The 72,089-nt window shown below is 35.2% G+C and overlaps 3 protein-coding genes and 1 non-coding gene across 8 annotated transcripts in view; 2 read left to right on the forward strand and 2 right to left on the reverse strand.

The window, feature by feature from the left end:
- Positions 1–31,542: 31,542 nt before the first annotated feature.
- On the forward strand, positions 31,543–45,494 carry LOC126696871 (protein LATE ELONGATED HYPOCOTYL-like). Of its 4 annotated transcripts, none has more exons than XM_050393601.1 (8): positions 31,543–31,782; positions 32,151–32,176; positions 32,441–32,633; positions 32,774–32,885; positions 33,171–33,232; positions 42,938–43,162; positions 43,271–44,737; positions 44,860–45,494. In XM_050393601.1, exons 3-8 carry the CDS (start codon positions 32,595–32,597, stop codon positions 45,262–45,264), a joined length of 2,310 nt encoding a protein of 769 aa, XP_050249558.1. In that variant the 5' UTR covers positions 31,543–31,782; positions 32,151–32,176; positions 32,441–32,594; the 3' UTR covers positions 45,265–45,494. The 4 variants fall into 4 exon arrangements, with proteins under 4 accessions (XP_050249558.1, XP_050249556.1, XP_050249557.1 ...); XM_050393599.1 differs by having other exon boundaries at positions 32,486–32,633; XM_050393600.1 differs by having other exon boundaries at positions 32,495–32,633.
- Positions 36,754–36,890, reverse strand: LOC126697953 (U6atac minor spliceosomal RNA). The gene has a single exon (XR_007646325.1). It is a non-coding gene; the product is annotated as a U6atac minor spliceosomal RNA (small nuclear RNA).
- A 789-nt stretch (positions 45,495–46,283) lies between the features above and the next one.
- LOC126696872 (serine/threonine-protein kinase ATG1a) lies at positions 46,284–52,525 on the reverse strand. 2 transcript variants are annotated; one of them, XM_050393604.1, is made up of 13 exons: positions 51,992–52,525; positions 51,729–51,846; positions 51,348–51,406; positions 50,755–50,819; positions 50,087–50,180; positions 49,909–49,989; positions 49,632–49,743; positions 49,330–49,384; positions 49,022–49,191; positions 48,560–48,915; positions 47,098–47,377; positions 46,929–46,999; positions 46,284–46,859 (listed from the first exon to the last, which is right to left on the reverse strand). In XM_050393604.1, the coding sequence occupies exons 1-13, from the start codon at positions 52,238–52,240 to the stop codon at positions 46,650–46,652; spliced, it is 1,920 nt and encodes a 639-aa protein (XP_050249561.1). In that variant the 5' UTR covers positions 52,241–52,525; the 3' UTR covers positions 46,284–46,649. The 2 variants fall into 2 exon arrangements, with proteins under 2 accessions (XP_050249561.1, XP_050249560.1); XM_050393603.1 differs by having other exon boundaries at positions 49,013–49,191; positions 51,992–52,524.
- Positions 52,526–69,267: 16,742 nt separating this feature from the next.
- The window catches only part of LOC126696874 (probably inactive receptor-like protein kinase At2g46850), a 4,857-nt gene continuing 2,035 nt past the window's right edge, over positions 69,268–72,089 (forward strand). Inside the window, exon 1 of the mRNA XM_050393605.1 lies at positions 69,268–70,458. Within this exon, the coding sequence (XP_050249562.1) occupies positions 69,672–70,458 (787 nt within the window). The 5' untranslated portion in view covers positions 69,268–69,671. The remainder of the gene's footprint in view (positions 70,459–72,089) is intronic.

Below are 72,089 nucleotides of genomic sequence, written 5' to 3' on the forward strand. Positions count from 1 at the left end.
TTACACAAACCTTGGGTTTTCCTAATCCAATAAGGATTATACAAACCCATAAACAAATAGCCTTTTAGAATAAAAACATTGCTGGCTATATTCTGAAAAACTCGTAAGCTCGATTGATCGAGGAATCTATCTAGCTTTAATGAATCTCGATAGATCGAGCTTCTATCGAGCAGGTATCGAGACCTGCAGATTGCACTTTTCTTGAATAGTTCTTGAGTAGTCTTCATGTCTTCAATTTAACCACTTGTAATGATCATCTTGAACCTACTTAGATTTACCCGAATACAAGTAAAGTGCGTTTTGTCAAAGGATATGCCAATTACATAAAAATATGTCCCCAACAATAATAAATGGTATTATTGAAGACATAAATATTACACAAGAAAAAGTACAAGGAAATATATTATAATAAGACACACTTTACTTGTAATTGAATAGTTCTAAGTGGTTTCAAGAATATCATGAAGTACTTTGAAGAAGTATAACAAGTGGTATTATTGAAGACATAAATATTACTCAAGAAACAGTACAAGAAAAGCTAAAATAGGTTGTCTCAATACCCAACTCGACATCTTCAATCTATCGAGCTTTAATGAATCGCAATACCTACCTCAATACCTCTTGAGCTATCGAGGTATGCATATTTTGATTTTTTCAAATCTGTTTTTGGCCCATGATGACAAGGCTTTTCTAGGGTTTTGTGATCTAGGTTTCCAAACTATATAAAAGCAATATTTTATAGTTGTCATCATACACCCAAAGAAAAAAATATTGAGATACACGCTTTTGTGAAGTTGCTACGACTTCTTGTGCGTCGTAGGGTTATGTACCAAGCCGCTTTCAGATCTACAAGCGTGGATTGAAGAACTTTGCATCAACAACAACAATCAAGTTGATGTGTAATTAGCCACTGATTGGGATTTGTGTGTAAGAAAAAATTGTCCCATTTGATAACGTATTCATTTGATAACTTCATCTATGTCATGGTTTAATAAGATCTTACATGTCCTTAAAACATTGGTTAATGGAGAAGTAAGTTTCCTAAGTAACTCCAACTTTGATGGGCAAGTGGAGGTTATGGGTACAAGGAATTTGGTCATCTCTCTACCTATAAAAGAGACATTCAGCCACCCCATCACATACACTGAATAGTTAAAGAGAAAAAATGGTCAAGAGAGAGAAACCAATTATATAAGACTTGATCTTAAGAAAAGTTCAGCAATGGATCAAGGTAAGTTTTATAATTAATTTGTGTAGTTGTGAAATCATGATAATTCAAGATCCTAGAATTTATATTATGGTTGTTTATAATCTAACAACATAAAGAAAACATTTACATGTGGTATCAGAGCTTGTGTTTTAGAATTATCATGTTTTTCCATTAAAAGAATTATAAACAATTATAGTTTCCATTATCATGATTGTGATTTTGGATTCGTGAAAGCAATTAACGACTTCTATATGATCATGTTCAAGTTTGGATAATATGAAAATTTTTTTTTTCCATTAGTTAATAACTTTGGGTCATTACACATTTTTGAGATATTTGGTTCTAGCCTATTTAATTGTTTATTTAAAGATTAACAACTTTAATGTTTAATGTTAAAAACTCAAATCTTAAATTGAGAATATAATATCATCTGACATTCATTAATAGTTATGGTACAAACTCTTTTATACTTTGAGATTGTCAATTATTGTCCTTTATAAATTTTTCTGCCTTATGTTCACTCTTTTAAATGCAATGAATGTTGAATTGCTGAATTTTGTTTATTTAATGTTGTAATAAACTACTAATATTATCAAGACTATAACTTACTGTTCTATCAAGTATTTCAATGATGTCTTTTATGAAAGAAGGGACTTGTTTGTTTTGATGTAAACATGTATAGCATAGACGTTTATATCTGTATTGCTATAATGTATCCCATTAATTTAATGTTTATATATGCAAAGCCATTAATTTTGATTTGGAGTCTGTATTTTGATATGTATTGGTAGTTACCAAAGTGGCCCAATCAGGAAGACGCATAGATAACAAGTCAAAATAAGTGAAATTTAACACATATTCCTTGATGTTAAAAATTAGTGACTTTGCAAATCACACTTTTTTAATCACAAGAATATTAGGTTGGCCCAAAGGTGCACCACTTTCAAGTGATTAATAAATTGGAATAGGATAGTTGATGGATATTCATGGTTGAGATTGGAACGGATACCCAAAGGTAACAGACCAACTTAATTATGAATATTTTATTAATTAGTCCTATTAGGTGAAAGGGAATCACCATAATTATTTAATAGTTTACCATAAGAATAGTCCAAAGGTGATCACGGCAATACTATTTATCATTGTTTAAATATGTGTTTCATTTTGGTTTATTGTTCCCTAATTGATAACTCTTAGCACTAATGTAGTGAGCATATATTATTACTTTGTTTGCAGTATCAGTTCTTCTTTCACTACATTTGCATGCTTCGTCTATTCCCATGCTAAATGGAACAAACTTCTCAAATTAGAAAGAAAAAGTTTAGTTTCACCTCGATGTACTGGATCTTGATATAGCACTTGGATCTGAGAAACCATCTACTCTTATTGATTCAAGCAGTGCAGAAGAAAAGGCTTTGTACAAAGCATGGGAAAAATCAAGGCGTAAATGCACTTTTAGTCCCTACATTTTGCACTTTTTCCATTTTGATCCCTACATTTTGTTTTTACCACTTTTAGTCCCTAAACCAATTAACGCTTGACATTTAGGTCATTTCTGTCACCCAACTAACAGCAAAAGTTGACGTGGCTGATGGTAGAATAAAAAAAATAATATAATCACACATTAATTAATTAAATTAAAAACAAATATTAAAATAAAAAAATAAAAAAACTTATTAGTTTTTGGGAAGAACATGAAGAAAACAAGAACTCAAACCCAGATCAAAGAACTCAAGAACACAAACCTAAACACAAAATTTTCTTTCCAACCGAACCCAAACCTAGAAATTTTCTCTCTACCCAAACACAGAAAAATCCAGCCACCACCTCCACCGATCAAATCCAGCCAACAAACATAAACACAAACCCAACCAACAAACTTAAACACAAACCCAGAAATTCTCTTTCCACCTGAACCCAAACCCAGAAATTTTCTTTCTACCCAAACACAGAAAAATCCAGCCACCACCTCCACCGATCAAACAACCACTACCCACCATCTCAGCTGCCACAACCCACCATCCCAACCGCCACAACCAAACCCAACTCAATCTCAACCCTAACCACCCGGATCTCTACCCACCCTAGCCAGCTCATAACCCACCCACCCCAACCCAACCTCAACCCCAGCCACCCCATTTGGTCTCAACCCACCCACCCCAGCCTAACCTAAACCCAACCCAACCTCTACCCACCCCAGCCGACTCACAACCCACCCACCCCAACCCAACCTCAAACCCACCCACCCCGAACTCAACCCTAGCCACCCCAATCGATCTCAACCCACCCACCACAAACCAACCTCAACCCACCCCACCCCGATCTCAACCCATCCACCCTAACTACCACCCACCACAGCCACCACGAGGCCCTGCACCACCAGTTACCACGAGAGTGAGAAACACGAGAGAAAGAGAGAGAGAGAGAGAGAGAAGAAAAACTAATTTAATAAAGTGAGAAGGAAGAGAAAATAATTTGAACCCATTTTGTGATCTCTTCCCAGAAGTGATCATTGAGTCAAGATACTTTTTAGATCTTAATTTTAGTGATTTTTGGTTTTAATTCTGTTTTTTTATTTAGTTAAAATTAATAAATTAATTTTTTAAATTTATATGCTGACGTGGCATTATATTATGTGTGATTATATTTTTTTTTATTCCACCGTCAACCAAGTAAGCTTTTGTTGTTAATTGGGTGATGGAAAGGACCTAAATGTCAGGCGTTAATTGGTTTAGGGACTAAAAGTGGTAAAAACAAAATGTAGGGACTAAAATGGAAAAAGTGCAAAATGTAGGGACTAAAAGTACATTTACGCCAAAAATCAAATAGACTAAGTATTATGTTTATGCAAATGGCCATAGCAAACAATATCAATACAACACTTCCTAAAACTGACAGTGCAAAATAATTCCTTTCAAATGTGGAAGACCGTTTCAAAACAACTGACAAGTCCCTTGCAGGGACATTAATGGCTAAACTTACCACCATGAAATTGATGGTAAGCATGGGATACAGGAGCATGCCATTGAAATGACTAATTTGGCTGCTCAATTAAAGTCTCTAGGGATGAATGTAGATGAGTTTTTTCTCATTCAATTTATATTGAATTCATTACCTCCTCAATATGGGCCATTTCAAATCAATTACAACACTATGAAAGATAAGTGGAATGTAAATCAATTGGCCATTATGCTTAATCAAGAAGAGGCAAGACTCAAGCAACTTGAGTAACATTCAATTCATCTCATAAATTAAGAAGCTGAAAGAAAATGGAGGAAGCCTAAAAAAGGCTTAAAGCATGGATCGTGTAAAGCAAGTGATCCTAATCCAACTGGTCAACCTCAAAAGAAGGAAAACAACAATTATAAATGTCACTTCTATAAAATGTTGAGACATTTTAAGAAATATTGCCCAAAACATAGCAATGGTTCGAAAGAAAAGGTAAATCTTTAATTAAAGGTTATATTTATGTATGTATGTTTCAAATCAAACCTAACTAAAGTTCCTTCTAATACTTGATGGCTTGATTCTAGGCTACTACTCATATTTCAAATATGATGCAGGGATTTCTTTCAATCCAAACCATAAATCCAAATGAAATTATTGTTCCAACAATTGTTGAATAGCCAAACAATGTTGAACAACATATTAATGAACCACTACTCCATAATGAGATGCTCACCAATGAACAAGTCGTAGAAGAACCACAAGAAATAGCATTAAGAAGATCTCAAAGAGAAAGAAAGTCTACTATTTTTTATGATTATATGGTTTATCTACATGAATCTGATTTTGATATAGGAACAAGTAAGGATCCGATTTCATTTTCACAAGCCATAAAAAGTGTTGATTCTATTAAATGGATGGATGCCATGAAAGATGAAATGAAGTCAATAAACCAAAATAAAGTCTAGGATCTTGTCGAATTGCCTAAAGGATACAAGAAAGTTGGTAGTAAATGGGTCTTTAAGACCAAGTGTGACTCTAAGGGCAATATCGAACGATTTAAAGCTAGACTTGTGGCCAAAGGTTTCACTCAGAAAGAAGGCATTGATAACCAAGAGACCTTCTCCCCTGTATCCAAGTAGGACTCACTTAGAATCATTTTGGCATTGGTAGCTCATTATGATTTGAAGTTGCACCAAATGGATGTGAAAACTGTTTTCCTGAATGGGAGTTTAGAAGATGATGTTTATATAGATCAACCTAAAGGTTTCTCCATTAAGGGTAAGGAACGCTTAGCTTGCAAACTTAGGAAATCAATATACAGACTTAAACTAGCTTGTCGACAAAAGTATCTTAAGTTTAATGATATCATTACATCTTTTGGATTTAAGGAAAACACTGTTGATTAGTGTATTTATCTGAAGGTTAATGGGAGTAAGTTTATATTTTTAATTTTGTATGTTGATGATATTTTGCTTGCTAGTAGTGATCTTGGCTTATTGCATGAAACCAAGAAGTTTCTCTCTAAGAACTTTGAAATGAAAGATATAGGTAAGGCAACTTATGTGATAGGAATAGAAATATTCCGAGATAGATCACGTGGATTGTTAGGGTTGTCTCAGAAAGCATATATTGAAAGAGTTTTAAAAAGATTCAATATGGAGAAATGTTCTGTTAGGGTTGCCCCAATTCAAAAGGGGGATAGATTTAGCCTTATGCAATGTCCACAAACTGAATAGGAATGGAAACAAATGGAAGGAATTTCTTATGCTTCTGTAGTAGAAAGTTTAATGTTTGCCTAAACATGCACAAGGCCTGACATCAACTTTGCAACTGGTATGTTAGGAAGATACCAAAGCAATCCAAGATTGGATCATTAGAAAGCTGCAAAAAAAAGTGATGAGGTACTTGCAAGGCATAAAGGATTACATGCTCACATTTAAGAAATCTGATAATCTTGAGGTCATTGGTTACTTAGATTCAGATTTTGCCGGATGTGTTGATAGAAGAAAGTCCACTTTTCCACTTTTGGTTATTACTCATGTTAGTTGGAGGAGCAATATCATGGAAAAGTTCAAAGCAAACTATCACTACTACATCCACTATGGAAGCTTAATTTGTGGCAAGCTTTAAGGCCATAGTTCATGAATTGTGGTTGCAGAATTTTATCTCAGGACTTGGAATTGTTAACTCTATTTCCAAACCACTAAGAATTTATTGTGATAATTCTATAGTTGTGTTTTTTTCTAAAAATGATAAGTATTCTAATGGTATGAAACACATGGAATTGAAATACCTTACTGTTAAGGAAGAAGTTCAGAAACAATGAGTGTTAATGGAACACATAAGCACACAGCTTATGATTGCAAATCCATTGACAAAGGGGTTACCTCCTAAGACATTTAAGTAACACGTTGATTGAATGGGTCTTGAACGTAGAACATGATGTTTGTTATTTTAATGTTACTTTATGCTTTTGAAACTTAGAGATCTCATTAAATGTGTTTCTGATTATTCATGTTTTATTTTATGTACGTACATATATGATGATGGATGAATAATAACATGAATAGTCTCTAACAAAAGAGACATTATTGTTGGACCTTTTAAGTCACTTCTCATTAATAGGCTATATTAAGCAAGTTGCTAGTGTTGTAGTACATGGAAGGAATTATGTCGTATAATTGATATGAAACCGCCATGACCGGCAATAGTGGGTTGTTTAATTATAGTATTATGATGGCCAATTTATAGTAAGAGGATATGTACCATTGTGCACCTAATAGTTAATCTTATTAAGCCTTGACATAAGTTATCATATGGGCCAAGTGGGAGAATGTAAGAATAAATTATCCCATTTGATAACGTATCCATTTGATAACTTCATATATGTTATGGTTTAATAAGATGTTACATGTCCTTAAAACATTGGTTAATGGAGAATGATAGGCCAAGAATGTATTGACCCCTTGTGATAAATTAACCAATTAATTTAGCCAAGTGAATTAATTAAGTTAATTAACATGCAATGCGCATGGTAGCACAAACAAATCACCAATTAAACTAAGTATGCAGTGGAAAATAAATTGACACGGTGATTTGTTTACAAATGGGAAAAACCTACACGGCAAAAACCCCACCAGGTGATTTTAAGGTCACCACTCTTGAGAATTCACTATTATTAAAACAAGCGGTTACAAGTAAAGAAATCTCAGTACCTTCTACCAACGTACAGTTGAACCTTTACCCCAATACCCAATTGGACTTGTTCTGTAGTAATAATCTCTCATTTTCAATGCACAACTCCTAGTACATGACTAACCAATTGCGCGGATCCCAATACGCGACTTGATCACCAACTTGAGAAGGATGTTGGCTGCAAAGTTCTTCTGTTCATCACACGATGAAGATCATGAAGTTGCTTGGTTACAAAACCTTATGGTGTACAAACACAGCAGCTTCTTCAAGAACTAGGGCAAACTAGGTTTCCGATCACACTCTTCTTCACTTTTATGAAAATTGCTCTTGTGCAACTTGTGTCACCTTTTACGACCCTTAAAATAATCCTTATATATGTTTAGGGTTGTGAGAAAAGAAAGCCCAAACATACATTCACAAATTGGATGAAAAACAATCCTGAAAAACTGAACTTCATAAACCTCGATAGATAGCCATCTATCGAGCTAGCTATCAAGTCACGGGCTTCAACAGCTTTTAAATCTCGATAGATGCTAGCTGTCGAACTTTAAAATCCTGCACTTTCTGACTTGATTCTTGGACAAACTTGCATGGTTTTAACACTTGAACTTGAAACCTTATTTCTTGAAGTATTAAACACATCCTAGATCTACCCAAATACAAGTAAAGTGCCTTTTGTCAATGGATTAGCCAATTACATAAAATGCTGACATATATTCCTAACATTGAATCACATATGTCCTAACAATCTCCCCATTTGGCAATCCGTGACAAAATTACAACAAACAAATGAGATATAAGAGAAGTCATAAATCACTCAACTCATATTCACTTGTTGAATACAATAAAATCTATCCTAACATAAACTCTTGAAAAATTTTGTAAGAAGAGAGTTTATGACAAGTAGACTTTGACAACCTGTATTTCTGAAACACTTTAAACAAAACTCATCAAGGCATCTTAGTGTGAAATAGAAATAATAGATTGCATACATTATATAAGAAACATGTGCATAAAGATAGAAAAGAAACAACACATGGAGAGATAGGTGAAAGAACATACATCAATAATATATAAAGCAAATATAAGTACAATGTATATCAAAATGGTCACAAGACCAATATACAAGATGTAATGTATCTGAAATAGAGAGAAAAGAAAAAAATACATCAAATCCTCACTATATCCCTCAACATATGAACACTCCCCTTATCTCCTAAACTAACCCTCCCCCTATGAGTATGACTACTCTCAACTCATCTCAAAATTACTCCCCCTTTTTGTCACAAGTGACAAAGGGCAAGTAAATCAAGTAGACATCACATCATCACTCGGCGAGCCATCATCATCATCCTCAACATCATCAGCACTGCCGGAGCCATCACTCTCATCCTTAGATGCATCGAGAGAGGAAGCCATTGTGTAACCATCGATCACAACCTGTCGTCGCGCGATACGACCGACACAGGTGTTCACCTGACACAACTCATCGCTGAAAGTGTCAAGGCGAGCATCCATGCACACAAGCTATGCCATGATAGCCTCAAGTGTCACTCCACCCACTCAAGAAGGAGTAGATGTGGATGGAGTGGTAGAAGCTGAAGGAGCTGTCATCTGCGTCTGTGGCTGCCGCGAGCGAAGCTGTGCAAAACTCCGCTTTACGGTAGCAACGTCAATGGCACACATATATGAGAAGTGGGGAGACTTAGGATAGGAGACGGAAAAATGGCGAATGAGTCTCGTGATAGCGGAAGGAAAAATGAGCTTATCACAAGTTGTTGTGTCCTTATAGACATCTATAAGAGAGAGTATAAAGTGTGAAGAAAAGTCAATAGAGATATCCTCAATGAGGGACAACAAAAACCGAGCACGAGGCTCTGTGATAGTATTATAGTGAGACAATGGATGAAGAACAAATGTCATCACCATGTTTAGGAATCTTGGACCTTTAGCAAAGGTCGAGCAAGGGGTGTTTTAACGGTCACCCTAAGATGATGGTGTCTCACAAAACAGAGACGCAACTTCGTCTTTGGACACTGTTCTCAGACGTGCACAGCCAAGGTAGTCAAGATGTGCTACCCTAGGCATGTGTAGTACCTCAGAAACAATCTCCGGAGTAACTACCATGCGTATACCTCGAACGCGAGTAGAAAACTGAGGTATAGAAGAATCAAATCCGTGCATGTTGAAGTAGAACTCCTGTATGATCACGGAAGGGCACGTGACCGAGGCACCACATAGTGACTCCCAACCTCTACTATAGAAGAAAGTGGGTAGGTCTGTGTTAGAGAAGTCTGACAAAACGACTTGACGTTCCGAATGAATGCCTCATCATGAAAAGTTCTCAAAGAAGTCCAATTTGGCCTTCTTATCACGAAACCAGACGTGAGAGGGAGCGGGATCAGACGGAGAAGAAGAAGAAGATGCCCTGGAACGAAGAGGGTTCTGGGACGAAGTAGACATACGCTTAGGTGCCATGACGCAACTAACAAAAGAAGGAGAGAAATAAAGAAAGAGAAGGAGACAATCAGAAAAGTACCAACAACAAGATATATAGAAATATAAAAACTTGAAGGTATGTATGCATGAAAATGCATGAACATGTGACATGCAAATATAATTGCATCATAGGCTCAGCCCAATCCAAACCTACCAGCACACAACATTGCAACAGATAAAGCACACATCTATAATGCATGAAAATATTGTAATAATGCACATGGGATGTAATGCATGAAATTTTAAAAACATTGTGTTAGGTTCTAAAGACATAGGTATTTATGTATTTAGAACTCTAATATGTATTGTTGGCAAACCATGATCAAAATAATGTGTTTAGAAGTGTTTTAGTCTTGCTCAAAGTTGTGTATTTATGTAAAGTTGGAATTGAGCTAATGCAGAAAATTTTTATGCATTTCGGCCTGGCTCGATCGATTGAAGCTTACGCTCGATCGATCGAAGCTTACGCTCCATCGATCGAAGCTTAGGCAGAATGTTTTTTTCTGCAGATTTTCCAACTCAGCCCTAGTTGTTTTAAAACGTTTTAGGGTTTTCTAATTTGTCCTAAGTATAAAAGGCAAACCCTAGCCACATTTTAGTGTTGCTCATATTGCAGTTTGTGTAAATCTCTTGTGAGATCTAGAGGAGCTTTCCTTTACACAAACTTAGGCTTTTCAAGGAGAAGATTTATCTACACCTTAATGATCAACTCGGTTGCTGCCATTGAAGCTTAAAGAAAACACAAGCGGGTGTGCTTGTATCTGGTGATGAATCCAACAAAGAAGGAGTCTGTGGATTCAGAGTTTGCACGTGGTCGTGTCAGTAAGTTCTACTGGTTGGTAGCAATAAGAAGTTGAGCGTGGGGGCTTGTAAGTCTTATTGTATGAACTTTAATTCTTTCAAGATAGTGGATTCAAGTTTACCTTTTAGATAGCTATGTCAAATCCTCCCCAGGTTTTTACCGGTTTGGTTTCCTGGGTGATCATATCTTGTGTTATTTATCTTTCCGCTGCTTTGCATGATTTGATCTTTGTTATTGTGATAACCTAGATTTGTTAAATTGGTCTAAGTAACAACTTGGCTAATTACCTAGGTTAAATCAATTGTTTTAAGGGGTCTAAAAACCATCAAGTGGTATCAGAGCGGTTTGCTCTTTTGTTGTTGATCTTTTGATCACTGAGCTGATCCTTGACCCCTGTTGTTATGGATTCTTGGAAATTCTTTTTGCTTATTCATCAACTTACTTTGTGTATTTGTCACTTGTTGAGTTTGTTAAATCTTTCCTTGAACGTCTTGGTCTTATCATATGTGATAATAATTTTTTGTGTTATACTGCCTTAACCACCTTAAAGGCACGTGATTCTTGTCTTTGGTATTTGGATAGTGGTTGTTCCAGGCATATGACAGGAAACAAAGGATTATTCAAGACCCTCTTTGAAGGAATGATTGGGACAGTCACTTTTGGAGATGGAAGTAAATCTGTAATCAGAGGCATTGGAACTGTGGACATCCCAAGGTTACCAATCTTTGAAGATGTTTGGTATGTTGATGGACTGAAGGCAAATTTACTCAGCATCAGTCAGATTTGCAACAATGGACTGAATGTTCTCTTCACTAAGTATGAATGTGAGATACTTTATGGAGGAGGTGATTGTATGTGTGTTGGTGTAAGGACAGCGGACAACTATTATGGATTGACACCAAGCATAAGCAACAAGTGTTTCAGTGCAAAGATTGATCAAGTTGATTTGTGGCATCAACGGTTGGGGCATGCAAGTCATAAGCAGTTAGAAAAGATTTCTAAATGTGATGTTGTTGTTGATTTACCTAAGTTTAAGAAGATAGATAAGAGCATATGTGGACCATGTCAGATAGGTAAACAGATAAAGTCTAAACATCCGTCTGTGGCTAGTGTTCAAACTTCAAGACCTCTAGAGTTACTGCACATTGATCTTATGGGTCCTACTCGAGTTCAGAGTTTAGGAGGAAAGAAGTATATTCTAGTGGTTGTGGATAACTTTACCAGATATACTTGGGTTGTGCTTTTGAAAGATAAAGCTGAGGCTCCTAAGAAGTTGATACATCTGTGTAAGAAATTGCAGGTTGAAAAAGATACTGTGATAGCCAGAATCAGAAGTGACCATGGAAAAGAATTTGAGAATACCAAGCTGGCTACCTTCTGCAATGAACAAGGCACACATCAAGAGTTCTCTTCACCCAAGACACCACAACAAAATGGAATAGTTGAACGGAAAAATAGGGTCGTTCAGGAGATGGCATGTGTCATGCTACACAAAAAAAAATTGTCAAAATCTTTCTAGGGAGAAGCAGTTAACATTGCTTGTCATACACTCAACCGGGTGTATTTCAGACCTGATTCCAAGAAGACTCCTTATGAACTCTGGAGAGGAAAGAAGCCGGTCGTTAAGTATTTCAGAATATTTGGTAGTGATTGTTACATTCTACGTGATAGAGAGAACCTAGAGAAATTTGATGCAAAGAGTGACAAGGGATATTTTCTAGGGTACTCCTCTACTAGTAAAGCATATAGAGTGTATAATCTAAGAACCAAAACTGTCATGGAATCATCTAATGTTGTGATCAATGATGAAGTATGTCCAGAAGCACATTCGGAAAGTACTACTCTGGTTCAAGATAAGCCTATGGAGGTAAATAACTCACTTCCTGTTGATTATGTTGGGAAACATAGTGATGAGGAGCTAATGGTGTTGAATGATGCAATTTCTGTGCCATCAAGTCCTGAACCATCCACTCCGGTTCATGTGACTCAATAGGCTCAACATGAGTTTAGTCCTTCATCAGAACAGAAAGGTACATCCACATCTCTAGTTAAAGGTCCTTCCTCTAGAGTAAGGCTTAATCATCCCTCCTCAAATATATTGGAAAGTCTGAATGATAACATGAGATTAAGGTCAAAAGCCTTAAGTGTAGTTACACATTTATGCTACCTGTCCCAATTTGAACCGAAAAAGGTAGATGAGGCACTTCAAGATGCTGATTGGGTAAACTCTATGCATGAAGAACTTCATCAATTTGTTCGGAATGATGTGTGGAAATTAGTTTCTAAACCAAAGGGTGTAAATGTAATTGGAACTAAATGGATCTTTAAGAACAAGTCAGATGAACATGGCATTGTTATTAGAAATAAATCAAGACTTGTTGCTTAAGGCTACACACAAGTGAAAGGGATTGATTTTGATGAGACCTTTGCACCGGTAGCAAGATTGGAATCCATTAGGATACTATTGGCTATAGCTAGTCATTTGAACTTCAAGCTATATCAAATGAATGTCAAAAGTGTTTTCTTGAATGGAATGCTGCAAGAAGAAGTATATGTTGAACAACCAAAAGGCTTTGTTGATCCTCACAGACCGAATGATGTGTATAAATTGAAGAGAGCTCTGTATGGTTTGAAACAAGCTCCACGGGCTTGGTATGATAGATTGACTGCATATCTCACTGAGCATGGTTTCAAAAGGGGATCTGCAGACACTACTCTCTTCATAAGAAAGGATAAGAACAGTTTTGTTGTAACTCAAATTTATGTTGATGATATTGTTTTGGTGCTACTAATGACTCTCTTGCTCATTCTTTTGCAGATAAAATGAAGGCGATGTTTGAAATGAGTATGGTTGGTGAACTAACTTATTTCTTGGGATTACAGGTGAAGCAAACGAACTCAGGGATCTACATCAACCAAGCAAAATATGCAAAGAATCTAGTCAAGAGATTTGGACTGGACAATGCTGCACATGCCAGAACACCAATGGTCGCCAATGCAAAATTAACAAATGATTCGTCAGGTGAGTCTGTTGATATTACATTATACAGAAGTATGATTGGATGTCTTTTATATTTGACTGCTAGTCGGCCTGATATTGCATTTAGTATTGGTGTTTGTTCTAGATTTCAATCTAATCCTAAAGTTTCACACTTAAATGCTGTCAAAAGAATAATTAAATATGTTGCTGGAACTTATGATTATGGATTATTTTATAGTAAAGAGTCTAATCTGTCTCTTGCTGGTTTCTCTGATTCTGATTGGGCTGGTAATGCTGATGATAGAAAAAGCACCACTGGTGGGTGTTTTTATGTTGGAGCTAATCTCGTTGCTTGGATGAGTAAAAAGCAAAATTCTGTGTCCTTGTCTACTGCCGAGGCAGAATATATTGCTGCTGGAAGTTGTTGCTCACAACTTCTTTGGATGAAAAAGGTTTTAACTGATTATGGGATATCCCAAGATACCATGGTTGTTTACTGTGATAACTCTAGTGCTATTGACATATCTAAGAACCCTGTTCAACATTCTAAGACTAAGCACATAGAGATTAGGTATCACTTCATTACGGATCTTGTTGAAAGAAAGATTGTGTGTCTTTAGTATATTCCTACTGAACGTCAGAATGCCGACATTTTCACCAAACCTTTTGATAGAAGTAAGTTTGAGACTCTTCGTCAAGTAATTGGTGTGATTCTGTGTCCCTGATCTGTCTTGACCTTCTTGGTCCTTGTGCTTCATTGCTCTACCCTTTGTGACATTTGTTCTTTGGTTTTGTTTTTTGTTTTCTAGGATTTGCATTGCATAACATTCATACATTTCATTCTAGGTTTTTTTTTAATAATTAAAAAAAAAAAAAGGAAGCAAATTGTGTTTTGTACTATTCTTCTTGGTTTTTGAAGAACAAGGTTGGTCAATTTATTTTCACATAACATGTCGTTTGTACCTTATTTAGCTTTGATGAGCTTTCTTATTGCACTTTACCAGTTGACGCTTTGTAGTGCATGTTGTGTGGGAAAGATGTTTATGGTTTTTGATTACTCTATCTTAATCTTGAAGTCACATGTTTTTGACTGTCGGACTTGAACTTTTAGAAAAAGGCATAAATAACCATCTCACCACTGTTCACTAGCCAATCATGAACACCTTAGTACATATCATTAGATTTTGTACTCGAGAAAGTGTAGCACATGCACGAAAAGAACATAAGGTGAAGTCTCGGTTTAAATTGCTTAATACTTAAAATTGGTGTGTACTATTAGGCTTGATGCCAAAATCACATGACTTAAAATTGGTGTGTATATTATGAGGCATAAATTCAAGAAACTTACATGATTGCAAACTTATGATCTAGGAGATGTGGGAGTTATATGATGTAACTCTTTAGGTGATAGTCTCTTTTAAATTCTTTGTGATGAATTTTGTAGACTTTGTGATTGATTGCTATTCACATATCACCTCACATGTATCTCAAGCTTTTGCTAGTTGCACACACTACACGAGTTACTCTTTGCTAAACTTTGTACATGTTATTGTCTGTGTTTATGGTCTGACCAACCAAGTTTTGCAAATATTTTGAATTTTGTGCAAAATTAATTTGTTACTTGAAAATTTATGGAGAATGCAAGAAATTTTATTTTTGGGAAATTTGGGCTTAAAATTCTTGTTTTTGAAAATCACATCATCACATACTCATGCATTTTGTTCTTAAATTTCAATGCTTTGAGTTGATTTTGAATTTTTTTCAAAAAACTATGTTTTTCCTCAAATTTAGTGAGTCTCTGTCCATTTCGATCGATCCATTCTATTTTTCGATCAATCGAAATTGTTTAAATATGTTTGAGAGAGCCTTTGACTGTTTCGATCGATCGAAACTGATTTTCGATCGATCGAACTTTTTTTAAATTTCTTTTGTTAAAGTCTCTGTCTGTTTCGATCGATCGAGGATGTTTTTCGATCGATCGAAACTCGTGAATCATGTTTTTTTAAAAAGTCAAATTGGTCTGTTTCAAACTTACTATTTCAAACTTTTCAATCTTTCCTCTCTCTCTCCGACTTGGCTAGGCTCCACTAAGGATTTTTTGTCGTTTTCCTCCGAAATTTTTGCAAGGTTTTTGTCTCCCAAGGCCGGTAAGACCCTTATACCCTTCCCTTTGCATTTATTTTCTTGTTTTCATGCATAAACTCATGCATTTTAAGGGAATTTTCGGAACTATTCATTTTTGGGATTTTTGTTGAATCAATCCTCTTTTTCTGAAATTGATCTTTGGGTTTTGCTTCTATATTGTTATATTCATGATATATGTTGGTTAATTTGATCAATTTGGGGATTTGTGAAAAATTGAAAATTCTAGGGTTTGTAATTGATCCGAATTGGGGATTTTGTTCAAATTGGGTTAAATTGATGAAATTGGCTTGTTCAATTGATGTAATTGGTCATTATTTTCTGAAATCTATCTTGTAAGATGATCAATTAGTCAATATCTTTCAAATTGATCAAGTGGTTTTCCAAATTTTGGGGTTTTTGTGTTAATACCTCTATGTTCAAGCCAATTTTGTGAATTTGAACTTATTTGGACTTAATTGCACTGCATTAGGACATGCATCATGCCATTTAAATTGTTCATGCATCATATAGATTTTGTTCTATAATTTTTTTTATGTGCTAACTTGCAGTCTGCCCTTGGTATTTTTTTTATTTTTTTTGTTCCTTTGCTTTGTGTTTTGGTCCTTATCCTAGCACCATGCCTAGGAAAACTAGAGCCTATAGGACCCCTTCCACTTCCTCTGAGTCTCTCTCTAGGAGTGAGGTGTTTAGGAATGATAAGAGCAGAGAGGCCTTTGAGACTTTGAACAGTAAGCGTAAGATTTGGGCTGAGCATGCTGTGGTTTTAGATGAGATTGATCCGGCCATTAGGGCTAACTTTGAGTCTAGAGGTTGGTTGCCTCTCTTAGAGATAGATCATCCACCCCCGACCGCCCTGATTAGAGAGTTCTTCTCGAACCTCTTTTGCCACGTCTATGATTCCAACACCCTTGTTAGGAGTTGGATATGAGGTGTTGAGTTCACCATTACCCCTCGGGTAGTGGCTGAGGCTCTTGGGGTTCTGGTTGTTTGGGAGCCTGACTATCCCTATGATGAGTCGCCCTCCTTAGATGTTGTCATGTCATACATCACTGGGTCATCTATCTAGTGGAGTTCTAATCCTCGGATCACGTTCGCTGAGCTTACCGAGACTGCCTATCTTTTCTTTAGGATAGCATGTCATTTGTTGTGGCCTATTTCTCATTTCTACACCATCCCTATAGAGCGATGTGTGTTTTTGTATGCTTTTGTTTCTGGTGCGTCGATCAATTTCCCTCATCTGTTCCTTCGTTCTTTGAACGAGGTTCATAGGAGTTCTGCCGTAGGGCATGCGCTTATTCATCCTATTTTCATTCATAAGATTTTGCTTTTTTTAGGTCTAGATGGTTTCCCGTCCGATGAGCCTGTTCATGTCGTTGCTCCCATAGGTGCCACCTTTCTTAGACAGAGGGCTGCTCACATGCGAGCTATTCCTTCACGTCCTAGTGGTGCGTCATCTAGTGCTGTTCCCCCTCCTCCCTCTTCTACAGGGGTTGATGATGCTGAGACGTCTGGTGCTGCTGCTGCTGGTACTAATGTTCCTCCACCGACTACTTCGGATGATTCAGACATTCAACATACGTTGGATCATGTCTTGACCGTTCAGGCGGCTCATGGATAGATTTTGGTGGACGTGCTCGATGAGATCCGTGCCTTGCATGTGGAGTTGGCACAGTTTAGACCACATCCCTTTTGATGATGGAGTTTGTTTGCCCTTTGACATTCTGTCATAAAAAGGGGGAGTATTTGTAGAGTTTTTGTTTTCAGGGGGAGAGTATTTCTTTGGTTGGAGCTTGTGGAGTTTAGAATTGTATCTAAGTGCTTCACATTGTATTTTACCTTTTTAGCTCTTGCCATGTTTTTGATAGGTTATTCATGTTAGGGGGAGTGTTGTTTTTTTTGGTTCCTTATATGTTTCTTGTTTCAAACTTTTATTGATTTATATTTATGAGTTATTCATTGATATATGTCTTTATTGTGTGTTGTTTGAAATCAAGAATTTAATTTGTTTACTTGTATTTTCTCCACACATGCGGTTATGCATTTTGTTTAGTGTTTCAGGAAATATACAGGTTGATTCAATTAAGCTGCTGTCACACTTGCAACTGATGGATAGTAGTTAGGATTGAATATATTTTATAAGCATTACTTGTGTAAAGGGCTTTTATTTTGTAAACTTTGAGTTTCTAGTTGTGTTTTGTCACGGATTGCCAAAAAGGGAGTTTGTAAGGTTCTAAAGACTTAGGTATTTATGTATTTAGAACTCTAATATGCATTGTTGGCAAACCATGATCAAAACAATGTTTAGAAGTGTTTTAGTCTTGCTCAAAGTTGTGCATTTATGTAAAGTTGGAATCGAGCTAATGCAGAAAAGTTTTATGCATTTCGGCCTGGCTCGATCTATCGAAACTCGGGCAGAATGTTTTTTTCTGCAGATTTTCCAACTCAGCCCTAGTTGTTTTAAAACGTTTCAGGGTTTTCTAATTTGTCCTAAGTATAAAAGGCAAACCCTAGCCACGTTTTAGTGTTGCTCATATTGCGGTTTGTGTAAATCTCTTGTGAGATCTAGAGTAGCTTTCCTTTACACAAACTTAGGATTTTCAAGGGGAAGATTTATCTACACCTTGATGATCAACTCGGTTGCTGCCATTGAAGCTTAAAGAAAACACAAGCGGGTGTGCTTGTATCTGGTGGTGAATCCAAGAAAGAAGGAGTCCGTGGATTCAGAGCTTGCACGTGGTCGTGTCAGTAAGTTCTACTGGTTGGTAGCAATAAGAAGCCGATCGTGGGGGCTTGTAAGTCTTATTGTTTGAACTTCGATTCTTTCAAGATAGTGGATTCAAGTTTACCTTGAGGATAGCTAGGTCAAATCCTCCCCAGGTTTTTACCGGTTTGGTTTCCTGGATGATCATATCTTATGTTATTTATCTTTCCGCTGCTTTGCATGATTTGATCTTTGTTATTGTGATAACCTAGATTTGTTAAATTGGACTAAGTAACAACTTAGCTAATTACCTAAGTTAAATCAATTGCTTTAAGGGGTCTAAAAACCATCACATTGAAACAACACCCAACCCAAAATTATTACAAAATCTCATGAAGTTTGAAAAACCCCCAAAAATTCTTCAAAAAACAAAACTTAGGTCAGAAAAGAATGGAATGCATGATTAGGGAATGAGAAAGAATCATACCAGATGAAGAACACTTGATTTGTGTCGAAGATCAAGTAAGGAATGTGAGGGGTTTGAGTTTGAGGTGTTTGGGAGTGAGAGAAGAGAGAATCTGTTGAGAGAGATCAAAGGAAATGAGTGAGAAATTGCGAGGCGCCTATTTATAGAAATCTCTTAAAGCTCGATCGATCGAGAGCTATCAAGGAGCTATCAAGCTTTAAAAACGCGCCTTTTAACTGTCGAACAAACTATCGAGGATCTAACGAGAGGCTTTTACAACAATGAAGCTCGATGGATCGAGGTAGCTGTCGAGAAGCTATCGAGGAGACAGAAGGTTTCTCGATTGATCGAACTAGCTACCGAGAGCTATTGAGAATGCGATAAAAAGCAACTGAAGGGTCTCGATAGATAGCTTATCTGTCAAGAGCTATCAAGAAGCTATCGAGATTGCTTAAAAACAGTTTTTCAAAGAAAGGAAAAACACAGATATGAATGCAATCAAGTATGCTACTCAAACACAGATCCAAACAACATTTTAAGCTCTCAAAAACATTTCTCAACAGTAAAAATGACGGGCATTTAGATCCAAAACACACACATTGAACAAGTCTAACCAATTTTATATTTCAAAAAAAAGTCAAGACAGTTTAGTAAGCATACATAAACACAAGTATTCCTTGTGATGGCCAAATCACATTGTACCTGCACATGTATCAAGAGTAGCAAAGAATATTGCGTGTTGTGTGTGAAAAACAACACAAGATTGCATAAGTGTCTACATGTTATGACGATTTGAGATATGAGAAAATCACTTTAACTCACACACAATCATAACTGTTTGATGGGAACTATCACCTTTGAGGTACATCCTATAACTCCCACATCTCCTAAAATACACGCTTGCAATCATATATTAAACATTTTGATCTTTTTGCTTTTATTTTTCTTTGCATATTTTTCTTTTTAAGCAAACCGTGCATGGGCATATAAGAGAAAGAAAAGAAATACCCAATAATGTTAACCTTTTGACATTGCACTTTTGCTATGCCGAAGCATACAAATGTCATTGACATTACACTTTTGCTATGCCGAAACATATATATGTCATTTCATGATTGGCGGGCAACAGTGGTGAGATGGTTATTTATGCTTTTCTCTTAGGATTTTCTAGTCCTTCCCGTCAAAAAGAGTGATACGAGTGTTAAGTACAAGAGATCACTTAACCTAACTCATCACAAACACGAGCTATAAAGCTCACTTGCTTAGTTGTGTATATAGATGCTCATCTAAGCTACAAGCGATACAAAATTTAGAAAATTTTGTTTCATTGGCCATCCAAGGTACACAAGTACCAATGTACACATACACACTGTTTTTGTATTTTTTAATTTTTCAATTTTTTTATTTATTTTTATATGAAAAACAAAACAAAGGAAAACTAAAAACAAAACCAAACAAAACATGTTAAACAAAACAAAGCAATGCATAAAACTAAACTGACTCAAAACAATAAAGCAAAAACACACAAGTAATGCAAAAAAAAAAAAAAAAAAAAAAAAAAAAAAAAAAAAGGGAGAGAGAATAAGTGACAGAATCACTTGGAGCCCTTTTCTTTCCACACCTTGGAAAAGCCTTTTCGTTTAGTAAACCCTTGATTCGGCTGTGAGGGGGAAGAGTTAAAACCGTTCAAGTTCAAAAGGAACATGAGGGCTTTGAGAAGATCTCCAAGAGGAGTAAAAGAGGATGGAAATTGATTCTGGTCTCCCGCCGCGATCATGCTATTGCTCTTTTGAGTGGCTAACTACTTGAAGCAATTTGGTCAAGTATGTTCAGCTGCGCCACAGTGATGACAGAAATGCTGCTTTTTCTGTTTTGACTTTTGAGAGTTTCCCTTCTTAGCCCTACGGTTTTTAATCTCTTTCTTATCAAACTTAGGGGGTGCTCCTAAGATAGATTTACCATTGTCTATGTTCTCACTAGCTAATTCATTTTTAATAACATTGTTCTCAATTTCAATATTATTAGCAGGAGGAACAAAAATAGTAGTACTAGTAGAAGCAATACTAAGAGAAGAGAAATCATACCTTAAACCGATTCAATCAGAAGCAAATTTTTGAAGACTGAGCATCTCATCAAGCTTAACACTTGAAGTTCTTTCCAGCTGAGCTCTGACTTAGAACAGTTCTGCCTTAAGCTTCTTAGTCTTCTCAGCCAAGAAATTGTTTTCAAATCTTAGTGCTCTAATAATTTGATTGGCTTCATCAAACTTTGTAGAGATTTCCTCTCGCTCAAGCTCCACATCACTAAGCTTCTTGGTGGTCAACCTATGCAGCTTCTCATGTTTTTCAAAGACTTTGTATAGCTTTGCATAGGTTGTGTGGATGTCATCTTGTTCATCCATCTTCTCAAACTTAGACTCCACCAATTCCTCTTCTTCATCCACATCTTCAACAATCCTCTCAGTAGGATTTACAGTGGCAGTGAAGGCATTTAGAATTCTATCATCCTCATTATCGGAGTCATCCTCAGGCTTAGTGTCACTCAACGTAGCAACAAGTGTCTTGTTCTTCCCAATAGTCTTGAGATACATAGGACACTCTTATTTCATGTGACCGAATCCTTGACACCCAAAGCACTTAGGTCCTGAGGGAACAGTGTACTGACCACCATCTTTGGCATCCTTCTTCCCTTTATCTTGGCTCTTGAACTGTAAGGAACTGGATTGCCTACGATCCTTGTCAAAGCTCTTTGCATTGGCATTCTTCATAAACTTCTTGAATTGACTGGTGATGTAGAACTTCATCTTAGAATATTCATCATCGAAAGACTTATCAGTATCACTGCTCTTAGCCTTCAATGCCATGCTCTTGCTCTTGCTCTTGCTCGATTTCCCTATCCTTGTCAAACCCAACTCATAGGTTTGCAAATTTCCAACCAACTATGTCAAAGTAATTTTGTCAATATCCTTTGATTCCTCAATCGCGGCAATCTTGGCATGAAATCTCTCGGGTAGAGATCTGAGCACCTTTCTCACAATCTTGGGTTCAAGAATGGTTTCCCCAAGGTTAAGGCTGAGTTTACTATGTCCTTGAGCTTGGCATAGAACTCATCAAACAACTCATCCTCCTCCATCTTAATCCCTTCAAAGTTTGCAGTGAGCCTTTGAAGCTTTGAATCCTTGACAGCCTTGGTTCCCTCATAGGTTATCTGGAGGATAGTCCATGCTTCCTTTGCAGTTTCAGTGGAGGATATCTTTTTGAACTCCTCATTTATGACTGCACCGAATAGAGCATTCAATGCCCTGCTGTTAAAGTTTGCCGCCTTGATCTTAGCATCATCCCAGTCGATCGGCGCTTCCGTAGGCTTGGTCCAATCTATCTCCACAGCTTGCCACAATTTCTCATCTAAAGACTGCAAGAAAACTCTCATGCGTACTTTCAAGTATGCATAGTTAGTGCTATCAAATAAAGGAGGTATAATAAGAGACTGTCCTCTATCCATGACAAACAGGGGTCAATGGATCACACAGCAAAGATTAACCCTGATCAGAGTGTGCTTGCACTGATACCACTTAATAGGCCAAGAATGTATTAACCCCTTGTGATAAATTAACCAATTAATTTAGTCAAGTGAATTAATTAAGTTAATTAACATGTAACGCGCGTGGTAGCACAAACAAATCACCAATTAAACTAAGTATGCAGCGGAAAATAAATTGACACGATGATTTGTTTACGAATGGGGGAAACCTACACAGTAAAAACCCCACTGGATGATTTTAAGGTCACCAATCTCGAGAATTCACTATTATCAAAACAAGCTGTTACAAGTAAAGAAATCCCAGTACCTTCTACCAACCTACAGTTGAACCCTTACCACAATACCCAATTGGACTTATTCTGTAGTAACAATCTCTCCTTTTTAATGCATGACTCCTAGTACGTGACTAACTAATTGTGCAGATCCCAGTACACGACTTGATCACCAACTTAAGAAGGATGTTGGTTGCAAAGTTCTTCTGTTCATCACACGATGAAAATCATGAAGTTGCTTGGTCACAAAACCCTATGGCGTACAAACACAGCAACTTCTTTAAGAACTAGGGCAAACTAGGTTTCTGATCACACTCTTCTTCACTCTTGTGAAATTTACTCTTGTGCAACTTGTGTCACCTTTTACAGCCCTTAAAATAATCCTTATATATGTTTAGGGTTGTGAGAAAAGAAAGCTCAAACATACATTCACGGATTGGATGAAAAACAGTCCCGAAAAACTGAACTTCATAAACCTCGATAGATAGCCATCTATCAAGCTAGCTGTCGAGCCACGGGTTTCAGCAACTTTTAAATCTCGATAGATGCTAGCTGTTGAGATAGTTGTCGAGCTTTAAAATCCTGCACTTTCTGACTTAATTCTTAGACAGACTTACATGGTTTTAACACTTAAACTTGAAACCTTATTTCTTGAAGCATTAAACACATCCTAGATTTATCCAATTATAAGTAAAGTGTGTTTTGTCAAAGGATTAGTCAATTACATAAAATGTTGACATATATTCCTAACATTGAATCACATATGTCCTAACAGAGAAGTAAGTTTCCTAAGTAACTCCAACTTTGATGGGTAAATGGAGGTTATGGGTACAAGGAATTTAGTCCTTTCTCTACCTATAAAAGAGACATTCAGCTACCACATCACATACACTGAATAGTTAAAGAGAAAAAGTGTCAAAAGAGAGAAACCAATTTTATAAGAGTTAGGTGTCTTTTATACTAAGACTTGATCTTAAGAAAAGTTCAACAATGGATCAAGGTTAGCTTTATAATTAATTTGTGTAGTTGTGAAATCATAATAATTCAAGATTCTAGAATTTATATTATGGTTGTTTATAATATAACAACATAAAGAAAACATTTACATCGTGCAGAGAAGAAGTTTCAGCAAGATCAAGTCTAATTGGAGATTAGCATAAGGGTTCAACTTTAGGTTGTTATTTTGGGATAAGACAGGTATGAGTAAGATTCCTTATACTTGTAACTGCTTGTTCTTGATTAGCAGATTATTCGAAAGCGGTGACCTAAAGTTTACCCAATGAGGTTTTCGCCTGTGAAAATTTTCCTCATTCGTCAACAAATCTTTGTGTCAATTTAGTTTCCATTGCACACTAGTTTAAATTGGTGATTTGTTTGTGGCTCCACGATATTGCATGTAATTTGAAAAATTAATTAATTTGAGTAATTGAATTAATTAATCAAGGTCAATCTATAACCCAACAAAGCTTAACTCACACCCAATAACTTCATATTAAACAAAAAAATAACGATGCAAAGTGAGTTATCATTCTTATATTTTTGCTTTTAAGACGAAATGTAAAAGAGAAGTGAGTTACTACTCTCTTGGTTTATGGCATCAAGTTCAAAGGCTTTTTTTATATATAAATTAAAATACTAACAATGTTCAATACTTGGAGTTCAAATTTACCAAAATAGCTATTCAAAGTGCATAATAAGTTTGTTTTTCATGTTAATCTTTAAAATACATGCATGACATCATAAATACAAAATGTACTAATAGAGAGTTTGGATCCTAAAAAAAGATAGAGGAGAAGGGAAGAGAGTGAGGTGTTAACACATTAGACTAGCAAATGTATCTCATGAGACATCTCTTATAATATGAAAAATCCGCATATATAGACTCATACATGTTGTGAGAGAGATATATTATGAAAGTGTCTCATAAGATAATTTTTCATTAAATTGAATGTAGGATTCAATGAGAGGGAATTTATCAATAAATAAATAAAATTTGTGAATGTGTAAAACATGCGTTGAGAGTATTATCCTATTAAATCTAAGCGGATCTAAATTTCACCAATACATGCATCTCTCACACTACACCGAAAGTTACGAGATGCCAAGTTGCCAACAACTAAAGCTGTTACAGTGGCAAGTCTTCAATTTTGAAAGGTCAAAGTCAAACAACATATAAATTATTTGTTTATTCCTCTTGATTTTTTATTTTATTTTTAATAAAACCTTAGACTTTCTCTCGATGTTACTTTGTTTGGCTTGATTTGCTAAGGAACTTTATAAATTAAAAATTGCTCGTATTTGCTACATATGTTTATAAGTTCGAATTTTGTAAGGATGAGGTGTAAAACTCATATTTTATATCATTTAATAAGAAATTATCATATCGACTTTTTGCTTAAGACTTAATATATTCTACCACACCTAATAACACAGCATTTGACATTTGCTTAAAACTTAAAATATACTGTTTATTGAGATGTTATCATGTGAGATGTATTTATATTTTAGTAATTTAATGATGTGACATGTCCTTATTGAAGGGTATAAACCAGAGGGTTTACACCAATTCCTTATAGAATTTATTCTCTATGTGTTTATATGGATTTACATTGTTTTTGGACATGGAATTCTCCATCTCAAAGACTGGATAAAAAGAACTAGAATTTTCAAAGAGATTAAATTGTAGGAAGATCTTATATGAGAATCTATATATATATATATATATATATATATATATATAATAGGTGAAATTGAGAGAAACTCAAATTAGAATTCCAAATTAAAGTTCTAATTTTGCGTTATGTGTCCTAAATTTTTTATTCTTAAAGAGTTTTATTTCTTAATTTTAGAATCAAATGTGGGACCACATCATAAATATTTATCCAAGTGAGTTATTAAGTACAAAAATTAAAAAGTCTAGAATAAATGAATCGTAAAAAAAAAAAAAAAATTTGCTTCACAATAATTTTAAAAGAATAAAACAAGAACAATTTATATTTTATACCTAATAATATCTTTACAAAATTTTTTAAAGAGTCAATAAAATATAAAAATGATTATCAATAGTATTTAAATTATATATATATATAGGAATTATATTATGTATCTTATTGTATATCTTTAAGTGTATCTATACATATGCATAGGGTTACAAGTTAGTTACCAATAAAATATGGATATTTTGACAATTATTCTTCTGGCTAACCAATCAATTTATATGTATGGGCCTTTTTCATTGGGTCAAGCTGCTTTTACGGATCTCTTTCAATTTGGGGCCTCTTTTTGTTTATTTTTCCCGTGGATCAGTGACTCAGAGTGGTCAGTTGTTAAAGTAATTGACCCGAAATATTTTTTCTGGCCTATCAAGTTGGATTTGGCCCATTCAAGTGGATTATTTCTCTTGCCCAAGCCCACTTAACTTAAAGTTGGCAGTCAGCACTACCAAGCATGCATGGCAATTTCCTGGCCTTTCATTAGTTAGGCGGCCGAAACAAAAAGCTATAATCAAATTGTAACGAGTCATGTGCACCGTGCCCATGTATGTACTGGGCTTAACAAACAAACAGGACGTAATGAAAGCAAAAGACCGGATATTTTTTAAAAATAACTATAAAACCCAAATTATATTATTAGTTACGCAACGTTTGAAACTAATTTCATTTCTAACAATTCGAGTCTAGAGGACTCGATTTTGGGGAGCTGAGATGTCCATGTAGGCCTGGAAATCGAGTTCATTGGACTCGGTTTCTATACATGGAAATCGAGTCTAATGGACTTGGTTTCTGTACAAGGAAATCGAGTCTAATGGACTCGATTTTCGTTCATGGAAATCGAGCCCAGAGTACTTGGTTTTCTTCATTCAGCCGGACATGAACTCACCAAGCTTGAGAACACTCACATGCACTGTTTTACTCTCCACAAAACAGAGCATGTGAGTAGAGATTAAGAATGTGAGTAGCTGGTAATCAAACTCTCAAATACATAATGGGGTTGTTTTGTAAATGGGTTTTTTTTTTTTTTTTTTTTTGCTCTACAGAAACTTAAGGAGAAAGCAGCTTTTAGAAATTTAGATGAATTTTACACTCTTCTTATTTTCTTAATCTCTACTCACGTGCTCTGTTTTGTGGAGAGTAAAACAGAGCATGTGAGTGTTCTCTTCCTTGGTGATTTCATGTCTGTGTGCTGAACGAAGAAAACCGAGTACTCTGCGCTCAATCTCCATGAACGAAAATCGAGTCCATTAAACTCGATTTCCTTGTACAGAAACTGAGTCCATTAGACTCGATTTCCATGTACAGAAACCGAGTCCAGTGAACTCGATTTCCAGGCTTACGTGGACATCTCAGCTCCCCAAAATCGAGTCCTCTAGACTCGAATTGTTAGAAACGAAATTAGTTTCAAACGTTGCCTAACTAATAATATAGTTTGGGTTTTATAGTTATTTTTAAAAAAAATCCCAAAAGACCTTCTCCACTAATCTTTTTCAATTTGAAAAAAAAAAAAAAAAAAAACTATCTTTTATAGATTGGGACGGGGAAGGAATGAAGTGGGTTGTTGTTTTAGGGGTGTCTTAAATTGAAAGTTTAAGAAGCTTTTTGTGGGTTTATAAAGTAATACAAACACTATCTAACAAAATAATCCATCGAAGTTATGAACGTATGGCTCCAAAACACTCACACAAGTACATATGGTGGGTGGTACTCTAGCACACTTAACACTTGTGTGTGTGAAACGTGTGAAGATCAAACAATTCATTCTTATTTTATTAAAATAAAATGAGATGAATTAGATCAAAACTCGTGGAAGTTATTTTTGGATACAAAAATAACTGAACTTAAAAAAGATAATTGATTTTTTTGAAACGTTATGAATTATTCTAAAAAGCCATATTACTTAAAAAATGTGTCAATTTAAATGAAGAGTCATAACTTTTCATTGTTTATGAATTAAGAACTTGAATCATAATCAAATATCAAAAATGAAAGATGAAATTTTAGTAAGCAATTCTCTTGGAAGAAAATTTACATTTGTTGACTGCAATAAGTTACTTTTTTATATCCTAGAAGGAAATTACTCTTAATCCGATCACTAACTTTTTATAATGAGGGTAATTATAACTTTAAAGAAAGTGTTTCCAATACGTCTCAAAGTCACATTATATTTTGATCATTTTCAATAGTTTCAACACTAAGATTGTCCATTGAGCACACAAGCTATCAACCCAAAACAAAGGCATTTTCCATGGAGAGAAAGAGAGAGAGAGAGAGAGTTCTTCTTTATGCAAAATGATGAGAAGATAGAACCCCAAGTGTCAATTGGAAGAATCTTTGGTCCTTGAACTTTCCTTATAAATTGATTGTTTTTATGTGAAAATTTCGATTAAAAATAGTTCTGCCTAGGAGAAACATATGTACTGGTACCTTTTATATTCTACCAAAGCTGTATGGCAAGGTTTAGACCTGAATCTCATAGTAGATCTTTTCCATTTATGTCAAGGGCAACACTAGCTAGCATCATAGCTACAGAATGTTCATTTGTAGAATGATAAAATTTCAATTTATTAGCAAAATTATATAATTAGTTGGATAAAGAATTATATTTGTCAATTTAGTTTTTATAAAATCATAATTGAAAATGAGTCTTTGATTCGAACAATGTAATATAAATAAATTCTTAGTATAGTTTTACCCAAAAAAAAAAGTACAAAATATATATTAATGATATTTACTTTAAATAAAAATAAAAAATTAATTAAATATCACCATTAAGTAAGTTCAACTAAAAAAATGAGTTTGAATATGTAATCTAGTTTGAGATGAAATTGCATGAGAGAAACTGATCCTTGAAACAAGAGTAAATATACTTGTGCAAATATTAAACTAAAATAGAGCACACTAAACCCAAGTGTCAAACCTAAGTCAAATTTAACCCAAAAAAGTATTATATCTATTTTAGTTAACCACTTTTTAGTTTTCAAAATTAAATTGCATAAAATTCTTCATTTTTTCTTTATTTTTAAATAAATATTCTTTTTGTTTTTGTTTTTGTTTATTATATTTTTTTTCTCTACTTATTGACCATACAAACCCAAAATCACCACCAATCACCACTACCACCAAAACCACCACCCAAACAAACCCTAGAATCCAAAACCATCAATGTCACCCATGGTCACTACCCATGTAAACCCATAAATTCACCACTGCCACCCATGGCCACAATCTATACCACCCACAAACTTTAGGCAACTTTTGTAGCCACCATCGACGATGGTCAAATCCCAAGCAATCCTACATCACCCCCATCTAAAACCCTACTCAACCAAGCCACATCTCAGCTAAAACCTCATCTTGAACCTAAACAACCATGACCAATCCACAAAGAAGCCATCAAAGCCCCCTCTTGGTTGAACAACCATCACCTATGACTTATATTCTTCATCATTGAAACCCCCCACATGGACAAATCCAAATCAAGCCTATATGTCTAATTATTCATGCCTAAACTCATGGTTCCATGGTTTAAAGATGAGCTAGATAGAGAAACTAAGGAGAAGATGAGAGGGGGCTAGTCATAACTAAGCTCAAATAGCTGTAACCATGTCTAAGTTAGACAGAAAACATGAAATGGGAGGGGCTTTAATTGTAACTCAATGGAAAGAAAAAAAGAGATGTTTCAATTGAGAGAGAGAGAGAGAGAGAGAGAGAGAGAGAGAGAGAGAGAGAGAGAGAGAGAGAGAGAGAGAGAGAGAGAGAGAGAGAGAGAGAGAGAGAGAGAGAGAGAGAGAGTTTAGGCTTTAGTGCAATGGTAAGTGTCTTCCACCAAAAATAATAGCTCAAAAGTTCATGTATGAAAAGTAACTTCTCCAAAATAAATTGAATGTAAGATTACTTACCAATCACCTCGTTTAAATCCTACAAAAGTGAGAGATTTGCACACGAGGTACAAAATTTTTATGAAGATGAGATTGAGAGTTAAGAGACAAACAAGATGAGAAAGAGAGTAACTTCTCCAAAATAAATTGAATGTAAGATTACTTACCAATCACCTCGCTTAAATCCTACAAAAGTGAGAGATTTGCACATGAGGTACAAAATTTTTATGAAGATGAGGGTGAGAGTTAAGAGACAGACAAGATGAGAAAGAGAGTAAATTGACGGGAGGGAGATGAAAAAAAAAAAAAAAAAAACTCATTTTACTAAACAATAGTGCTAATCAAATTTAGGATCAAGTAATAGTCTAATGATAGTGATATAAATATATATATATATATATATATATATTTTTTTTTTTTTTGATACTCTCTATATGTGGTTGGAATTTGGAGCTCCACCTCTACTTCCACTAAGGGGCAGAGCCCCAAGGAAAGGGGGGGGGGGGGGGACCTAATTCCTCCTATTATAAATTTTTTTAAATGCTTTTCCCTCTTTGATGCAAAAAATAAACACAAATCTATAAAAAAGCTTCCTAATCCTGCTAAAATAAAGAGAAAATGGCAAGCTTACCTAATGCCCAATAAATCAATAATAATAATAATAATAATAATCACGCTCTTTAATGTCTTTCTCATGACATTTAAATTGATAGTCTTATATTTTACACAAATTTTAATAACTTTGAAAAATGAATAGAAAGTTGAATTTTACCTATAGTTTCAAAAACAATCAATAAAAGACAATAAGAGGTGTATACAACTTTGCAAGTAAATTGCTTCACTTTTAATATTTTCAAATTAATTTATTTTAACTTGTATAACACTTATAGTAATTATTATTTATTTATTTTTTTGTTAATATAGATTTTTTTTTTCAGTTTTTTTTATTTTTTTATATTAGCTTATAATCTTGTCCTATTTGAACTGAAATCCTGGTTATACCACTGCTTCTATTGCCTCCACTATCTTCCTATTCAGAAGATAAAAGCTACTGCTTCTACTGCCTCTATTATCTTTCTATTCAGAAGATAAAAGTAAATTTTGACTACAAACTTATTTAAAACTTAAAACTTTAGATCTCAACTTTTATGCAAGTTAACGTCTGCAGCCAAAATTTTGAAAAATAAAAATAAATTTGTTACTCGAATTTGACTAAACACTATAGTTAGTAATAAATTTGACCATCTACAAAATGTAGCTCAATCCCGAGTACCGACGCTACTTTTGCTTGATTTTTTTTTTTTTTTTTTTTTTAAAGAATATATTTTGGGTTGATCTTGATTCTTGAAGTACCAAACTTTGACGAACGATCGATCCTACAATCCTTTTGCCAAATAGCCACGTAGCGGTTCCCATAGCCGTTTGTTTTATTACACTTCTTAGGCAAGTAAGTTCCAGAACGCCACGTATGTGAAGCGCGCACATGACCGGCAACCGTACAAAGCAGTTTCCCTTCAAATGACACGTAGACAGGGGGTCCCACGCGCACAGCTGGAGGCGCTTTTACGGACTTAACCTCAGCCCAGAGAAACAAGTTTGTGGACGAGATTTGAAGATCCACTCGTCACCAATAAAATAATATTAAAAATTTTTTTTTTTAAACAAAAAGTGGAAGGAAGGTGGGCGTTAACTGAATCACCCACTACATTTTCGCCACGTGTCGTCATCTTGTGACTCGCTTGTCACTGTTTTCCCCTTTCGCTCTTTCACAGCCTCAAATAAAAATCGAAATCCGAAAAATATTTTCTTGTAAAAATTAAAATACACAAGAAATTGTTGTGGCTGAGATTGCTCGCCTCTCTCCAACTGTGAAAGCAGCTTCTGGTTGTGTTTAAAGTCCTCACCTCAAGCTCTCATTTCTTCTTCTGATATTCGCTCTCAACTCACTCTTTCTTTTTTTTCTCTCTGTGGAAATTTTGTTGTTGTTGTTGTTGTCGTTGTTTATTGTGATTTCTGGGATTCCGATCCACCATTGCCGGAAACCATGGGTCCTCCGGTGAGTCCCTCGTGACTCCACTCTCTCCATGCATGATCCGAGTCACCGTCGTTGCCTCCAGATTTCTCTACTCTACCATGGCTTTCTCGGAAGGTACTTCTCATTTCCAATCTCTAGCTCTTTTTAACTCTTGCTCTCCGTTTGGTTACCAAGAAAATATTACAGCAAAGCAAGTGAAAAAGCAGAACCGAGTTTTTTTTTTTTTTTTTTTGAAAAGATTTTAAGTGGTTTTGGATCGGAATAACTGGCCTCAGCTGAGTTAAGCAGAATCTGAGATTAGGAGCTGTATTTTCTTCGCTTTTTTTTTTCTTATACTTTCTCGGTAGCCAAACAGAGGAAATAGCATAATTGTTACTGGTAGTGTATGCGTATTGAAGTTGAAGCATGTGTAGAGATTGATGCGTACTGATTAAAGTTTCTGTCTTCTGTTTTCTCTACATTTTTTTTCTTGTTTCCTAAAGGATTTGGCGTCTTCAAGTTCGTTTTGGTGAGGATTCTGAATAAGGAAATTTACTTTTAGTTCATTCGGAGAAGCGTCTCTCTCTGTTGCGGTGGATTCTCTATTAAAAAAAAAAAAAATTTATTTGTGAATGGATTTGAATTTCAATTATTTTTGCAGTATAATAGTACAAAAGAAAAGAAAGAAAAACTTGCTTGTGAATTTGGAATGTGCTAAAAAAACGTGCCGTTAAATACAGAGACGGATCTCTACCGATTTGTTGTCCCCTTTGGTTTTTTTTTTTTTTTGCAGTAGTATCGGCATATCAGCTTTTGTTATTGACAACGGTGGCTTTAGTATTTATAGTATTTGATGTCCTCGCAAGAAAAGAAGGCGTGTTTTCACATCAATTTTTGCGCGGTAGAGAGGATTTGAAGCAGCCCTGGTGGCTGCTCCGCGGCCGGTAATGGACACATACTCCTCTGGGGAAGAACTGGTTATTAAGGTGATAATAGTAGATAAACAGAGAGGGGGGGATTATGGTTTAAATTTTGTTATTTTAAGCTTTGATTGCTTGCTTTTTGAAAGTTAAATGTCATACTTAAGAAGCTAAATATGTGAATTATGAATTTCTGTTAATGGTAGGCAAGGAAACCATATACGATAACTAAGCAACGGGAGAGATGGACGGAGGACGAGCATAATAGGTTTCTAGAAGCCTTGAAGCTTTATGGACGAGCATGGCAGCGGATAGAAGGTTATTCTCTTGTACCTTTTATATATATTTGTTTTCTCTGTTAATTTCTTTACATATAGTTAATTGGTTAGTCAGGTAGGGCTCAAATTGAACTTTGTGCAATCGATTATACAAATATAGGATGATTGGATTTTAAGAGATATCTTGAGCTGAATCCTTTGGATATATAAATATATGCTATCTCCTGTTAGGAAATGATATGAAATTCTATTTTTATGTACTTTTCTCTTAATTGGAGATTCGTTGCTTTTTTCTCCTTATTGTGTTTTACTTGGTGATGCGCAGAACATATAGGAACAAAGACTGCTGTGCAGATCAGAAGTCATGCACAGAAATTCTTTTCAAAGGTCAATTGCTACCTTCTCACCTTATGCTTGTATGAGATGTATTTTTTCAATTGCAAACAATATCTTTACTCTTGTTTGCAGTTATGGTTCATTAGTTCTCTCTTGAAACACTGTTGATAATTTTTATTCTCTTATTATATTCCATTAGCTCCATCATTGTGTATTACTAGTTTTCTTCACATTTAACTATATGATAGAATGGTGTTTGCAAGGGGACAAATTTTGTTGTTGTTTTTACATATGAATGTTATGCATATCTACATGCATACATACACCCTATGCATTTGGCCTGTAAATTTGTTGAGAACCTCTCTATGTGAAAGCACTACTTGTAAGTACTTGGTCATAATGAGAAACAACTTTTTCAACAGTTGTAGAGGCTGTATAAGTTCCTTCCCAGACTGCCATTTTTAGGAGGGGAGTGAGATTAAGTCACTTACTAAATTTCTCCTCAGTACCCTCAGGCTCAAAGCACTTACCTCTTTAGATATGTGATATTTAAATAAATAAATTGAGGTCACTAAGTAACAGGAGAAGCTAGAAAATAAATACTGTATCTGACTTAAAAATTCATTGGTGGAAGAGAAACGATCCATTATGCTTCATGCTTCATTGCAATATGAAAAGACAGGACAAGAAAATAAATTTTGAATTTGATAGGAAAACAAGTTTCGTAAACTTCCAAGTTCTTTCAAACAGCTAATATCCAATGGGCTGAAATCAACAGTCACAAACAGCTCTTAAAAGCACAAAATATATGGAAATGAGATAAAAATATAGGCCCGAAATAAAACTAACCTGGACTTACATGAGCAAGACGAGATGGGGTGGGGTGGAGTGGAGTGGAGTGGAGCGCTTGTGTGTGATATAGATAAGGCCCTAGTTCGCACCAGGCCCCATATGTTAAGATATTCAAGGAGATTCACAATGAAGGTCAAAGTGTTTGGAAGTTGGAACACACCCATACCAACAAGAATTTCACCAAATTAAGCAGACATTTTGATCATTTGCAGTTTAGTTCACATGCTCCTGAAATATCTTACAGCTTGATCAATTGCAACATATAATAGTTAAAATCTCTCTCTCTTTCTCTCTCTCTCTCTCTCTCTCTCTCTCATAATAGAGTATTTCCCCATTTTAGTAAAGAAGGTATGATATAATATTTTCCCATTGTAGTGTAAGGGGGGCTGGTTTGGTCAAGACTGCTTGGCCAAACCAGCCCCCCTTTTTTTATTTAACAGTAGACTGGTGCATTATGTGTCGTTGCTATGGTGAGACAATGGATCATTTGTTGTTACATTGTGGAAAGGCTTATCAGCTGTGGTGCTTTGTCTTTAGGAGTTTTGGGATTTTATGGGTTCCCTCATGTACGGTGTCAAACTTTCTTTTTAGTTGGTGGAATTGGCTGGGGAAGAATGCATCCCACATTTGGAACTTAGTTCCGCTATGTTTGATATGGTGTATTTGGAAGGAACACAACCGGAGGACGTTTGAGGATTTGGATAGACCCGAGGACTAGGCCTGTCTAGACCCATCCGAAACCCGACCCACCCGAAGGATCCGACCGGCGACCGATCCGAAACCGGCCGACCCGATCAAGTCACCGGTCGGCGGCGGATCATTTTTTCCAAAAACCGACTCCGGCGAGTCGGTCTTGGTTTTCCTCTCCCAAAACCCGAAAAATCCGATCCGACCGATGTTTAAGAATTTCCAGCCAAAATTTCCAGATTCCGGCCTCAAATTTCCGGATTCCGACTTCAAATTTTCAGATTCTGGCAACAAATTTTCATATTTCGGCGACTTATCAAGTAGATCTAGTGATATTTCATCTAAATCTAGTGAAATCTCATCGAATCAAGTGAAATTTCTTCCAGATCTGGCGAAATTTCACTGACTTTTCGCCGTTTTCTCGCTGGAACCTCAGATCTTGACTCTGACCGACCCGCCCGAAACCAACTGGATGTCTGAACCGCCCGATCCGATCAGTTTCTCGGTCGGCGGCGGGTTGATGGCAGACTCCACCCGATCAGGTCGGGTTGGCGGTGGGTTGAGCACAAACCCGACCCGCCCGACCCATGGACAGCCCTACCGAGGACCAAATGCTTGCTCTCTTTTCTGGTTCCCTTTTTGATTAGGCTAGGGCTTGGGGACTCACATCTAGTGACTCGCTTCCTCTTTTCCTTAGCTCTCTTTCTTTGTTTTTTGTTTTCTGCTGTTCCTTCTCTTTTGTACTTTTGTTTTGCTGATGCTTATTTGCATCTAGCAGTTTTCTTGAATATACTTTCTCTTACCTATCAAAAAAAATATAGTTACTCCACTAGAGTAGGAGTAATTTGATTTTTCTAAAGGTCCTATCCAATGCACAAATCTCCCTCTAGAGTCAAAGTAATTTGAATTTTCTAAAAAACTTAATTTACATATGTAAATCATGAATGTTGAATAAAGAGCCCATGAATATGATACATAGATGAACAGAATAAAAATTGAAGGAAATAAAATTAGAACATTAGAGAACTCAACCATGACTGGTTTATAATCTAAAATATGATAATAAATCTACACAAGTAAAGAAGGTATCTTAACAAGTACGAGTCCACTTTATTTTGCCAAAAAATGGGGAAAGGAGTCAAATGACTATCCTTTACAAATCCCATTCTTTAAGCTGACACGTGGTTAGATTAGCTACTACTTTTGAGTCATCCATTTAAATCTTCTGGGATGTTAAGGTGCCCCACCATGGCATACTAAGACATAGCTTGCCTTACATCCTCTAAGCTACGGAAAATTTGAAGAATCATAAGCACTGCTGTCAGTGCTGGACAATCTAGTGCTATGGTATTACGGTATGCTCTCTAATATACCTTGCATAATAGCCAATCTTTACATATGTAGAAGTGTTTTTGGTTAGTATGGCTTCTATGTAGAGTAAGTTTGCTTGAAAATTAGAGTGGAATAGATTAAGTGAACTATCAACAGAAAGACTGTTACTTTTCTATTAAGAAATTTGGCATGTACGTCTAGTGCTAATAAAAGTTGCTTTTTTCATTTTTTTTTTATACAGCAGCAACAACACAACAAAGCCTTAATCCCAAAATTTTGGGTTCGGCTATGGATCCTCAACAAATTAGTTAGGATTGGCACACATAGTCTTTTCCCCCATTCCATTCTATCTAAATTCATACTCTCTTTTACTTCCTTATTTGACATGTCATTTTTTATTACTTCTACTGATGCTTTTTTGATCTTCTTCTACATTTTTTTTGTTCCCTTAAGTTGGATCAACTCACTCCTTTCTTCTTCTTTTTTTTTTTTTTTTCTTTTTTTTAATAAGAATAAAAAATTGTATGGAAAAAGGCTACTTCATGCAAAAAGGACACAAAGCAGCCAAAAAAAGTACAGATAAAACTAAAAACTAAGTACAAGAAAGAAGAGAGTTTATAAAAGTTGGAAGGGAATCACTAGATGTGATTCCCCAAGCCCAATACCAATCAAATAAAGTGCCTACGAACGAGTCTAGGAGCTAAAAAGTTGGGTTGTGGTTATAGATCCACTTGGAGAGGTGCGGAGCCTTAACCGGATGTGTAGGTAACAGGTAAGGCCAAAGGCTGTCTTGTCCCTGTCAGGGGAGATGCCAACCATCTCTCCTTTCTATGAACACTCTTTCTCACAGGTGCATCACTCTCCTCTAAACATGACCAAACTATCTCATGCAACTCTCCCTCGTCTTTTCATCATCAGGGGTTACCCCTATCTTCAAGTTGATTTCCTCATTTCAAATCTTATCTTTTCGTTTATTTTCTACTCATTCATCTTAACATTCTCATTTGAGCTACCCCAAATTTTACATTTTTTAATAAAGTGCAAAATTCTAAGTGTTAATAATTTTGTCAACAAACTAACAGAATGTTTATTTCATAATTGTTTTACCATCTTATGCACACACGCGCACATGAACACACGTGTTTAGTATTATAATCTCAGAAACGGATCTTGCTGTGCTGTCTGCAACCACAAATCATAGATTGAATGAAATGGTCAATGCAAGGTCTATCTGGTTAGCCATGTCTGGTTGCTCAGAATGCATGGTGGAAGCAATGGAGTAAAAAGACAGTGATAGAGTATGAGAAATGTATTGATAGGAGAATGGAGAGACTTAGAGCATTCACAATGGGCCTGGGATATGGCAAATGTAAGGAAAATTTAGCGTGTGAGGCCCAAATAGCTCAACAGCCGGACATGGAAACATGTAAAAATGCAAATTTTTTTGCTATAGTGCTACAGTACCATCCTAAAGGTTGGACGGCACTGTAGCATAATGGTATAAACAAAATATTGTTTTTTAATCAGTTTGGTTCTTCTCTCTCCTCTCTCATTATTTCATTATCTCTCTCTCTCTCTCTCTTCCTTTTCTCTCTTTCTTTCTGCTCTCTCTTCTTCTTGCCCGTTCTCTCTCTCTCTCTCTCAACAGAAACTCTTCACTTCTCTATGTGGTAGACAATGGTGGATCGGTGATTGGAACTATCTTGGTAGAAACTCTTTCTTCTCTCTCTCGTTCTATGGGATTTTTTAATGGGATTTTGGGGTTAGTTATGGCTGTGTGGGTCAGATGGTGGGTTTGGATGTCGTGGGTCAAGTGGTGGCTACATGGTGGGTCATGTGGTGGAGGTTATGGGCTGTGTGGTGGCAGGTGGTGGAGGTTATGGGTCGTGTGGTGGAGGTTATGGGTCGTGTTGTGGTGTGGGTTGATTTCAATAGGTATGATTTTGGTGGGCAACAGTGTGGTCAGTGGGTATAGTGGTGTGGGTTTGGTGGTGTAGCAGTGGGATTTGGGGGTGCAACGGCTTGGGTCTCATGGGTTGGTGGAGCTTATGGGTTTAATGTGGCAGATCAGGGTGGTGGTTGTGTTGTTGATGGTGAATCAGGGTGGTGTCGTGGTGGTGGATTAGTGGGTAGTGATGGGAAAGTGTTGGGTATGTTGTAAAATTAGAGGAAAAAAAAAAATTTATTGTGAAAATATATTATTTTAATGTGTGTAAGAAAATAAAAGTTGGGATGTTGGGTGTATTGTAAAATGATATTGTATAATTGATAAAAGAGGTTTTTGATATGGTAAAATAGAATAGGATAGGATTTGCAGTTGTAAATGCTCTTATATCATGAGAATTTTCAACTCACCTTTTTTATAAATGGTTCCACTAGTGAAATGAAATTGCTAAATGGTGTATGGGAGAAGAAATTGCTAACTGGTCAATGAGTTATACCTCAAATCATGCTTCCTCTTTTTGTAAAAATAAGGAGGAATAAGGTGGAGGATGAGATTGTGAATTCAAAATTTACTAGTTGCATGTATGAATTACCAATAAAAAAGTGTTAGAAAACTAATATTAGAAATTTAAAAAGTCACGTACACCCATTTTATGGGATATAAGTAATAGTTTTAATAATCACTTCAACCTTTTTTTAAAAAAAATTTAAATTTCGAATACTTCTAATGTTTTTTTTTTTTTTTTTTTGATAGATACTTTTAATGTTAAGATGTTGTAGTTGTGTATTGAAAGAACTATTTTACCACAATTGCAGTTAAGGCTGTGTTTGTTTCGGGTGAAATGGAAATTAGGAAAATATTTTACACCCTTGAGTGTGTTTGGGTGCGCATGAAAATACGGTCCAACTGAAAATCCATTTCAGTTGACTGTAAATTAAACCCTTTAGACCTGGAAATTGGTTTACATAGTGATTTTACCTTCAATCAATTTCCACTCTCCTCACTGACACGCACCAAGCCGAAGGAACACCAGAGAGAGAGACCCAGCTCCTGTCATCGCTGATCCACCTCTGCCGCTGCCTCCACTTGCCAACCCGTCGCTGTCTCCTCTCACTGAACCGCCTCTGCCGTTGCCTCCTCTCGCCAATCCGCCTCTGCCATTGCCTCCACTCGCCAATCCGCCTCTGCCATTGCCTCCACTTGCCAATCTGCCGCTTCCTCCTCTCTTTCTCTCTTCCTCTTTTCGTCCTCTCTCTTTCTCTCTTTCCCTATGACCCACCAAGGCCGAATTTTGAACTGCATGTCATCGATCTACAACCCACTGCCCACCCACGCCGTAACTGCCCACCCGCGCCATCGAGGTCACTGCCCTCTTCGGATTTATTTTTTTATTGCAAATAATATTTGTTCTTGGGGGTGGTGGATCGGTGGCTGGGATGGTTTTTTTAGGTTATGTGATAAGTTTGTTTTGGGTTTCAACGATGGCTGAGGCAGGTTTTTTCAGGTTGTATGATGGGTTTGTTGTGGGTTTCAAAGGTGGATCAGTGGTGGGTTTGTTGATTATGATATTTTGAGGTTAATTGGTTATGTGGTGGTTGGTGGTGGCTGGGTTTATGGTGGCCAGTGGTGGCTGGGTTTATGGTGGTGACTGTGGTAGCTAGGCTTATGAAAATAGGTTTTTACATGTAAAACCAAACACAAAATAATTTTCTGACGATTTTTTCACAACACAGACAAACAATTGAAAATATTTTCTTTTTTCGTAAAATATTTTCACTTGAAAATATTTTACATATTGCCAAATGCAGCCTAAGATGCATCAACAAATAATTTATATAAATATATAAAAGCAGAAGTAGAGGGAGAAAATTCAGTCCTATACAGCCCTAGAAATGTCCTTTTTTTTATTTTGGAGATTATTAATTCCAGAAAATTAATCAAATTCATATAAATTTTGTTAAAACCAAAGAGTCATTCCAATTTTTATGTTTTAATCCATAGATTTCATGTCACCCATCAAAATAGATGCTATTGCTATTTTTGCTCTCTCTCTCTCTCTCTCTCTCTCTCAATGTGTGAGTATTTTATTTTTCAATCTCTTAAAAAAATATTTTATATCTTTGGAATTTTGTTCATGATTCAATTTAAAAAAAATATGACCATGGTATATAAAAGCACCAAGTTCTTAATAATTTGTATTTCATATTAAACCTTCATTTATTTTTCTTCTTCTAATTTTGATCACCTTCTTTTTTGTTTATTAGTTTAAAATTTTCTGATTCAAGTTGTAGTCAAAAAAGGTGTAGCTGATCTTATTACTACATAATCAATTTGAACAAATAGACCCAAGTTTAGTTGTGATTGGCTTTTGGTTATGCATACATTTTTGTGTGCATATTCTTATCATGTCATTGACATTAGACTGCTAACTTTAGATAATCTTATCATTTTAATAAGATTACCAAATGCCTTAAATTTGGCATCTATAAATTATACTGTTAAATAAAAGTTCAACAGATTCATATCAAAATCACTGACATAGGGCTGTAACTTATAATTTTAAAATGTATGCTTAATACTCATGCAAAGAGTAATTCTTGGTCACATATGAAGGTTCCACTAACTTCATATATTGTGTAGATACTTTATACTAGCTTAAATTTTGAAGAGATGTGGATAAATATTGGTTACGAAGTCAATTTTTTATTGTAACTTTCTCCAAATCAAATCTGAAAATTATGTAGGTACTAAAAAAAAAAGATTTATTTATTTATGCTTTTCCAATGAACTCAAGCTCAAATCACACATCTTCCCCTTGTAAGAGCAAGGTGGAGGGTGAGGTTGAGGATTCAAGACCCACCAAGTGCATGTGTAACTTACCAATAAAAAAAATTGTAAAAAATGACTTGTGCAATGCACAAGTTATACGTTAATCTTTTTTTTTTTTTTTTTTTTAAGTGGCATGTTACACATGCACCCAACAGGTCTTGAACCCCACAACCTCACCCTCCACCTAGAACTTATAAGGGAAGGAAGTGTCAGTTGAGCTAGAGTAGATTGGTGCATGAGCTATAAGATAATCTGAAATAAAAGGTGTGCATTAGGTAACACTTCTTTGCTGTTTAATCTTGTATTTTTAGCATTATTGCTACAAATAATTTCTTAGCTAGTTCTGCATTAGGACCAGCACTGGGCCTCTTGCGTGTATGTCCTTATGCACACGTTTGACATCTGTTCATGCTCTTGTGCATTCACATATAATGGATGTGGACCCTTGTTCCCACATGAAAATGCAAATTAGCAAGGGCAGGAGGCTTATTCAAGAATTGCATCTATCATTCTTTTTTCTATGTAAATGGAAGCCTACTTTCTTTAACTCGGTCTTTTGTCCGATCATAATTGAATGAAAGAGTTTAAAACTTGAATGCCCCTTTTACTCTCTATTATCTTTCTCATATTCTGTTCAGTTTCTAGTTCTAGGGTCTTGATGATTATTAAATGGAAAAGATATTCTCAAATCAACTTTAATCAAAATACATCTAGGGAACGTAACTCTCTAGTTTTCGAATATAATCATAGACATTGCATGTTGAGGAAAACGAGACCAAATTTAATCTTCTACAAGTTAGTGGTTCAATATTGGTGTCCTTTTCTTATTCCAGTAGGGCTGGAGCATTTGGGATGTTCAACCAAATGGTTCTACTGCTTATTGTAACGGAACATCCTTTGACTTATATTTTCTCTCTCTTTTTTTCAAGTAAATTTATTGAGAAAGAAAAGGGAGAGTCACGTTAACTTGAAGTAAACATGATACCTTTGTGCATTCACATATAATGGAAGTTGGTCCTTGTTCCCCCATGAAAAGGAAAATTAGCAAGGGCAGGAAGCATAGTTAGGGAGACTGTTTTGAAATCATATCATAGACAAAAGTATATGTTTCTTGAGGAGACCATCCATTTAGATGATCTAGTATAATTCTATTCACTCTGGATGCTTCATGTTAACTATACCACCTGAGCACAAGTAATTAATTGAATATTTGATTGGGTTTAAGATTGAATGAAATAGAAAGTGTAATGCAAGTAAATTTAACAAAATATACACAAGTTGTTTCACATCAAAGTTTTTTAATGTGTTTTCAATTCAAAGGTCAATTCTAAGGAATCCATGTTTCAGTTCATATACTTCAATTTCATCTTATTTGGCCAAAAAAAAAAAACTTTATTTCATCTTGAGAGCAGGTCAAAAAATCAGAGGGCAGAACTGATATGGTAATACGTCTTATTGAATTAAGGGGAGATATGTGTTACCTTCCTTAAAATCATTGAAGCTGTCACATGTTATAATTTCTATCTCATTCATGAGTGAAGTTTATACATTATGATTTATGATTATTCTGTGATAGGATCTAGAATAGAGTAGTTCAAATTATAAGTACTTGCAACCAAGCATATATAAGAATAGCTGATCTGAACATCTCTCACAATAAATAATGTGGGCCACCATGCTTCCCCCATCCCCACCCCCCTTTACCTTTCTCTCTCTCTTTTCTAGAGTTCTACCGTTAGGCACCCTTCCTCTCCATTTCAACAGTTCTAGACCATGCCACAAGGTGAATGTTTTATTGTATTCCCTTGATTACAAAAGGTCTCTTAACACTGTTATTCTTGCATTGCTGTTAGGTAGTTCTTTCCAAAGCTAAAGAATGTGCATTTTCATTGTTTGGGTACTTAGGCTTTCAGGCAATGTATATTTTTTAATACACAGTATTTGAGCTATTCAGAAAGCATTTGAGTTATTCCATAAATTACCTTTAAAGTTACACTGCTGCTTTTAGTGTATTTGTCTATTTGAATGCTATTTATACTGAAATGTTGTCTCTTGCAGAGAATACAAGTATACAACTCTGTTGGTTTTGCTAACAGAATTTTCACTTTCAGTTGGAGAAGGAGGCTCTTGTTAAAGGTGTTCCAATAGGCCAAGCTCTTGACATAGATATTCCACCTCCACGCCCTAAAAGGAAACCAAGCAATCCTTATCCTCGAAAGACAAGCATTGGCGCTCCCACATCACAGGTGGGAACGAAGGATGGAAAACTTTTCACATCAGTTTCTTCTTCGGATTGCAAACAAGCACTGGACTTGGAGAAAGAACCACTTCCTGAGGTTGATATCTCATTTTTGTTCACTAAAATTCATTTGCTGTTCTTTTTTCCTCACCTTTTTTTTTTTTCCAAGTAAGAATGTCACTGATGCCTTCTAATTTTTTATCAGAAACCTAATGGAGATGAGAAACCAGAAAATGCAAAAGACAATCAGGACGACAATTGCTCAGAAGTCTTTACCCTTCGCCAAGAAGTTCATTGTTCTTCTGTTTCTTCAGCAAACAGGAGTTCTGTACCGACTCCCATCGCACTCAGAAATTCAAGCACGTTAAGGGAGTTTGTCCCTTCAATGAAAAGGTCAATAACCCAAGATGAAACAAATGAATCTTATGTCACTATTGAACTTAAAGGAAATCAGAAGTTAGAGAAAGCTGATGCCAAACAGACAATTCAAGATTCTGGCACAAGTAAGGGCTCAAAGTTGGGGAATCATAATGTTCCACATGAGAAGCCAATTCAAGGTGACAAGACAGAGAATTTAAATTGTGCTTTGCCAATGGATGAGATGCAAGCCACTCAGAACTACCCAAGGCATGTACCTGTGCAAGTTGTAGATGGAAGCTTAGGAACATGTACTCAAACTCCTTCCTCAGATATGTCATTCCAGGACTCCATATTTCACCCAATGGGAGAGATTCACGGACACCATAATCCCTTTACAAATCCAGCGGCATCTGCTACCACTGAACATCAAAATAATGTTCCCAGATCTTCTGTTAATCAATCATTTCCAGCTTTCCATCCTCCCTTTACCCCGATTCGCCATAACCATGACGACTACCAATCATTTCTCCACATGTCCTCCACATTTCCAAGCCTTATTGTCTCTACTTTGATGCAAAATCCTGCAGCCCATGCTGCAGCGAGTTTTGCAGCTACAGTTTGGCCCTATGCAAATGTGGAGGCTTCTGCAGATTCTCCTGCAAGCACGCAAGGGGTTTTTCCACCGAGGCAAATGGGCTCTACTCCAAGTATGGCAGCTATTGCTGCTGCTACTGTAGCTGCTGCAACTGCATGGTGGGCAGCCCACGGACTGGTTCCCTTATGTGCTCCTCTTCCTACTGCTTTTACCTGCAATCCTGCATCTACAGCTGCAGTTCCACCAACAGATTCTGGCCAAGCCCCTGCAGCCAAGACAGAGGGAGAAGTGAATACTCTTCAAAATCCTCCCTTGCAACAACTCGACCCAGAATATTCAGAAGCTGTTCAAGCTCAGCATTCAGCCTCAAAATTGCCAATTCCATCATCATCAGACTCTGAGGAGAGTGGAGGTGCAAAGCTAAACTCTGGGCCAAAAGCTACTGATCATGAGAATGCTGTAGCAGCTACCGAGCTCCATGATTCAAACAAAACAAAAGGCAGAAAACAGGTTGACCGTTCCTCATGTGGTTCCAACACAACTTCTAGCAGTGACAGAGAGACAGATGCATTAGAGAAGCAGGAGAAAGGGAAGGAAGAGCCAAAAGAACCTGATGCAAACCATTCAGCTGCTGATACTAGTAATCGTCGTTGTTGTAGTAGTAGTAGTAGAAGTGTCAGCTACATGAATGATTCCTGGAAGTCAGTCTCTGAAGAGGTAATAGGACAATCTTGTCAATTAATGAATTTTTTACTACATTAATACCTAAAAGATTTTGAATTCTCTTTTTTGTATACCTTCTGTATTCATTGCTGCTCTGCATGATGTTTCTTTTTCAGGGCCGGCTGGCCTTTCAAGCACTGTTCTCTAGAGAGGTACTGCCTCAAAGTTTTTCACCTCCACATGATCTGAAGAACATGGGGAATCAAAAGGACATTACCACAGACGATAAGCAAAATGCAAATGAGAATGATGGAAATGCATCACTGTTAGACCTCAACAGTCAAACATCTGGGTCTTGTTCTGGCCAACAAGGAATCTTAAACTTTGAATGCAACAACAACGGGGAGGGGCTGCTGTCAATAGGGCTTGGATATGGAAAGCTTAAGGCTCATCGAACGGGATTTAAGCCATACAAAAGGTGTTCAGTAGAGGCCAAGGAAAATAGGGTGGCAAATGCTAGTAGCCAAGGTGAAGAGAGAGGTCCAAAGAGGATACGCTTGGAAGGGGAGGCTTCAATTTGAGATTTGATATTGCATTCAATCAAAGGAAACCTTTGTTGTTGCATATCTTATTTTCTCCTTATCTATGTTCTAATCTCTTTCATTTCAAGTCCATCTCACGAAACTTGTCGTGCATGTGTGTGTACTATATTATGTCTACATTTGCTCATATACTATGTTGAACCCCATGCAACTGCACTAGAAGACTTTCCTAAATAGACTTAGATAAGAATCGTTCAATTGTCGAATAAGCCTTGATCTGGCTACCTTCCTCTAAAGGTATGTCTTCAACAATTATTTTTCCATTGTCTCATCAAGTGAACCAAAGGCTGTTGGTTCTGGTAAATATATTGAATGAGTGGTGCTTGTGTCTCATGGCCTCAGGAATTTCGCTGATGTGAAGAGAATCATGAGAAGCTTTGGCATTAATTGGCCTAACTTCATCTTTCCTTTGTTTGATGTCTTGATATGCACGTGCACCATTGGTGTAAGCAATACCCCACTTATTGTAATATGAGGATGGTGAATGGTGATGACAAACAAGAAGCTTTTTCTTGCTGCCGAGTCAAAATTAGATAAAAACTATTTCTTGAATGATTGCAAGTACTGCGGAGAACTTGAGAGAGGGAGAGAGAGACCAGCTCAACGTATTTGGGCTTAACATAAATGTACGAGAATAATTGCAAGCATCTAATATTGTTTCCACAAAGCACCTGAATGGAAGGTGGATAAATTCAACAGATTTGGTCCTAGAATAAAAATACGGCACCATTTTTTTTTTTTTTTTTTTTTGCTGAATATAAAAACACAGCACCTGCTATTTAAAGGTTGAGAGCCATGTTTATAACAATGTCAACCGCTATCTACAACCGAACATTTGCATTCTTATGCTACGCAAGCTTGCGTAAATTTGCAATCAGACTGGGAAAATATTGTTAATATATAGTAAGTGAAATAAGATCATTCGCCTTCTCGTAGCCAAATCACCCAGCAGCCCATTTGTGACCTCCGATGTCTTTCAAGTATGCATACGCACTGGCTTAAAAAATCCAAACTGTACAAGTTTTTTTACCATTAATATTTACAAAGTTGTCTGGACAAAGAATAAACAATTTATTTACACAAGTTCAGGAAATGAAGGCCATATTCTCATTCTAGATGGCCAGCAATCAGTTATATACTTCCATGTATATTAGACACCTGTCAGATATTTTCATAATCAAGTCATCACTAGAGAATAGTTAACGTATATCCGTGTCATCACCAAAGTTTAAAATTTTGTTCATTGCATCTGATAACGATTTCAGACACCTACTTCAGTAATCAGCAACCCATTAAAGCTGGTGTTCTAATGAGTGCTGTTCACTACAGTAGTATATACTTGACTAGAGAGTCCAGCAGGTTGCTTAGGAGGAAGGCCGTGACATCAGGAAGTGAGTCTGATGGGACTTCAAGTTGTCAATGTATTGCTGGATCCGCTTCTTATCATCAGCAGTTAATGAAAAAGGTGGGCTCAATGGCAGGGATGTTGCTTCTTCCACAATAAACGAAAGCAGAAGCATTGCTTTCGAGTACGATGCTGCTGCACTAACCTTGTTCTGTAAATATTCATCTACCTGGAACCAGGGCAAAGACTAAGAAGGTTTAAGATGAGAGGATACAGAAACAGAAGGAAGTATACTTACAGCTCCACTTTTCCCAACAGTAAGTGCTTTTTGGAATATGATTTCCATCGCATCTGGCATCTCAGCAGCACCTGCAATATGTATTTGATACACTTGAATAAATTGCAAAGCCAGTTTTGTAATTGTCAAACAGAAGGCATTTGTATAGAGCATTAAAAGGCAGCCTAACCGTCCATATCTCTGATATGATAGGACAACTGTTCCGCACGATCACATGCAACAACAAACCCTTGTTCTGCCCACATGGAAACAGATGAAGGCCTGCTAAAATCTATATGTTTCTCCGCACCTATTCTAGAAGTTATGGGTTCATTGGTGGAACTACTTTCAGGTAATTCACCTTCTGAAGCGGAAGCCAGCCAAGAGCTGCAGATTTGAATAGCTTTCTTCCATATAGCCAAAACAATTAGCTCAACTGAAAATGATTCTAGAAAATGTCCTGCATTATACTGCACGCAGTAGCAATTACCAGTCAGTTGTAAAAGATCAGAAAGCATTTAAAAGCTCAAAAAGAAAGACAAACCCTATGCAATCACACTCTCAAAGCTTAACAAAGCCGCTGGAATTTTATCAAACTTAATCTATCTATAAATTTGATTCATTTACATAAGGCCTATAAATAGGGCTATTGGCAATCCTTGTGTTAGAAAGACTAGCACCTTTAAGAAACAAAAGAAAAGTAATTAACACTATGTTTGGATCGGAGGAGGGGAGAGCAGCATTGTCCTTAATGTTTGTTTCTCTAAAGGGGTGGGGTAAAGGATTTGAGGGGGTTTGAAGGGTTACCTTACCACTCCAAACCCCTTATTTTTAATTCCACCAAATTGGGGAATGTGGAGGCAAAGGGATTCTAGTTTAATGATTTTTTTATGTACTTCCAATTTTGCCCGTAATAAATATTATGCATAGAGTACAATAAAAGAAGGGTATACTTTCCCATTTTTTTATATATTATCTTTTCTTCTCCTTTCCACCATACAACCAAACAAGGAAGGGGTTTCTACTCCTCTCCTCCCTTTTAATTTTTAAAACATCCAAACAAGAGAGAGGGATATCTACTCTACTGTCCACTCCTTTCCTCTCTTCTCCCTCCTCCTCTTATCCTCTCCTCTCCAATGTATAGGTTGTTAGTAAATAACATCCCATTGACAAGAAATTTAGTGTACATATTATGCATATATATAACACATAATCCTACTTATCAAAAGTATATATATAACACATTATCCAATTGTGGGATTGTCAAAATATGAATTTAATAAAAGATACTATTAGTTTAACCCTTTATAGTGTTACACCACTATAAATTGTCACTGGATTGATATTTTGCCAACCCCAATGCTGAATCAGCCACACACTTGTCTTGGATATCAAATTTCACATCAATCAAATGTCATTTGCTATCAAATCTATATCTCATATATCTAGTAGATTTTCCAAATAGAAGAAAACTATACTCTATAAATATCCGAGATGAGATATCAATATTGATCAAATGAAAGATTATTGAATGGTGTATATTGTAAAGAATTTACACCATGACTACATATATGTATGTATGTATGTCTGTATCAGATTCAATTATGAGCACAATATCCAATTATCCACTAAAGCCAAGAGCATTAAATAACCTTTTCTTGCGATAGTTCTGTAAGAGCCTGAACATACTGACGTAACAAGAGAAGTCTAGTCGAAGGATGCAATATGGTTAGTCCTTGAACTCCCCTTAATACAGATGATGCACTTGATGTCACTAAGAGATCTGATCCATGGCTTTGTGCTGCACCAACAGAACTACCAGTCAGCTCCATTGTTTGCATTGCATCAGCTATATCCTTGTCACTCTTCCTTGAAGGGCAAGGAGAAACTCTGGTCGTGGATTTATCTTGTAGGGAAGACTCGAGATAATAAGAGAAATCCTCCACTGAAGCAAAATGAGCGTTGACAATGACATAATCTTTCTCAATAGGCTCCATTGAATCAGAAACTGGATAGACAAGACCGAAAAAGAAAAAAGCAATTTCAAATATAGCATGAGCATATATGGAAACATACTAAACAGAGTAACAGCTGATCAGACGAACATGCATCACCATCAACACTCTTAGTTACAGATGTAGTTAATGCTTGATTTCTGCTGGATGAATTCAAATGATGCCCAGAATGTAATTGCAATCTCTCATCAGAAGCAATATAACTGCACTGCCCAACCTCTGGTTTCATCATTGGAAGTACGGAAGAGTGCTCAGCCTCCACTATTGGCCTACATATTACAAGATAAGATTATAACTACCTTAACCCCAAAAGAATCAAAATATAATGGATATCCAGCCAATATGAAAAAGAAATTGCCCAACGTAATGCATTATAATTTATAAATATTGGAAACTTGGATGCAAACCTGGGCTCCCCTAGGAAATTATGATTGAAGAACTCTGTGAAGGTTAATCGCTGAACTGCAAATTGAAGTTCAAATAAACATGGAGGTTTTTAGACAAGCTAAACTAACAAACTCTAGAGATTTATAAATAACTAGTAGTGGAATTTTTTTTTAAAATGGTGGAACATATGATTAATTTCTTATTGTTGAGCACTAATTGTAAATTGAAATAAAAGTGCAAACCACCCCCCCACCCCAAAAAAAAAAAAAAAAAGAAGAAGAAGAAGATAAGATATACCGAAGCGAATACCACAGCACAGTACCTGGGTCTTGACGTAGAAGGCTTCTGCAAAGATCCACACAATCTGGGTGCAGTTCCTCTAAAGCACCTTGCGGAAACTGCAGCTCAGTCGATGTTAAGATGTTCTGAAAAAGCTGTATACAGTGACTAATCAGGAAAGATACAAAACAGTTCTGGAAGAAAAAAATAATAATATATATATATATTGCTAGCCCTCTTAGAAAATCTTACATTCTTTCAATATTAATTAATATTTTATAATCTTTAATATATAGATTATCAATTATTTCTCAAAAAACCTGCAATTGACTATTGCCATCAAATGGTGGCTTCCCAGTCACCAGCTGGAACAATATCGCCCCAACACTCCATAAGTCAGCCTGCAGGCAGATAACAATAAGAAAAGATAACATTAGAATGGCACACATATTTACAAGAACAATCAACATGACTTTAGTTTTATGTTGGATCACTCACCTTTGCATCATACTTCTGGTTTCGAATAATCTCTGGAGCCATGTACAATGGTGAACCACATAGGGTGTCGGCCAGGCCTTGGGGTGTCAGGGACCTGGCAAACAAGTCAAGGAAAAAAATCAAGTGTAAATGATAATTTGAAATGTTTGACACTTTTTTTTTGTTCTAATTTTAGTTCGATAAAATTGACAAAGTTTTTCAATGTTTTCCTGTCTAGTTCCAACTCAATCTGCTTGAGTAATGTCTCTATCAACTGGAGTTGTCTACAGACTGGGGGTGTCTAAAATTGAAAAGCTTAGTTCATGCAAAATAGATTGTTTGTTACTCAGTAGTATTTAACAATTTCACAATTTACAAAAACTCCAAGTTACAGAGGAAAAAGTTTATGAAAATTTTGCGAATGCAGATTCTGATTACAAACAGAATTATCTTTCATACGGTATGATCATGTTTAATGCTCAAAAATGACGCAAAGGTGTGGCCAACAACTTAAGATTTTAACAAAATATATGACCTTAGATAGGGGTAAGTGTTTGTTGAGCATGTTCATGTAATGATGTCCTCTCCGTTCCAAGAAATTGCAAAGACATAAGGACTTCCTTAATTGCAGCAGTAAATGTCACATCGAAGCCAAAATTCTTGGAGTTAATAGACTCAGAACAGTTTACCTTGCAAAACCAAAATCTCCAATCTTCAAAAGTGGAGTCACTTCCCCCCTTGTTAAGAGCAAATTCTACAAATTTGAGAAGGAAGAATCAGGAAGACTTGAGCCAAACACAAAATATGTCCAATCTTTTATCAAAATCTAGTTATAGAAGTTATACCTATACCATCTGATTACAGGCGCCACATTGATTTACGAATTTGTCCCTCATGAGATATTAAATGCCAATTGATTATTAAGTTCAATTCATTCAAAGGTTCCCCCTTCACTTTCAAATAACTAAATGCACAAACACCCAAAACAAAGAGAGGATAATATAGAGTGGTAAGGAGCACAGGCACTCCTCTAGTAGTAGTTAACCATAAAACAGAAGCCATATACATGTACAAAAACTTCATCCTAAATGAAAGCGCACAAGAGTCACATAAATAATTAGGATATGAATCATCAGCATAGCATTCTAATTTTTGACAAACATACATGTCCAGTACAAAGGCACTCATGGTTACATGAGCTACATTTGAATTTAAAGTATAACATCATATCAATCAACTGAGCTGATCTTCAAAATTCCAGTTTGAGGAGAAGCATAAATACCTGAGGTTTCAAATCTCTGTGAATGAGGTGTTTTTCTTGAAGCACTTGCAATCCTGCCGCTGCAGAAGAAGACAAACCAAATTGAACAATTAAAAGTCCCAACTTCTTCTATTTTGTAAACACATGCAACAAAAAGTAAACATGGGAAGTAACAAACAACTAACATGCAGTAGGCTATTAAAAATTGACACTTTTAAAAATACCCACGAGCCTAATCATTAAAGACATTAATTTGATTACGTTTTTATACAGACTAAAATCGTTAACTTTATGTATCTCTAAGGTCATGCACATACCCAATTGCCTAAACATTAAAAAAAATATGAACTTGATTGTAATTCAAGAGCCAAAAAAAGTAAATGCAAGGGTGATCATAAATACCCAATTGCCTCATAAAATGCCTAGCGATGGCCTCGGAAACTTTGCGATGAGCAAGAATATAAGCCGCAAGGTCACCACCATTACAATACTCCAAAACAAGGTAAATTCTATCCTTAGTCTGCAAAAACCAAAACCCCCAAAAAACCAACATTGACACACAACTATAAACATCATAAGAAAAAAGCAAAAAAAAAAAAAAAATCATCTATAAAACGCGAAAGAGAAGCTTGAAAAGAACACAATGGGTCGTATCATATTGAAACCTCGATGGCGTCAAAGAGTCGAATGATGTTAGGGTGATCGATGGTGCTGAGAATGGAAATCTCTTTGAGCAAATTCTCACTGACTTTTGGGCTAAGCTGTTTCAAGTCAATTTCTTTGACAGCGACTTCAACGCCTGAGTGGCGATGCTTGGACTTCCACACCACGGCGAATGAACCCGACCCGATTCTCGGACCCAGTATGTAGTCCCCTACCAAGCGGGGCTGGTGGTTCGGGTCACGAAGATCCATAGCAAAATCCAGTTTTGACCAACTGGGTCTCTCTCAATTTTTCTTAGATAGTATCATGATGGTATGTGTGTTTTGTTAATTGGGGTATCATTGAATTTTGAGAGGCTTTGAATACCATGTTGGATTCTTAATAATAATAATGTCTTTGTGTGTGGAAACGACGCCGATGTTGTTTTGAAGTTGAGGCAAAGCAGGAACAGTAGCTCACTGATTTCACTCTCTTTTTCTTTGGAGAGAAAGTGTTTCCGTATTTCTTAGTGGGTGTTTTGCCTTATCTATCATCAGAAAACCGCTTTTTTTTGGGGAGTTTTTCAATTTTTAAAGAAGACTATTGGATAAAAAAAAAAAGTTATCTTTTTCTTTACGTTAATGACCTATGTTGAGTGGATAATTAGGTATTTATGCTTAATATTATTCCTTCATGGTCTCCTTTTTCGTAGATGTTTTTTTTTTTTTTTTTTTTTTTCCCTTTTTTAGATAAAAAGTTTATAAAATTTTATTAATTAAAGCAACTAATTTAGAATACATATATGTTTGTTGAGAAAAATGGCTAAACACCCTTTATTTTTAAAGTAAGTAGCAAAACAGTTATCTTTTCAAAATATCTAACAAGGTACCCATGTTTTTGGAACTTGATATTGTTGATATCGAGTTCTAGGTGGAACTCGATATTGTGCATATTTTGTCTTTTTTTTTTTTTTTTGAAAGTTTAACAGAGGTATTTTGCTAAATACTTTGAAAAAAATAGTTGTTTAGTTAAATAATCTAAAGATAAAGGGTAAGTAACTATTTTTCCGTATTTATTTTGTTTGTGTCCAACTTATTTCATTTGGTTAGTTTTTAGTTTTTATATACATCTTTTTAAAATCTAATTTTTTTTTACATTTTCAAAATATAAGTATATTGTAAAACATAACAAAAAAAAACTAAATAAGCTAATATCAAAGGCACAAATATACAATTTCTCTAACCAAACATCATTCATAACTTAACATTAGCATTAGTAGCCACTTCGTGGTAAATATTCTTTAATTTCGCCTTCCTTTAAAAGGTAATGGTCTTGAAGAAAGAATATCTAGCTGGGAATTGAATGATCCAATTGAGAGGTCCATGTTCGCCTTTTCAATGAAATTGTCTTTGGCCAATAAAAGAGAGAATATAAACTTCTGTTGTTGCAGTTGATCTTCTAAACATAGAAACAATAGCTTGACAAATTGTTTAATAATTATTGAATTTTCCAAATGCCCCGAAAACGCAGAAAAATACATGTCTCACTTCTTCGTAATTTCAATTTTGTGTTCATCATCGAAATAATTGCTTTCGTACATGGTAGAGCAAGAAAATGGACTACATGAGCATTAAATCCCACATACTGCTCTCTTTTTAAATTTGGGATATCTATGATTATATGATTTACATTTTAATCAATAATTATATTTAATTTTTTTAAAAAAATTAACAGTATAATTAAAATTGAATATAAATAAATAGTAAAATAAAGACTAATGTAAATCATGTGAGATCAAGCTTTTATATAAAAAAAAATATATATATATATATATAATTGATTATAAATAATTTAAAAGATAAGTAACGAACATCATTTTAAAACTCTTAATCTTTTAATAATTGAATTTTTCTTTTTCTTTTTTAAATAGCAATAAAGAGAATTATGTTAATAATTTTAAAGAAACTATGATTATAATTTTAGTGTGCTTTTAAGAGACACATGGTAAAATTATGTTGTACAGCTTGGTAGATTAAACACAACCTACAGGACGCGACATTTATAATTAAAGCAAAAGGCATGGTAGATTAAGAAAATAATATAAAATAAAAAATGAACTTAGCTTTAATTTTTAAAATTATTGGTAGTAGGATTTTAATTAGAGTTATATTTTAAAACTTTTTAAAATTTTAGCAATAGAATTTAAGTTAGAGCAACTATAATAATTATTTTAATTTAATTATAGTGCACCACATTACATAAGGAAAAAAATGAATAAAAATAATAAATAAATAAATAAATTTTATTATTGAAAGCGCATCACATTACATAAGGAGAATAAATAATAATAATAATAGTAATAAGTAGCGAGTGTTCACTTGATGCAACCATAGCATGCGGGACACAATTTTTTTATTATATAGAATATGGTAGGTGTAGGGTCACAATTTGAAGCCCAAACCCAATATGTATGAAGTATTGGTCCAATGAGCTCAATACAATGAATTTGTAGAAAAATGAGTCAAAGAACTAGGTCCTAATGAATTGGACAACGGCTAGTATTGAATTGCGTGGCATTCAAACACGAACCAAGGATGTTGATATCAATAAACTTTCAGTCTGAGGAGGTTAAATCTGGATATAATGATCACTCCAGAATATCATAATGGTTTTGATTGCTTTTCTATCTTTTCTCTCTCTTCTGCGATCCCCTTCTCATGGAGAGTCTTTCACATTATATAGTTACTCTTGGATCATCTTGATCCTATACTTGTTGATCATTTGAGTCCCTACTTGAATACCCGTCCCATCAGACACCCCTTTCAACCTTCTGTGCGTTGTGGTAGTCAAGACAGCACTGTTCAAAGGTCTTCTCCACATAAATGCAACCAGAAAAGGAGCTGCAATGCATTTAATGTGGTAGTAATAGCTTTTCCTTATATATTTTGAGTTTCTTTCCTTCTCATACGTTCACAGGGCACATTTAGTACATACTTTGACTACATTTGTCATATCCGAAGAGGTATTCCTCCTCAGATATCCTTCTATTCATACCCCACTTGTGAGATTTCAACTGGGAACTCCTTAGTATCTATTCATTCCTTCTCGGGCTTGTCTATGTCCTCGGACAAAGCCCAATACACTATTTTGGACCTTAGTCCCTATAATAGGGTATAATTTAAACCTGAGTTTATATAATATTAATTTTATCGTGAATGGTTTTTTACAACAACTCAATGATTGATTATTATATACTTTAACAATTCTCAAATAGTGTACCAAAAGTCTTATATTTTCACATCAAATAATTTATTTATTTTTAATCTTAGATAGATTTTAGCCACAATTTAATATGAATTTTTAGTTTTAATAACAAAAATTTAAGGTTTAATTTGAAATTACCCCAAATTTTAAGGAAGTTACAACTAATGTCTTTAATAAAATATAACCATATGGTGGAAGGAAAGTTAGGTTCTAGGTCATAAATTTATAAATTTGTCATGCAAACATGTAATTAGAAACACTAGTTTCTATTACCGCACACTCTTGACATAATAATCACTCCACAAATATAAGTTTTTGTGAGATGGGGAGGGAGGGCAAGGAACAAGGTTCAAATTAGTGTTTTACTTTCAAATTAAGAAATTTTGTGTCTAGACATTAACTTATGAAATTGAACACTTATAAATGAAATTAACGTTTTTTTTAGAAACAAATTAAGAGTCCTAATTAAAGATTATAACTCCTAATTAGGTCATATTATGGTCATATGAATGTGATCTAACAAAAGTGAGTATTAGGGACTATATTTTATTATGTTAAATTAATCTAGTAATGAGTTAACCGAATTGTCTAAAATAATATGTAATTATTGGGATATCTAATTAAGGTTTTGTAATTTTGATTGATTTAAATCATTATATATTTGAAAGTAATCTAATAATTAAAATAATTAAGTTGAATTCATAAGGCCAAATTTGGGGGTGTTGATGATCTAAGCGCTTTTATCTCAAGTTGAAGGCTCGTACATGAAATTAAGGTACGCAATTGCAGGTTTGAATGTTTAATTTTGTGAGATGATCAAACGATTATGATTATAAAATTTAGTTTTCTAATTAAAAGAGGATTTTCCTTAAAATTTAGTTTTCTAATTAAAATTTAGTTTTCGGCTTTTGAAAATCATTAAAAAAAAAATGTTGAATCTGGCCTTGAAATTTTTACAGCTTCAATGGCATGCCTACGTGCATGCTCCCAAAGCCATGGCAGCCCTCGTGGGCACACACAGCTAAGGCCTTGGCAACCCCGTGGGCAAGCTGCCGAGGCCATGGTAGCCCAGCATGCCCAAATAACCTCCATTGGACATGCTAGCATGCCCATGACAACTCTGCGTATACGCTGTCAAATTTGTGATAGGTTTATGGATCTTCTAAGTTACTAATGGATAAAGTAAATTAAATATATTCTTACTTGGATGTTGTTATAATTCTTTGACTTGAAAATTTTTGGTGACACATCTTGTGAAGGTTGATTAGTTAATTATTATTATTATTTTTTTTAGAGGGAGATTAGTTAATTAATTTGTTGGTCACTTGGTTGTGCTTAAGATAAATAAGACTAGTTAATACATATCCTTTTGAAATATCATATTTTTACAAATTCTACATTAACTTGTGACTTTGTTACTTGTTATTTTTCACTTATTGATTTTCTTATGTTCGTACATCATCTATATATATATATAAAACCGAATCCTTTACTGGCATCACAATTTTCCACGTCAGCACAATATACCACAATTTTCCACGTCAGCACAATATTTAAAAAATAAAAAATAAATAAAAATTATAACCCCTCAAAACCCTAGCAACCTTACCCCTCTCTCAAGTTAAGAAATATAAAGCCACGATTTCTACAAACTCTCTCTCTCTCCAAACATAGGAAGCCCTAAAGCATTCAAGATCTACGAAACCCTAGCAACCTTACCCCCCCTCCCCTCAAGTTAAGAAATATAAAGCCACGGTTTCTGCAAACTCTCTCTCTCTCCAGACGTAGGAAGCCCTAAAGCATTCAAGATCTACAATGCACGGTATAGATTTTAGCTTATAAAGTTCAGCTTTTGTAAGGTTAGTTTTGTTTATATATTAATTAATACATAGTACTTTGTTCACCATTGAATACTCATATAATTAATTTCCAATTCAGTGTTCAAGAATTAAACCAAAATTCTAATTACTTTATCATAAAATATTATTATTAGTATGAATTTTATGGAGTTGCGGTGTTCAAGAATTAAACCAAAATTCTTTTAAATTATCTATAATATTTTATCCTTTGAAAATTTTATCTCTTTGATTTTAGTATATTGTGTTTCTTAAGCTATAGAGAGATTTTCTTTGGTTTCTGCAAACTCTCTCTCTCTCTCTCTCTCTCCAGATGTAGGAAGCCCTAAACGCACGGTATAGCATTCAAGATCTACAACTCACGGTATAGATTTTAGCTTATAATATTTTGTCCTTTGAAAATTTTATCTCTTTGATTTTAGTATATTGTGTTTCTTAAGCTATAGAGAGATTTTCTTTGGTTTCTGCAAACTCTCTCTCTCTCTCTCTCCAGATGTAGGAAGCCCTAAACGCACGGTATAGCATTCAAGATCTACAACTCACGGTATAGATTTTAGCTTATAAAGTTCAGCTTTTGTAAGGTTAGTTTGTTTATATATTTAGTCCTTACGTTTAGGTTTAGTTTAGGTTTAGGTTTTAAGAGATTTATATATTACTACTATGTGGCTGAATTTCCCGTGACATCAGTTTTATGTTTTTTTTTTTTTTTTTTAATTTGTTTTATGTAAGGTTAGTTTGTTTACATCAGTTCTTTGTCTCAAAGATAAGGCTTTTAATATATCCCTTGCAAGCACACATGAACTTAAATTGTCTTTTAATATATGCATACTTTATTATTTTCTAATAGTTTTCCCATGCATCGCACGGGTTAGCGACTAGTATACTTTATAATAAAAGTTGGGCTTAGATGTCGTGGTTGCGCCAAGTGGTAGCACCAAATTGCAGAAATTTTTTTAAATTTTTAGATTAAAAAGAAAACATTTACATAAAAAATTCTAATGCATCTTAAATTGCAGCAACCGTATACTACACTTAAAAAAAATAAAAAAAGATCTAATGCATCTTAAATTGCAACAACCATATACTACACTAAAAAAAAAAAAAAAGATCTGATGCATCTTAAATTGCAACAATATTTATTGAATATTTTTAAAAATAGATATAATTTTTTTTCTTATCTTCTTCTCCTATAAGTTTTAAGTTGATAAAAATCTTAATTTAATTACAATCTAAATTCTTTTCTCCATCTATTTCTTCTTAATTTTCATCTTCATCTAATCCTTTTTTTTTTTTCATTTAAATTATATTACTACACCTATTAGCTACAATTTTTTGGATTAAAAAAAAAAAAAAAACCAAAGGGGCAAGGGCCCATTTAGTAGCGAAAACAAAACGGCACATATCATGACTAATCATTTTCAAAAATAAATCAAGAATTCATTCTTAAATGTTATACTTTCAAGTCAGTTTCTTTTGTTTAATTCAAAATTACTTTTGGTTTTGATAAAAATCTTAATTTAATTACAATCCAAATTCTTTTCTTCATCTATTTCTTCTTAATTTGATTACAATCCAAAATCTTCATCTTCATCTTCATCTAATATACATATATATATATATATATATATATATATATTTTTTTTTTTTTTTCATTTAAATTATATTACTACACCTATTAGCTACAAATATTTTTGGCTAAAAAACAAAACAGCAATGTGATTATTTTTCACACCTCCACAAATTAAGTTTGAATCCAAAAGAAATTGAGTTGAACTAAAACTATTTCAGAATGCTAAAATCAATCAATAAAAAAACTAAATTACTACACGTCAAAAAAAAAAAAAAAAAGTGATATATGATTGAGTTAACATGATTATTTTTCATACCTCCACAAATTAAGTTTGAATCCAAGAGAAATTGAGTTGAACTAAAACTCTACTAAGTCTACTATACTCTACTATTTAAGAATGCTAAAATCAATCAATAAAAAACCAAAATTAAGTGAAGAACTGCAGAAGGAAGGATATGGCTTTTTCAGTGAGAATAGCTATCTTCTTTTTATTTTCTATTTTTTTGCATTTCTATTTTTCTATTTACGTAGTTCAATTATTACTTAAATTCTATGATTTTTTTTTTAAATATTTTACATAATGCAATTCATCTTAATTATTGATGTAGAACAGACAACACATACCTTCCTAGAGCAGCAAGGGCGCAGGAAGTCACAACATAAGATCAAAGGAAGTTGCCAGTAAAAACCATCGAGGTGACAGTGTCGGAATTGCATGAAATTTGGTAGATTGAAGGGAAACAGCGTTCTGATCCAGACTCATGATTATGAATGTCGCCAAATTTAGGCGAATTCTTTTATTAAGCCCCGAAAATAGTGTTTTTGCTATTTATAGTAATATTTGTTTTTCTTTAATAATTTTTAGTTTAAAAGTTAGAATAAGGTCCCGTCTGTTTTTGGATGACCCTTAAGGTCAGTAGTTTAGGATTTTGCATTTAACTCAATTTTGCCATTTTTGGTAAAATTCAGTATTTTTGTCACCTAATCGCGTAATTAGTGTGAATTAGGGTTTTAAACGTTTTTCTCAGTATTTATATTTTTTGTAGCCGTTAAAGACAAATCAAACTATTATCAATAAACACAGACTTTTGTCAAATTATTTCTCTGGTGGATTCCAATTTTCTTCTTCTTATGGATTCAGGAAAACCCCTCATAGATTCGAGGTTTACTACCAGGAACTAACAGTTTAGTTTCTGTTCCATCAAGAGAGTATCGTGTGTGCTTGAAGAGAACAGTGAGGACGAGGAGTATGCAGAGAGAGTCCTTGGGAACTATCATGGTCTTGCGAGGGATAATGGTTGAGATTATTAGGAGCAAAGGGACTATCAGATGAAAGTAGAGTTACCATCCTTTAATGGTAATGTCTCCATTAAAGAGTATTTGGATTAGGTCAGTGAGGTGGAAAAGTTTTTTGATTATATCGGCACTGCAAATGACAAACATGTGTGTTTGATGACCTACAAATTGAAGGGAGGAGCCTCTGCCTGATGAGATCGTGTTCAATTAAACCGTACCCGTGAACGAAAGCTTCCAATACGATCATGGAGGAGAATGAAAAGATTAATGGCAGATTGATTCTTACCATCAGATTACCAACAAGAGTTGTTCAAACAATACCAGGATTGCAGGCAGGGTACTCGGACAGTTAATAAGTACATGGAGGAGTTTGACAGGCTGGCGAATCGCAATGATTTGGAGGAAATTGAAGATCAACGGATATCCAGATTTGTACATTGGTTGTAAGTTTCCATCCGAGATCAGGTGTCCTTACAAACCCTATATACTTTAAATGATGCTGTAACCCTATCCAAGAAAATAGAATATCAGCATCTCAAGGCAGGTTCGAAGCTTTCCAACCACAGTTCAAAGTCCTCCAATTCCACTGCCAACAAAGGTAAACAGCCCATGTTTACACCACGATCACAACCCATGGTTAGGGAGAATAGTGGTGTCAACCAATCCACAGTGGCAGTAGCAGGTTCCACAGCCCAGCCAATAGCGAATGCCAACCCCTATGTTAGGCCAACTGGGAATAAGAGCTAAAGATGCGTAGAACTAGGACATCAATCTAGTACTTGCCCTAAACGAGCCGCAGTGAATTTGGTGGTGGCAGAAGAGGGCGAGGCCGAAGGTGAACATTAGGATAAAGAGGTGTATAATGATGCTGATCCATATGCCTATAATCCTAATGAGGTCCAAGAGGATGAGGAAGGCGTGTCATTAGGGAGGTCTTTGGTTATTCAGAGGTTGTTGCTCACACTGAGGGTGAAATACGGTGATCGGCGGAATGAGATCTTTCGAGCATAATACACCATCAGTAAGAGGGTCTGTGATTTGATCATTGACAGTGACAATGTAGATAACATCATGTTGAAGAGTTTGGTTACCAAATTGGGACTGAAAACAAAAAAGCATCCCTCTCCGTACAAGGTAGGTTAGATCAAGAAAGGTACAAAAACTCTTGTTACTCAACAATGTCGTGTTACTTTTTCTATGGGTAAATGTTATGTAAATGAAGTAGTTTGTGATATTGTTGAAATGGATGCACGTCATTTAATACTGGGTAGACTTTGGCAGTATGATATAAATACTACTCATAGGTGTAAGGATAATATGTATGTATTCTTTAAGAATGGCAGAAAAATTGTCCGTGATCCTATTAAGGAAGGCAGTGTACCCAAAGCTTCTAAAGTGGAGGGGAAGCCATCACTTCTCATAGTCAACAATATGGATGAGTTTGACAGGGAGTGTAAGGAGTTGAAATCGGTATATGCTGTAGTGGTGATGGATGGTGAGCTAAAGAAGGTTGCTGAGAAACCTGAGGCAATTCAACCATTGATTTACCACTAATGCGCGACATTCAGCATTGTATTGATTTAGCTCCTAGAGCTAGTCTACCAAATCTGCCACATTACAGGATGAATCCTCAGAAGGGTCAAATTTTATAGGGGCAGGTGGATGAGCTTCTTAAGGGGCAGATCAAGGAGTGTATGAGTCCATGTGCAGTACCGGCATTGTTAACACTGAAGAAGGATGGGAGCTGGTGTACGTGTGTGAATAGTCGAGTCATCAACAAGATCACAGTCAGGTATCGATTTCCTATTCCACGACTAGATGACATGTTTGATATGCTAAGTGGATCCAAGTGTTACATCAAGCTGGATCTCAAGAGTGGGTATCACCAGCTTTGAATCCGACCTGGAGATGAGTGGAAGATAGCTTTCAAGACAAATGAGGGGTTGTATAAGTTGATGGTGATGCCTTTCGGATTGTCCAATGCTCCCAGCACTTTCGTAAGGCTTGTGAATCAGGTATTGAAACTATTTATTGGAAAGTTTGTGGTAGCTTATTTTGATGATATCCTAATTTACAGTAAGACAGAAGCAGTCCACTATAATCATGTGTGAGAAGTATTGGCGGTGTTACAGGCCAATGAGTTGTATATCAACTTGAAGAAGTGTAGCTTCTTGATTGATAAGTTGCTGTTCTTAGGGTATGTGGTTAGTGTGGATGGGATTCATGTTGATGAGGACAAGATTTGTGTAGTCAAAGAATGGCCAACCCCAAAGATAGTGAGTGATATGCGAAGCTTCCATGGGCTAGCAACCTTCTATTAAAGGTTTGTTCGAGATTTCAGTAGCATAGTAGCCCCTATCACTGAATGTCTGAAGAAGGGGAGGTTCTCTTGGGGAAAGGAGGCAGAACAGAGCTTTGCCTTGATCAAGGAAAAGTTGAGCACAGCCCCGATTTTGGCATTACCCAACTTCGATAAGGTGTTTCAAATGGAGTGTGATGCATTTGTGATCGAGATAGGCATTGTTCTTTCACAAGACAACAGGCTAGTAGCATTCTTTAGTGAGAAAGTTTGTGAAGCTCGAAGTAAATGGCCGGTCTATGAGTTAGATTCTTTGTTGTAGTACGAACTGTTAAGCATTGGGAGCACTATCTGATTCAGAAGGAGTTTGTATTATATACAGATCATCGAGCATTGAAGCACATCAACAGTCAGATTAGCATTAATAGGATGCATGCTTAGTGGGTAGCTTATATACAGCGCTTCCATTTCACATTGAAGCACAAGTTGGCGTCACAAATGAGGTGGCTGATGCGCTCAACAGGCAAGCATCTTTGTTGACCACCCTACCTACTGAAGTTGTAGGGTTTGATTGCCTCAAGGAGTTGTACGAGAATAATGAGGATTTTGGTGATATTTGGGGTATGTGTCAACAAATTCATACTGCTATCAATAGTATGTACATCCATGATGGTTTCCTCTTTCGGGGTAATCAATTATGCATCCCTAAAAGTTCATTGAGGGAGCAGATTATTAGAGAGCTGCATGGTGGAGGTTTGGGTAGACATATAGGCAGAGATAAGACTATAACACTAGTGGAGGAGAGGTATTATTCGCCATAACTCAAGAGGGATGTTAGCAATCATGTAAGGAAGTGCCCAATCTGCCAAACTGCCAAGGGTCAATCTCAGAATATTGGTTTATACATGCCTTTGCCAGTTCCACAAGCACTATGAAAGGATCTATCTATGGACTTTATACTGGGTCTTCCTTGAATCCAGTGAGGTATGGATTCTGTTTTTGTTGTGGTTGACAAGTACTCAAAGATGTCCCATTTCATAGCATGCAAGAAGACTTCAGATGCTACTCGAGTGGCCAATCTGTTTTTTAAAGAAGTTGTGTGTTTGCATGGAGTGCCAAAGTCCATCACCTCTAACCGGGATACCAAGTTCATTAGTCACTTCCGGTAGATTTTGTGGAAGCGTTTTGACACTTCCTTGAATTACACCAACACCAGTCATCCTCAGACTGATGGCCAGACAGAAGTGGTTAATCACACTTTGGGGAATCTGATTTGGTATATCTCAGGCGAGAAGCCCAAGCAGTGGGATCTTGCATTGTCCCAAGCAGAGTTTGCTTACAACAGCTCAATCAACAATAGCACCGGTAAGTCTTCATTTGCCATTGTCTACTGCATGCTCCCAAAACACGCTTTGGACTTGGTACCTTTACCTGAGCTTCCAAGAGTGAGTCAAGTAGCAGAGAATATGGTTGACCGTATTCAGGCCATGCAAGAGGAGGTGAGGCAAAAACTTGAAACTACAAATGTTAAGTACAAGGAAGTTGCTGATTAGAAGAGGCGTGAGAAGATCTTCAATGTTGAGGATCTAGTACTGGTCTATCGTAGAAAGGAGAGATTTCTTGTTGGTACCTACAACAAATTGAAGGACAAGAAGTATGGGCCATTTCAGATTACTAAGAAGATCAACAACAACGCTAATGTGGTTGCTCTTCCTCCAGACATGAGCATTTCTTCTACCTTTAATGTTGCTGACTTGTATGATTATCATCCTCTTGATGAACAAGATAGTGGGAACTTGGGATCGAGTTCTTTTCAAGTGGAGGGGATTGATGTTGAACAGACAGCACATACCTTCCTAGAGTAGCAAGGGTGCAGGAAATCACAACGCAAGATCAAAGAAGGGTGCCAGTAGAAGCCATTGGGGTGACAATGTCGGAATTGCATGAAATTTGGCAGGTTGAAGGGAAACGGCGTTCTGATCCAGAATCATGATTATGAACGTCACCAAAATTTAGGCGAATTCCTTCATTAAAGCACCGAAAATAGTGTTTTTGCTATTTATAGTAATATTTGTTTTTTCTAAATAACTTTTAGTTTAAAAGTCAAAATAAGGTCCCGTCTGTTTTAGGACGACCCTTAAGATTAATAGTTTATAATTTTGCATTTAACTCAATTTTGCTATTTTTGGTAAAATTCGGTATTTTTGTCACCTAATCACCTAATTAGTGCGAATTAGGGTTTTAGATGTTTTTCTCAGTATTTATATTTTTTGTAAACGTCAAAGGCAAATCGGACTATTATCAATAAAGACAAACTTTTGTCAAATTATTTCTCTAGTGGATTCCAATTTTCTTCTCCTTGTAGATTCAGGGAAAACCCTCGTGGATTCGAGGTTTACTACCAAGAACTAACAATTTAGTTTCTGTTTCATCAAGAGAGTATCGTGTGTGCTTTCTTTAGGCTTCCGTAACATCAATTATTGATGTATTTTTTTGATTTGGTGTTCTTAATTGATTGTGTAGATTATTTTCTCACTTATGGCAATATCAACATGGCTAGATATGAATGTCAATATCAAAATGGATGGCTAGGCATAGATAATTTATATGTAAACTTTTACATTTACATTGCAATAAAAATTTTGTTTTCTCTTTATGTACTTTTATTTATCTATTTTTGAAATTATTTTGATTGTGGTACCCTTGAAGTTTAGATGCCTTTATATATATATATATATATATATATATATATACACACACACACACACACATATATATATATATATATATATACATATTTTTTTTAATTTATGAAATTTTTATTTCGTTCAAAATTTTATCACTAAATCTATCTGGAATGGAACTCATCTGCCATATGAAATTAGGAGATATATGTGAGAAGAGCTATCTTCATTTTTTTTTTTTTTTTTGTGTATCTATTTTTCTATTAACTTAGTTCAATTATTTCTTAAATGATATGATTTAAAAAAAATAGATAATGCAATTCATCTTGATTATTGATATTATTTTTTGATTTGGTGATCTTAATTGATTATGTAGATTATTTCCTCACTTATGACAACATTAAAATGGCTATGACTGGTAATTTATAAGTAAACATTTACATTGCAGTCTAAATACTTACATTTTTGTAATTTATGGAATTTGTTTTTGGTCATATATACAAGAAATTCATATTTGATTAGCACTTCTGTTACTATACATGTTAGCAAGTAAAATGGAAAGATATTTTAAGTGTCATACATACATACATACATACATACATACATACATACATATATATATATATATATATATATATATGTATGTATGTATGAGCTTTTAGAATTTAAAACTTGCCATAATTTTTTAAAATATATTATAATAACTTTTTTTGAAAAAAAAAATACTTACATAATATACATTTTCCATGTAACTTAATTTTTGAAAAATATTTTTACTATTTTATTTGTTATTAGATTTGATTATATTATCAAATTTTTTTTAATTTATATATAATTTTTTATTAAACCATACATTGAACGGGCATAATACTACTTCCTTGAGATATTTCCAACATCTCATTTCATTAAAATTTATAATGTATCACCTTTTCTATTCACGATACTTGCATATTTGAACAATGGCATTTGGGATATTCTCGTATTTTGCAAAATAACTGCAAACATATTGTGTTCCTTCGTGGGTATATTAGTCTTGTTGTCACAAGCAGAAATTAATAAATAAAACGAATTTCATAATTTACAAAATAATTATTTAAATAATAATATTTCACAAAAACCTATAATCGCGTTTTTTAGAAACGCAACTTAAACTACTAACCTATAGCTACATCTAAAAAACGCAACTTAAACTACTAACCTACAGCTACATTTTTAAAATGTGAAATGAAATATTACCTCCCTAGTACTTCAACATGCCTTATAAAATGAAATATTAATTGTTATCGACAACTCCATGAGTTTGAGGTTGACCAAATTGAGGTGCAAAACAGTGTTGCTCTCTTGAGATAATACGCACCAATTATGGGGTATTTAATCAACCAATGAAGTAAACATTTTGAACACGCCATCTCCAAGATACAACGGATTGACCACCCTTGCCATTATCTTACTAGTCTTCACTAGTAAGTAAGATTGTAAGTTATAAAATAGTTCTCTCATTTATGTCCAGGTCACATAGTTATAGAAAAACACTACTAAATATTTTGTAAAGAATGAGAGTGACAAATACAAAGAATAAGAGAGATTAGACTAATAGTATGTGGCTCTCTAATAAGTGGAGGAAGAGGACCTATTTGTAAACTTAGTGAATTGGTTAGTTACACAAGGATTAAATTGGCCACTAAATATGAAATAATGGAAAATATGAGTTTAATAGGATTATAACTCTCAAATAAAATCCATAAATGACAAAAATTTATGGTTAAATTTTGACTTAGAAATTAAAGGAGAAATAAATTACACATATTATTTTTATATAAAACTATACTTCAACAAATCCTACTTGTCATTCTCAAAAAAAAAAAAAAAAACAAATCCTACTTGTGATTTATAGCCCATGAATTATTTTAAGCGCACCTTGGGGCCAATACATGTGATCCAGATTTCATTACTTTTATGGAAAAGTTAACGCATGACCTAAGGATATTTATTAATAGACCATTTTTAGAAACTTTTTATGAGAAAAAAAGTCACTAACTTTTATGGCAATTTTTTACATTTTTCATAAAAGTGATATTAAAAATTTTATAAAATTGTCAATTAACAAATGTACTAGAGCATCTGTTAATTGAACCCTTATTTTTATACGTGGTGTTGTCGAAGCTGATGCCAGTGGAACAATGGTTATGAAAATTTATGTGACCCTCTCCCAACGGCCAATGAATGGGATGTTGGTCCTACCTGTGGCCCAATACATAGGATATGGTGCTAGAATTAGATCTTGAATATAACAATTACAATTTATTGTGTTAATATGTAAACTCTGAGCAAACCTGGATCAATAAGTTATTCTTTTATTTCATACCCGTTTAAGATCATCGTACCTTATCTTTTTTTTGCTTGCATTACTATCATGTACCATTGTTTTCGATTGTTATAGTTTAATTATATTGATAATTTTTTTGTGGCAATTTGGATTCTATTTATACCATTATATTGACCTATATTATTTCTCTCATTTAGTGGTGTGGGACTTTCTTCTTACTATCATTTCAATATTCATAAGATTAGTTACTCAAGTCATAAGAGATTTTGGACATGATTATTATTGCCTTCAAGTGGACAGTGGACTATCATTGAGATTTGAAGCACACAGTTACTTTTGGGGAATTTTATATATGTATTAGAAGTTTAAATAATATATATATATATATATATATATATATTGGGAGTTTATTTTATTAGGATTTTTGTCCACACAGTCAAGTGCCTTGTCAACAATGACACTGCCACCGTCCTCTTTACTACCCAAAAGTCATAACAATTGAGGTCCAACCCTCTAGCAATTACCCACTTTCCCTCCATGAATTGGCATTGTTTGTCGACAATAAAGGTCTGAGTCAAGTTTGGATTTGATATGGGTCGGTTTTACACAAGAGACAAGACAAGGAGAGTAGGAGACCCGTTACACTTAACCCGCACGAAACGAAATCACCCTCCCCCTCATTGGGTTACCACACAAAATCATTGCTTCTAACGTATGAGAGAGAGAGATGGGTATATTAGTGAAAGTAAAAAATAAAAATATAAAAGAGGCAAAAGGAAAAAGATAATTTTATTCTTTAACTATTTTGTTATTCTTTAATTTTTAATAAAAATTAAAGATTACATGAATTAAGCAATTTTCAAAATAACATAGATTCAAATAGAATAATTGCGTTGTTAATTTTGAGCTTTGTTAAAAGTGTACGGTTAAATGATTAAATTTACCATATTTCAATAACTTAAACTTTTGAGACAATTGGTTTAACATGATATCAGAGTAAGAGATCTTAAATTCCGATTCTCATTTTAAGCTTAATTGTGATCACTTAACAACTAAGTCCTTCATGTTATTTTTTGTAATATAAAAACTAATGAATATTAAAATTATTTATACACACCATAATTCATCCTTCTCTTTTTCTACCAAACAAAAGAAATCAATATCCATTCTTTATTTATTTTCATTTTTTATCCTCATCATAGAGTTAAGAGAGACTACATTTTATAATCCAACATTTGACACGAATGGAATTAATTAAAAAATTGGTCAATTAGTTGATTTCAATTTTATAAAATAATAATAATAATAATACCGTGGGTCTTAAGAATCTCATCTCAAACTTTTTGCACATAAAGAAATGTCTCATGACTGAGCTCTAAAGTTCAACTAAACAACAACTTGCAGGGATTCAATTTTTTTGTTCACGCTAAAATTAGCGGTGAGCATTAGCTATTATGCCACATGACCCGGCAAGTTTGGCATCCCAACACAAAGGTCACAGGACTCACAACAGTAGCAAGAAGATGCATGGCATACCCATATAAATTGATATTGTTTTCCACATCCACACGTTGCCTGAGCACAAATGTCACTGCACAGTGACTTAATAAGGGAGTTATTTAGAAAAGTATCCATATAGGCACATATACAAAGTACAAACCAAAGCCCCCAAAAAGAGAAAAAAAATAATAATAATAAAGAAGGTTAAAAGAGTAGCCACCACGCGTGGTCTTGGAGCTTGAGGAGCTCTCTAATTTGTAGCAGCAGCAGATTAGTATTTTCAAGATATATACATATATTAACACAACTCAGATTACAGATCTGACATTCCGTAATTCTCAAACTACATAATATAATTTTGTTTTTTGTATGATAGTACTTGGTTATATATATTATGTATGTAAATCTCGAAAGCCATGCAAATTTTTATATAAACTAGGCCCATGCAAATTGTTTATATATAAAGTATAGAGTCACCGAAATGAGTTGAAAAACTCAAAAAAACTCGCACATCGGTGCCCATGCTCACATAGAGCACACCATCCCATTTCGTACAAACTGTAGCCCATTTCACAGACCAATCTTCTCACCCTTCCCTAACTTCTATATGCTCCTCCTCAATACCCTACTTCATCTCTGATCTCGCCACGTTATCTTTCTCCCTTCATCCTTGATTGTGTTTGTGAGTCTCTATCATCTGACACGCCAAATCATAGAGTCATATGTTTGCTCTTTTTGTTAGAGATATGTACTGTGAGTAATATATGTCTCTTACTACTTAGCACTATATTATTCAAAAACTATCTTATTCAACCACAGCAACAAAAAGGCCATGTACGTATTCTCTCCTTTACTACCTTACTACCTTTCCTCCAAAATATTCTCTGCAGCCAAACCTTTCACTGCAAATGTTACCTCTATTCTTTGCTTCCTTGTTTCTCCTCAGGCTTTTTAACCAACTACCTTTATCTCACTCTCTTATAGAACCACAACACCACCACCAAGAGCTACAAACCCTCTTGCTTCTAAATCAATGTAATGAAAAATGTGGGAGCTTTGATCATATCCCATTTCCATTTCACTTGAACACTTCATGTGGCTCTGTACCTTTTAGTGCTTTTCGTCTCTCTTGCCAAAACTTCACCACCCTTTTTCTCAACATTGGCTCTGAGAGCTACCGGGTTCTTGAATTCTTTTCTGATGGTGTGCTAGTGGATTTTCCAGGTCTCTCTTCTTGTCGTCAGTATAATGACTTACACTCATTCAGTTTTGCTAAAAATGATAACTTTGCCGTGTCGGTTGATAATGTGATTGGCTTGTATGACTGTGAGGATTCTTCTTTGTGTAAAGCAGAATGTGAAACAATTGACTTGCCTGGTTGTGATGGCAGTGATGGTGGTACTGGTTGTTGCTACCCACTCTCTGATCATAGTATATGGCATGTTGGAGATGGGTTTTCGGGATTTTCCAAATTTGGTTGCAGAGGGTTCTCAAGTTGGACTGTTCTGCGAGGGACTAATTCAGGTAAGCGTGGAGTTAAGTTGGAATGGGCTATTCCAAGAAATTTATCTAGTGGAGCTTGTGCTAGCAATGCAGACATTGTCAATGCTACAGCAGTTCAAGCAGGGGTGAGGTGCCTGTGTGAGGATGGGTTTGTAGGCAATGGATTTGCTAATGGAGCAGGGTGCTTGAAGTGTGAGTAGTTCTTTGAATTTTTATGGTCAAATTTTGCACATTTTATATAGCACTTCTTTGAAATTGGATGAGAATTAAACTTCATTTTATGCATCAGATGTGTTTGGTTTGTTGCAATAATTCTATAGATCTTCCACTTCCAGTCAGTGGATGTGTTTGGGTGGCTCTGAATAAGGTAGTTCTGGAATGGTTAAATTAGTAATTTGGCCCTACAACTATTGGATAAAGTTTAATTTGGTCCCCTTAACTATTTGATTGTGTAAATTTTGCTCCTTAATCTCTAATGTTGAGTTTGCTCTCCACTAAAAACTTGAAAGGATAAATTTTATTTTGGTCTCTTAACTATTAATTGTGTCAATTTTGCCCCTTTTAACTCCTAAAAAATCAAGTCAATTTCATGATGAGGTTTGCTCTATGCTAAAAACTTACAATATTAAATGAATTATCTGTATTAAAATTGACTTGATTTTAAAAATTAAATAATGGAATTGACACAATCAATATTTTAGGGACTGAATTGGTACAATCCATAGTAAAAGGACCAAATTGAACTGGGGAGTCATAAAAAGATCAACTTAGTAATTTAACCTTCCTATATTAAGAGAAATCTGACCACTAATTGTGTTTAGTGGCTTTGTTTTGTTGCAATAATCATCTATAGATCTTTCGGTCAGTATAATGTGTTTGAGTGGTGTGGCTCTGAAAGTGGTAGTTCCGGTTCTAAGAAAAATCTCACTATTAATTGCACCCATAACAAAGGTGCAGAGCATCCTAAGATTGATCTTTTGATTCTATTTTCAGTTGGGATGTATGAAGATAAGGATATAGCGAGAGATGCAGCACTATTCATAGTCGTTGCATCCCACTCACATCATTATTATATATCATTATCTCTTAGACAAATGCTCATCAGTCATCATGAGGTCTGCAACAGTATTAAGTTTTTTAGGTGTATGTTTGGATAACCTAAAAAGCACTTTTCAGTTGTCTTCCACATCGTGGATCTCGTGCACTATTTACGGAATCCGTAAATACTTTTTTCAACAAAAAAAACTTCAAAATTGAGTCCTACGATACTATTCACACATTTAAAAATTATTTTGTTACAGTATTTTCTGTTTTTTGTTTTCAGTAATAAGGGATATCCAAATACACGATGTGCATTTGGGAAGCATTTCAGCCCAGCATTTGTGCGTTTTGCTGAAAAAATGTGAGTCTCATAGTACTATTCACAGACCCACAAAAGTCATCCAAACACAAATTTTAATTTAAAACTGAATCCCACAGCACTATTTAAACATTTAAAAATTATTTTACTATAGTGTTTTCAGTTTTCAATCTTCTGTAATATGGGTATCTAAACAGACTCTAGAGGTAAAGTTTATATTCTTTTCGTTGGTGATTCACTAGTAATAGACATCACTCATCAGGCCTTTCATAAGCCATAGTTGGGACTGTTGCTTTCCCTAGAGTACCGTGTTTCTTGAAGCAATAAGGAATGAGGTAGTTTTCATTTTATCTATATGTTGTGTGGGCCATTCTGAACTACATTGTGTACCGAAAGCAGTTCAAAATTCTTGGAAGTTGTTCTGTTAGCTTTAATCTCAAATTCTGAAGTACTTAACCATACA

The sequence above is a fragment of the Quercus robur genome, chromosome 8 (genome assembly GCF_932294415.1).
Source record: "Quercus robur chromosome 8, dhQueRobu3.1, whole genome shotgun sequence".
NCBI lineage: Eukaryota > Viridiplantae > Streptophyta > Magnoliopsida > Fagales > Fagaceae > Quercus > Quercus robur.

Bases quoted from the DNA above. Each gene is read 5' to 3' on its own strand.
- LOC126696871 (XM_050393601.1), top strand. From the start codon at position 32,595: ATGGACACATACTCCTCTGGGGAAGAACTGGTTATTAAG. The intron at 32,634-32,773 runs GTGATAATAGTA...TGTTAATGGTAG, and splicing joins GGGAAGAACTGGTTATTAAG to GCAAGGAAACCATATACGAT. The intron at 32,886-33,170 runs GTTATTCTCTTG...GGTGATGCGCAG, and splicing joins AGCATGGCAGCGGATAGAAG to AACATATAGGAACAAAGACT.
- LOC126696872 (XM_050393603.1), bottom strand. From the start codon at position 52,240: ATGGATCTTCGTGACCCGAACCACCAGCCCCGCTTGGTAGGGGACTAC. The intron at 49,990-50,086 runs GTGAGTGATCCA...ATCTGCCTGCAG, and splicing joins ACCAGAAGTATGATGCAAAG to GCTGACTTATGGAGTGTTGG. The intron at 47,000-47,097 runs GTTAGGCTGCCT...TACATATTGCAG, and splicing joins TCATATCAGAGATATGGACG to GTGCTGCTGAGATGCCAGAT.